At 37.8% G+C, this 50,658-nt stretch overlaps 2 protein-coding genes and 2 pseudogenes across 2 annotated transcripts; 2 read left to right on the top strand and 2 right to left on the bottom strand.

Moving 5' to 3' along the window:
* Positions 1-4,577: 4,577 nt before the first annotated feature.
* Positions 4,578-5,507, bottom strand: LOC136174028 (olfactory receptor 4C6-like; annotated as a pseudogene).
* A 10,184-nt stretch (positions 5,508-15,691) lies between these two features.
* Positions 15,692-16,624, top strand: LOC136174981 (olfactory receptor 4C16-like). The gene has a single exon (XM_065945274.1). It carries the CDS (start codon positions 15,692-15,694, stop codon positions 16,622-16,624), a length of 933 nt encoding a protein of 310 aa, XP_065801346.1.
* Positions 16,625-21,825: 5,201 nt separating this feature from the next.
* LOC136175472 (olfactory receptor 4P4-like) lies at positions 21,826-26,853 on the top strand (annotated as a pseudogene).
* A 5,579-nt stretch (positions 26,854-32,432) lies between these two features.
* LOC136175471 (olfactory receptor 4C46-like) lies at positions 32,433-33,362 on the bottom strand. Its single transcript, XM_065945755.1, has one exon. It carries the CDS (start codon positions 33,360-33,362, stop codon positions 32,433-32,435), a length of 930 nt encoding a protein of 309 aa, XP_065801827.1.
* Between the last annotated feature and the right edge of the window lie 17,296 nt (positions 33,363-50,658).

Here is a 50,658-nt window from a genome sequence, read left to right as displayed (position 1 = left end):
TATCAGTGAAAACTGAGACCATCCCTGAAAAACCTCTTAAAATATCATGAATAGTTAAGAAGATGAAGGGTCTTATATTTGGCTCAATAAGAAACAACAGCCAGTCAATCAATTGCCCTTCAGAGTCTTCCACATTGCTCTTCATAAAGGAGAGGGAAGAGGAAATAAGAGTTTGGCAGCAAGAATGTGCAGAAGGGAGGGTGAAGGGCAGGAGGGAGGACAGAAAGGTAGGACAGGTGAAAGGAAGTGTTCGTTTTACCCAAGTAGGAGAGAAGGGGCTCCATCTTCCTTATGCTTTGAGAATCACTTTTGGGAATATGAACATTTGCAGGAAATAATGAAGTTTCAGGCTCTTCCCATACCATTAAGTTTTCTTTTGTGTACAGGAAAGAAGCATTTTTGTTCTTTTGCTTCACCATAATATCTGAAAACTCAAGTTTCAGGATTCTGGGAAGAACCTGAAATTGAAAGCTTAGCACTTCTCAAAATTGGATCTTTTATTTTATATAAGGCTATTAAAAAATGTGTATTTGAAGATAGCGTAATATATAAATAATGTTCACTCACCACTCCCACTACCACAACCACTATATAATCTCATGATTAAGTACTGTCATGCTATTTTCGAACCTGAGCTTATAATTCCAATTCAAATTGGCACCAAGAGTATTATTTTGTGATATTTAAGTATCATTTAATACTCAAGTACTTAAGTACGGCTTTACGGGAAGCATTTCTGTCAAGTGAAGACAAAATGTTAGTATGTTGCACCTAAGATCCCCAAAGCTCTAATATAAAAAGTAGTGACAGGAAAAAAAATATTTAAGAACAAAAATGACATCTATCAGATTCTTTAATACCATATTAACAAGTTGTAAACTTGCTATAAGCTCCCTCCAAATAAACCCCCCCATTTTTCTACTTCTATGTCTGGAGTTCTGCTTCTAAAGCATTTCTGTTTGATCCTATGCTGTGCTATGCTTAGTTGCCCAGTCACGTCTGACTCTCTGCATGGACTCCAGGCTCCTCAGTCCATGGGGATTTTCTAAGCAAGAATACTGGAGAGGGTGGCCATGCCTCCTCCAGGGGACCTCCCCAAGGATTGAAGCCAGGACCCCTGCACTGCAGGCTGGTTCTTTACCAGCTGAGCCCCTAGGGAAGCCCAAGAAGACTGGAGTGCGTAGCTTATCCCTTCTCCAGGGGATCTTCCCAACCCAGGAATTGAACTTGGGTCTCCTGTATTGCAGATGGATTCTTTACCATATGAGCCACCAGGAAAGTCCAAGAATACTGGAGTGGGTAGCCTATTCCTTCTCCAGGGGATTTTCCCAACCCAGGAATTGAACTGGAGTCTCCTGCATTGCAGGCAGATTCCTTACCAGCTGAGCTACCAGGGACACCCCTGGTCTTAAAAGGTTTACATCAAGTGTGACTGGTTCTTTTTTGTTGTTGTTGTTGTTGTTACTGGTTCTTAAGTTGTTATTGTTCAATCACTCAGTCCTGTCTGACTCTTTGTAACCCCATGTCAGGCTCCCTCATCCTTTACTATCTTCCAGAGTTCTCTCTAACTCATGTCCATTGAGTTGATGATGACATTCAACCATCTCATCTTCTGTCACCCCCTTCTCCTCCTGCCCTCAAATTTTCCCAGCATCAGGGTGTTTTCCGATGAGTCAGCTTCTTGCATCAGGTGGTCAAAGTATTGGAGCTTCAGCTTCAGCATCAGTCCTTCCAATGAATATTCAAAACTGATTTCCTTTAGGATTGATTGGTTTGATCTCTTTGCCATCTCAGGAACGCTCAAGAGTTTTTCCAACACCACAATTCAAAAGTATCAAGTTTTCGGCACTCAATCTTTAAGGTACAACTCTCATATCCATACATGACTACAAGATAAACCCTAGCTTTGACTACACAGACCTTTGTCATCAGAGTGACATCTCTGATTTTTAATATGCTCTCTAGATTTGTCATAGCTTTCTTTCCAAGGAACAAGCATCTTTTAATTTCATGGCTGCAGTCACCATCTGCAGCGATTTTGGAGCCTAAGGAAATAAAGTCTGTCACTGTTTCCATTTTTTCTCCATCTATTTTCCGTGAAGTGATGGGATCAGATGCCATGATCTTCTTTTTCTCAACGTTGAGTTTTAAGAGAGCTTTTTCACGCTCCTCTGTCACTTTCAACAAGAGGCTCTTTAGTTCCTCTTTACTTCTCCCATTAGGGTGGTGCCATCTTAAGTAAATAAGACATAATCCAAATATAACTTTCATTCTTTTTTCTTGTTGTTTATTCAAATTTAATATACTGGGAAAATTATTTACCCATGGTTGAATAAAAACTCAGAGGTATCAGCATTGCATACAAGATCTGAGTCTCTCATACATTTTTGATCCTGCTTCTGGCCTCTCTCTGCCTGGATCACTATGTTTCATTCACTCTGTTATTTTACATTTCCTCAAAAACACCAAGACGTTTCTTGAATTAGAGTGTTCTCACTCTAGAATCCTCATCTCATTAATCCTTACACGACTGTTTCCTTCTGGCCATTTCTGTAACTACTCAGCTCATTGGTATTAAAATATTAATATAGCTCATATCTTTTTTCTAATATAATATCAATAGAATTCCAGTCAGTTTAAAAGATGCATGCTAATAGAATCCTTTTCTGACTGCCCAACATGAAGTACTTTCCATGAAATAATCACATCCTGCCATTTCCTTTAACTCTATTATAATGTTCACTTTCTGCCTTTTTGTTTCAGTTACTTTTAATTTTAGTCTTTGCTTCTTTTTATGCCTCAACCATCTGAATTGGGCTATTTGAAAAATATAGGCTCTTGTGTTTTATATTCATCCAACAGATATTTATTGAAAAATGAATCCATGGGAAGGATAAATAAAAACCCCTTCTGGGCTTCCTTAGTATCTCAGTGGTAAAGAATCCACCTACCAATGCAGGAGGCATGGGTTCCATCTCTGATCTGCAAAGGTCACACGTCACACAGAGCAACCAAGCCCGGGTACCACAACTATTGAACCTGTGCTCTAGAGCCTATGAACTGAATCTGCTGAAGCCCACAAGCTCTAGACCTCATGCTCTGCAACAAAAGAAGTCCCCACAGTGAGAAGCCCACACGTAGGAACTAGTGAGTAGCCCCTGCTTGCTGCTACTAGAGAGAAACCCATGAGACAACGAAGACCCAGCACAAAAAAAAAAAAAAAAAAATCCCTTCCTGGAGACGTGTCCAGTCTAGACTGGCATGGAATGTAATAAAAGTCAGAGGATAGTTATACAAAATAAACTTGCTTTTGGTCATTGTTACTAAGAAAATGAGAACATCGACATAGAGGTTAATGGTGAGCGTATAAGAACCACTGAATAGAGTCACAGAGGAAGGCTCTCCAAGGTAACGACCCTTCATCTAGTACCAGAGTTGGAGAGAAGTAGTCACCTCAGTAGGGTGAAGGCTTGTTTTGAGAGAGAGAGAAGCAAAATCATTCACGAATCTAAGAAGTGAAGAGAAGTGAAGTGAAATCCCTCAGTTGTGTTGGACTCTTTGTAACCCCATGGACTGTAGCCTACCGGGCTCCTCCGTCCATGGGATGTTCCAGGCAAGAGTACTGGAGTGGGTTGCCATTTTCTTCTCCAGAGGATCTTCCCGACCCAGGGATCGAACCCAGGTCTCCCACATTGTAGGCAGACGCTTTACTGACTGAGCCGCCAGGGAAGTCCTGAGGGCAAATGACAAATCTCAGGGTGTCTGATGCACACCAAGGGGCTGGGTGAGGCACTCAGGATGCGATTAGAGATTCAGAGGGAAGATTAACCAGGAAATTCTAGTAGAAGGCAAGGAGATTCCAAGTAACCGATAAACAATAAATAAAATGGTTCATTGAGATTTTAAAATGTGTACACTGCACTTCCAAAAGTCACTAAGAATGAGTCCTAGAAAAACATCTAAATTTTATGCCAGATTGTGGTTTTAAAAAGTTCATTTTTTCCACAAAAAAAATAAGCCATCAGAAAACGTTCCAATCTAGAAGTGGTTCTGCTGAGAGAGGGCTGCGTTTCCTCATCACTGATAAAGAAGCGCTTGATGGTTTGTTATCCAGCTTTGTGATTGAACTATCTAACACCAATTGGAATTATGTTAATGAAAATGAATTAAAAATAAAAATAATAACAATAGGAATAATAGCAAGAAATTTTATAATTTTGCGTGGAATGAACTTTTCCATCAATTCTGCTGTCTCATGTTATTTCTTTTAAAATAATTGCATTTATTTGCATTTTGATTTAAGCTGTTGAGATATTTTCTGGGACATTATGCAATTATAATTTAAAAATAAGTAGGAAAAATGAAAAAAGCTATGAAGGCAATAGGAAGCTAAAGAAGAACAGAAAGCAGAAAGATATCATAATCCTTAAACTGCAAACACTATCAATCAAAATCAGATTTATATTTTTAAGAAATCTCTCTGGTTGTTACTGGAGAATGGATAGTTTTGCTTCCCCACATTTCTGAAACAACAGAGTTCTCTTTAATGGAAACACATGATATTCTGAGCATGACAGTCACTTGCCAACCAAACTCCCCAGTTTCATCCACAGTTTTCTCATGGCATTTTTCACCTCCATAATCCTCGGGGTGTAGATCAAGGGATTTAACATGGGTGTGATGATGGAATCAGACTAGGCCATCACCTTGTCTATGGGATAGGTGGCCAGAGGCCTGACATACAAAAACATACAAGGCACAAAGAACGTGACGACCACAGTGAGGTGGGAGCCACAGGGGGAGAGGGCTTTACGCCGCCCTTCAGACCTGCAGGACTTCAGGGAGCAGAGGGTGACCACATAGGAAGTGATGAGGATGAGGAAGATGGCCACACACATCACCCGGCTGTTGAGGATGACTAAGAGGCCCGGGGTGGGGGTGTCTATGCAGGCCAGTTTCAATAGTGGGAAGAACTCACATATAAAGTGGTCTGTTGTATTGGGACCACAGAAGGGTATTTGACACATGAAGAGAAGCTGTACTGCGGCATGGAAAAATCCCCCACCCAGGCCCCTCCCAGCAACAGGCAGCACATCCGAGGCCTCATGATGGTCACATGGTGAAGAGGCTTACAGATGGCTACGGAGCGGTCACAGGCCATCTCGGTGAGGAGGAGGATGCCCACTCCACAGATGAAGTGCTCAGCGAAGAGCTGGGCCATGCAGCCTTCCAGGGAGATGTTAGTGCTCTCAGAGAGGGAGTCCACAGTCAACTTGGGGGCAATGACGGAAGAGTAGGTGATATCCAAAAGGGACAAGGAGGGAAGGAAAAAAATACATGGGTGATCTCAGACTCTGACTTGTAACCATGGTTACCACAATGAGGAGGTTTCCCAAAACGGTGGACAGGGACATGATTAGAAACACGACAGAGGGTATTTTCCGCAGCTCTGGATACTGCGTAATGCCCAAAAGAAGGAATTCCGTCACATTGCTTTGATTTCCCATGTGTCAGCTGCTGATACGAGCTACAGCTAAGAGTTAGAAGACCTGAAAAAGCAGCACCTGATTTATAACCAGTGATTATTTGACATCAAGTATTTCCGGGATCTCAGGGAACTTATGGGTTTTTTGTTTGTCTGTTGTGTTTTTTGTGTCTTTTTTTTTTTCCCATTTATTCATTATCCAGCATTTGGCTCTTAATAACCTGCTAAATAAAGAGCTTAAAAGAGAGCTACTTCATTAATGCTATGTTCTTCTTAGGCTTTTTATTTTTCCTTCTCTTTTTAAACGATGTTTCCATGTGAAATACATTTCTCCCTTTTACTCTTATTATTCATTGTCAGCAGCTACCTTCTCCAGGCACTAGAATAATGCCATACTGACTCTATTTTACAAATGAGAGAACTGATTCTCACAGACTTGAGGCAACATAGCCAAGGTTGTACAGCAAGTGAGCGGTGAAGCCAGAATGTAGACCATATTTTCTGACTCCAGAATCAGTGCCCTCAAACATCAATATTTCTCCTCTGGTCATTGCATTGTGATTTTATAATTTTCCAATTATGGTACTAAGTATATTACAATATACCATACAACCCTGCTTTATCTTCAAATAAATATGAAGTAGCTTCTTCTTTCTATGCTCTTTTCAAATGTTATGATGATTCTTCAGTAATTCAGTGCCTTACTTATATATATTAAGTTAATGAAATACATCTAAAACTATAATTTCTGAATAATATATTGCTCATTAATGAAGATCACAAAGCATGATGATCTAGCAAAGACCCAGGTCACAATATAATCCACTCAAACCTGAGTCAGTCCTAGTCATTCCTTTCAGTTTTCTCAGTTCCCTAAGTGGAGTTAAGGATTCTAGAATACAATAGTGACAATTCAATAATTAGTTTTTACGCTAATTTTTAGACATGCCAAAATATGTTGAACTTGCAGGCCCTGAGGTTAGAGTTTCCCTGGGATAACATCAAAATGACCAAAAGTCAACTCCAGAAGACTTCAAATCTAATCAAAAGCCATTTGAATCTGAGGGCACACTTCTCTATGGATTTTTATGACCCAGTTGGGGGAAGGAGTTCTCATCACATGTTCCCAGAAGGCTGGGTCACCACAAAATGTTTCTCAGTTCTGGTTCAGATGATCACCCCTGTTGAGTTAACTTTACCGCACACCGCTGATATTACAGTGGTCTCCCTACATACTCAAATGGGCCAGCATCCCTCTCCAACACCACACAGCAAGAATGGAAAATTTGGCAACTGTCAGTTCTTCAGTCACATTTCAGTAGCTGGGAACACCAGGCCAATTTCTGTTACAGAATGCCCTGGTGAGAAACAATGCAGAAAGATCATTCTCAAAATATTTGTAGGCACCAGATGTTGTACCGAGAGCATCTGCCACCCTCAGTTCGTTCCAAGAAGAACTTATTATCCTTCCCTGTTAAAGTCCATGCATTTTTAACCTGATCTATCCTATATCCTAAGTTTTCTTTCTCCTCTTCCTGCCCAATTCTGGTAGTTATTTTCCAATATCTCATTAGAAGAATTCACAGACACCCATTCCAATGATCATCATTATATAAAAATCTCCAAACCAAACAAAAAGCAAATTTTTAGAGATAAATGTCATATATTTTAAAGGATTTTCTGTGTGTGTGTGCGTGTTTATGAAGAACCTGGAGATATTGAATAAGGAGATATTGTCTCCGAGTCACACCTAAAATATTCACCAATATTGAGAGTAAATGTTCTCTTAGTGCTTCCTGGGAGCACAGTGATAAAGAATCTGCCTGCTTATGAAGGAGATAAGAGGCATGGCTGTGATCCCTGGGTCAGGAGAACCCCTGAGGTAGGACATGGCAGCTCACTCTAGTATTTTTGCCTGAAGAATTCCATGGACAGAGGAGTCTGGAGGACTGGATTCCATGGGGGCAGAGTCAGACATGCCTGACAGACTGAGCACACATATGTGTGTATGACAATAAATCTGAGTCCTGTGACGGGGTTGTGGACTCATCATTATGGAGATTGTACGTGGCAGTAAATTATGCTGTCATGTCCCAGAGGGACAGAGAGGTCACAAATGACACTAATGTAGGCATTTAGCTCTTCTACCTTTCAAATGCTGAATTTTAAGGTGATAAATAATTTTGGCTGAAGACCAAGCATGAAACTGAAGTTCATAAAGTCCCTATTTAACAATCTTTTGAAAGATACTCAAATATGAGAAATAATTGGCTACACATTGAAGAGGCACCCTTAGGTGCCATGTATGTAGACAAAGAACACTTCACAAAGGGACAGAAATGTCTTGAATGTGAAGATGGCTCTGGGTCCATGCCCTGAGTGACAGGTAGTGGGAGAAGAGTGATCTTAGGAAGATGCGCTGCGTGAAAGCAGAGAGTTGGCATGAACTTACAGATGGGGAGAAAGGAAAGGGGCCTTGGTCTCCATCCCTGACTGTGCAGGGCGCTAGAGACAGAGGCACCATTCAAGGTGGCTGATGTAACGTCTTCAGAGAACCTTTTATTATGTTGGGGGAATTGCAGCCTGCTACAGGAGCCATTTTCAGTAGCTTGATAGTAGGATTCAGCTCCAAAGCTTTTTTCCAAGAAACCACTGTTGCTAAAAGAAGTTGTCATTGGAGAGTTGATAAACCAAAGTGTCCATTAGTGTGGATAAAGTTTTGGCACCAAGTGTTCTGGATAATTAAAGCATTGCATCATCCATGGACACCGAGGGACTGCATTGGAAGGGGGCAGTGACCACGGTTTGCCGTATACCTCAGAGAATGCACTTTTCCTGACCTGCTTCATGAGCCAAAGGCAGGAGCTGGAGCCCCAGGGCATCTCTAAGTAAGGCGGATCTAAAGAATATGTCATAGTCCTTGCCTCAATGTAGCTCACGACTCCAAGAAATTACACTCTAGAGAAACACCTGGTATTTTCATGTAGAAGTCTCTACATCAGGGAGTAAATACATTGGATTAAATTTAATAATGGCTTTTTTTTTTTAGAGCAGTTTTAGGTTCACAGTTTAGTTGAAAGGATCATACAGGTTTCTCATATACCCCTACCCCTACACATATGTAGTATCTCCCATTATCAACTTCTCCTAGAGTTCATTTGTTCCAAATTTATTACAAATGATGAACTTACATTGACACATATTAACCCAAAGTCCATAGTTTACCTTAGGGTTCTCTCCTGTTGTTGTATGTTTCATGAATTTGGAGAAAAGTATAATGATATGCATCCATCATTATATCAATAGTGTCATAAAGAGAGTTTGCACTGCCTTAAAGATCCTGTACACTTCACCTATTCACCTCCCTCCCACCAACTCATGTTGAATTTCTGATTTATGTGATAGAATAAAGGTAATCTATCTTTCTGAGTTCTTCACTCAGTGTAAGGAATCTGTCATAGGTTAAAGTCCTTGCAGACAGTGCCTGCCATTATATGGTACCAGGTACTGGGTTTACTTAGGACTCAAGGTCCTGGAAGTTAATCTATTTATAGAGCTCTTTAACAAATCGATGGGAAAGTAAATATGATACATCTCATCATTTAAACAACAGAATATATTATTCTACTTGGTTAGGGTTTTGAACCCAGGCCATATTCAGTTGAACAAAGAACTATGATATCATGCAACACTCTAATAAAGATCTTCATTATAATGCCTCTTCTCCTAAATTCTAAATGTGGTCTTTAACCAAGGTATGTATGCAGGAGTATGGAAATACTTTATTAATATTTTCCATATTGATAGAAGCATCATAAACCTCTAATCTAATTGTATAAATCACATAGTTTAATAATATATAATAAATAAGAATAAGTCTTTCTGCCTCAAAGAAATTTTCTTTCCTTCACAGGACTCTGGTCCACGTTAGTGTTGAAAAAATTGTCTTACAAATGATAAGGAAAAAGAGGTTAAGAATTGACATTTGTAGACTTTCATTAAAAGCTATGAACTCAGGTTGTTTTGAGGATTATAATTTTATCCATGTTCTTAATTGAAGCAACGACAACAAAAGAGAACATACTTTTGTTTAATTCTTTGCTAATCTTGTGAAAGTCTTCGGCTCTGTTCACAAATACTCTATTTGTCTTCTTTTTTGGCACATAACTAGATTACATCTCCTTACTCCTTATTGAAATTTATGATATTATTTTGTAAATCTGAATACTGGCACATCCTGAAACCTATCAATTACACTCCTAGGAAACATATTTTTATGTTCATAATTACTGTTCATAGTAGTCAAATATCTATTGACTGGATATTGAATAAACACATTTTGAAATAATCTCATAATGGAGTGTGATATAGCCATGGAAATGAATTTACAGCTAAATTCAACAACCAAAATGAAATACAGTAGTGTTGGATGAAAAAAATAAAAGGAATTCCAAGAATTCTGCATATAGGATGTTAAGTTCTATAAAATTCAAAGCCAGGGAAAATATATATAGATAAAAATATTTTATTTTTAGGACAAAATTAAGATATTTGTTACTTTTAAGAAGAGGTGGACAGCAGATAGGGAAGTGTTTAAAATGTTTAATTATGGGTAATATTTTAGTTCTTGAGATGGTAGTAAGTTTACTAGAATTCATTTTATTATTTACATAAATTCCAAAAAGCAGTATGGAGTAAGAAATGGCAACCCACTCTAGTATTTTTGCTTGGAAAATTCTGTGGACAGAAGAGTCTGGCAGGCTACAGTCCACAGAGGTTGCAAAGAATCAGACATGTCTGAGTAGACACACCTGAGCAAGTGTGCATGCACAAAAAAGCAATAATATAAAATGAATAAATGAAAGATGGTAAAAATTTTTTGGAAATGGGTGAATTCTACGGCTGAAAATTTATTATAAAAATGGGTATCTTCTATTGGTTGGATCTGCTTCCTTTTTTGTTCACTTCATTTTTAATTAGGCTGTCCCCATTATGGTTAAATTAGGCAGGATTTCCCAGTCTACATTTTTGGCAATTCTATTAGGAAAAAAAAAGATAGTGACTTTTCTCAATAGTGAAGAAAAATTATTTTAATAAGATGTTTTCCTTAATAAGTGTCTCTTTATTAGTTATCAAAACAAATGGAAATGAATTAGAAAAAGATAAGATTTCTGCTCATTGTTCATATACATTTTAATCCTCAGACTACTTGTTGCAAATCTGTGGTTTCTTGGTGAAGGAAAGCTCTAGCACACAAAATAAAATCTTGTTTCAAGCACCCTGGTGCCTTCCCTAGATTGTAATTACAGGTAGTTTACAAGGGATAGCGAATAAGAACAAAGGGGCGCCCTAGAGCACTGGGTGGAGCAGAGAAGCTCCTTTGTGAGTCGCTGTTTTTTTTTTTTTTTTTTAACTAAAGTCAGTGTTGTTTCCTTCCTCTCCTCTACCCCTGCCATCCATTTGAATTTTCTTCTTTTTCTCTGGTAACTTCGGTCAGCCCGAGGCACCTAATGCCTTCAAACCCTTTTCCATACTTGGTTCCTGAGTATAAGGAGGGTAATTTCTATTGGCTAAGTGGACAAACCAAAAGTTAAACCTATTACAACATTGGGGATGTTTGTCATGAACAAAGGAAGGGAAACTTTAGGGAATACTACTCTCTGTGATGCTAATACCTAACATCATTATGTCTTAAAATATTCCCTTTAGAATGCAGAAGGGTTTATTTTTTTCTCAGCATTCCATGAGAAAGCTGTTTTGAAAAAAGGATGAAAAGCTTTGACACTAATTTAGAGGGTTCTAACAGGTAAGAGATTACTTACTTGATTGCACTGAGAAAGGCATCATGCAGAATAATTTAACAAATTTAAACAATGTATTTCCATATGGCTTTTTCCCTTGAAGAAGGAAATAGAAACTAATACAGGTAATAACTGTGACATAAGCTTCTTGGAGAATGCCAGCCACTCCACATCCAAGAGACAGCTTTAAATAGAATGCTGTATATCACAGATTAAAAGTATTACTCTTTGTATGTTTCTAAAATGATATTTTAAGAATATAACTTGTAGTTGATATGCATCTGGATTTATTTTGAAACAGCGAATAACTACACCTGATAGAAGATTCAGAGGAAACATAACAAAATGAAAGTTAATAATTGCATAATGAAGGTGAAGGGTAATGTGCCATATATGTGGGGGGAAATTTCCATCTTTCTCTAATTTAGGCTTTTGAGGGATAAAGAACCTTGGGTAGATCTGTTCACCTTCCCACAGAGAAAGGTACATTTTTCATAGAAATTAAATGAATATAGAGATTTTCCTAAAGATAGAGGTGAAAGAGAAACAAATCAGAGAGGGTGGTATAGTTTAAGAGAGTCCCAAGGAAACCAAAGTTTTCACTGTGGCTTCTGTAATAAAACAGATTTGTCAGGTAGAAGGGCTTCTCTGGGGGCTCAGACGGTAAAGAATCTGCCTGCAATGTGGGAGACGGAGGTTCGATTCCTGGTTTGGGAAGACCCCTCGGAGAAAGCATGGCAACTTACTCCAATTTCCTGTCTGGAGAATCCCGTGGACAGAGGAGGCTGGCGGGCTGCAGTCCACGGGTTCACAAAGAGTCGGACACAACTGAACGATTAAGCACACACAACCCTGTCAGGTAGAAGGATCAACATGAAACCTCGTGTTTCACTCTCTTTTGTTCATCACCTTTTCTGTGTGATTTTCTTTCAGCTCATCTCTTGTAGCGCCCAGCTCAAAATGCTATCTCTTTATTAATGTTTCGGGAAATTTAGCTGTTCTAAAATTGGCCAAACTTGTTTGAAGAGTTAAAGTACAGTAGTTAGTAGAAGATAATGCTGTTTTATCAGTGCAGTTTTGTCACTCGATTATTACAATTCATTTTTGTGTCAGATACCTTTGAGGATCTGATTTAAGATGTCAAAACTCCTGGGAAAAGTCAACATATGGTCATACAGAAAAACATATAGAAAAATACTCATTGATGCTAGAAGGATAGGAAGAATATCAAGGCTGTCCTTGCATTCTTGAAGGGTCAAGGATTCATGTAAAAAGTGTAGAAAACTCACAATGATCATCTTAGGCATGCCAAAGTCCTAAAATCTTCCATGGCCAAGTGGTCCTGTTCTGAGTACAACATGTTTTACTCCGGGTTGTGGAGCTGATTAAATTATTTAAAATTTATGCCATTTTGTTTTTTCAAATATATAAGTTGGAAGCACATTTATCTGTTTACCATACCATACATACTATACAGATGGCAACAGTAAATTAATAATATGAATGTGTTTTTAATCAGAATAGTACTAAAAACAATCAGATGATTATTACAAGAAGTAACTAAGAAGGTTCAGCTTAAAAACACTTATTAAGCATGTACAACAGCATCGAAATATGTATATTATCTATAGTGAAACATATCACCAGACCAGGTTGGATGCATGAGACAAGTGCTTGGGCCTGGTGCACTGGGAAGACTCAGAAGGATTGGGTAGAGAGGGAAGTGGGAGGGGGGATCGGGATGGGAAATACATGTAAATCCAAGGCTGATCCATGTCAGTGTATGACAAAATCCACTACAATATTGTAAAGCAATTAACCTCCAACTAATAAAAATAAATAAAAAAATTAAAAAAAAACTTATTAAGCATGTACATTGTGCAAGGCATCAGGTTTGGATTTGGGGACAGCAAAATCCTAAAGGCTTCAAAAACTCTACATCTATGAAAGAAGCTAAAGGAAGCTCACACAATTTTGATTTTAAGTATAATATGTGATAGTATAAGATAAGCTGTAAAAGATACTCTTAGAGAACTGGAGAATATCCTTCATCTCAAAGCGATTGCTGATGGCTTTCAGAAGAGATTATTTTTCTTTTTTTAATTAGTTTATTTTTTTAATTGAAGGATAATTGCTTTACAAAATTGTGTTGTTTTCTGTCAAACCTCAACATGAATCAGCCATAGGTGCTCTTGGGAGTTGGGTCCTGAGTTTCGAGACAGCGTAACTAGAAATAAAATTACAATTAAGGAAGGAAGGAGACTACTGAATACACTATTGAGTGAATATTTGATAAAAACTCACAATTATTTGCAAGTTAATGATTAATCATGTGTATTTATGGGCTTCCCTGGTGGCTCAGATGGTAAAGAATCTGCCTGCAAGGCAGGAGACCCGGGTTTGATCATTAGGTTGGGAAGATCCTCCAGAGAAGGGTATGACAACCCACTGCAGTATTCTTGACTGGAAAATTCCATGGACAGAGGCGCCCGTCCATGGACTTGCAAAGCGTCAGCCATGACTGAGTGACTAACACACACACACATGTATTTATGATTCTTAATTTATCTTACAAGTGTATGTCCTAATGTATAAATAAAATTGTTCTAGAAATAGACAATTTAAAGAGATTGATAAGATACAAAACAAAAGCCATATACTCAAAAGAGTGGCCACAATCACAGGCCATATTTTCAAGTACAAATCCTTCATGATGGATCACTCATCCAGATGCATAAGGAAAGGATGAGTTTATTGCACTGACCGAAATCCCAAGACACAGTTCCTTGACCATTTAAGATCTTTGCCAAAGATTGCACGGTCTAAAGAGACTATTTTCTAAAATACGAGAAATATTAAATAACTTTGACATTTTACAGCAGGGGTTTTTATTTGCAGGAAGATAATATGTGATTCAACTACTTTGAGGAGAAGAAAATTTATTGAGGGGGAGAAAAGCAATAAACAGGGATCATTGTCTGTTTGGTTCATCAGTTTGTGTTTTGCTGGCTCACAGCTTTCACGATGATGCAGTGAAGATACGGGTGGGACTGAGGAAGGATACAGTGGGGGACGTTTTCCAAATTATATTTAAATCTGTCACACTCAGTTTATATATTTACCTGCAAATGGTGTTCTTTTCAGCATCATATTAACAATAAAAACCTAGAGGAAAGATTCTGTTCTATGAAGTGAAGTCAGTGATAATATTTCTTTCCACACATGAAAAAATACTAACTTTTCATTGAAGGAAATGACGTTTCAAAGTTGAATAATCATTGATTTTGCAAAGACAGAAAGCAATTTGAATATAGGCAGTTACTGACTCTCTGCTGCTCCTCTTGACTAAAATTATATGTTCCTCTCTCTCTTCTGAATATTTGTTCTGTTACAATAATGTGGAGATTCCGGGTACCCAGATAAACCAAATTATACTGGGGATTACAAACATGATTAGACCCGAAGAGAACTACCTGCTGACATCTCTTCAAAGGACCTCAGTTCTAAAATGCTTAAGCAAAGCTCTTAAAGCTTAAACATATAAACTATTGAGTGAACACACCTTGTAATTTACAAGTAAGTTCTGGAACTTCGCATGTTTTGAAGGGTGTTTCCAGAAATGAGAAAAAAGAAAAGAGGGATTGCAAATATTTGTGATATTATCAACCATTGAAGAACATTCACTTCTCTCCATTAGTGTATGTCAAGTAGTGAATATCATAAAGTTGTTTAAAAGTAAGGATGTTATAATTGAAAGTGCTTTATCTTCCTCTTTTCAGGCTGCCACATATGGAAGGGAATGCACAGGGAAGTGGATCATATTATAGACATTTCTATATGTAAGTATAAAAAGCATTATATATATCTATCTATATCTATCTATCTATATATATATATATACCATTGATATATGGAGACATATTTAGGGGATGGGACTGGGCTGTAATTTTTGCATTTATGTTATGAACTTCCATAAGCAGTAAAATATATCCAAAATGCCAGCTGATACACTCTCCAAGCATGCTTCCTCCCCCCACCCCAATTAAATGAACATGGAAAGTAATTAAGTTAATAAAATGGAACTGTATTTCTTAACTTAATATTCATTGAGCAAAATTAATGAGAATCACGTAAAATTAACAAACAGTTGCATTTGAAGAGTGCTACAGAAAAGTCTACTTTTCACAATCTTACATGGGACTCATAATGACCCCATGAATTTGTCATTACAAATTAAGTGTTGAGGTGACTTGTTAAGAAACCACAACTAAACTGTCTATGATGAAGAATATTTATCTCACTTAAAATATTCCTAAAAATCACACATCACATCACAAATTAATTCTTTTCTATTTCTTGCAGATTAAGCATTTAGCACTCACACCTTCCCCTCGCTGATGAAATCATGCAACTGAATAATAATGTGACTGAGTTTATTCTGCTTGGGTTGACACAAGATCCTGTTAGGAAGAAAATAGTGTTTGCCACTTTCTTGATTTTCTATTTGGGGACCTTGTTGGGGAACTTTCTGATTATTGTTACCATCAAGACCAGCAGGGCACTTGGGAGTCCAATGTATTTCTTTCTTTTCCATTTATCCTTATCTGATGCCTGCTTCTCTACATGCATAGTCCCTAGGATGATTGCTGATGCCCTTTTGAAGAATGCCACTATCTCTTTCAGTGAGTGCATGATCCAAGTCTTTACAGTCCATTTCTTTGGCTGCCTAGAGATCTTCATCCTTGTCCTCATGGCTGTTGACCGCTATGTGGCCATCTGTAAGCCTCTACACTACACGACCATCATGACTCATCGAGTCTGTGGTGTGCTAATGTCCCTGGCCTGGTTGGGGTCCTGCGTGCATTCATCAGCTCAGATTTTTCTAGCCTTGAGTCTGCCTTTCTGTGGTCCCAATGTAATTGATCACTACTTCTGTGACTTGCAGCCTTTGTTGAAACTTGCCTGTACAGACACCTATGTGACCAACTTCCTCTTGGTGTCCAACAGTGGGGCCATCTGTACAGTGAGTTTTCTCATGCTGGTGTTATCCTATGCTGTCATCTTGCACTCTCTGAGAAACCACAGCGCTGAAGGGAGGAAAAAAGCCCTCTCCACCTGCATCTCCCACATCATCGTGGTCGTCTTGTTCTTTGGTCCTTGCATATTTATATACACTCGCCCTGCAACCACCTTCTCCATGGATAAGATGATAGCTGTGTTTTATACACTTGCAACACCTTTGATCAACCCTCTGATTTATACCCTGAGGAATGCAGAAGTGAAAAATGCCATGTGGAAGTTATGGAGCAAGAAGGTGGTCTCAGATGACAAAAGATGAATGGAAGTTTCAAAGTTTTCTTCAGAGTTTGGATTGATCTTAAAGAAGCCCATAGACAATAATATCCTCTTCTTGTGGAGTTAATATAACTCTAACTCAGAGCGTGAAGATGACTTCCTTTAATAAAATAGGCAATGTGACCACACATGCTAGTTAGCATTGAGTCAAATATTTGTAGAGGCGGCAGCATCAGGTACACACAGTCATGTAAGATCATGGTCTTAGCTATTCACTGCTGTCTCTGCCTCTCTTGTCTGTCTAATATCACTGTGGTTTTGATCTACTCTTTTCCTCCCTTGTATTGACTTCCGGATTTTTCTGTTTAACATTAAACTCTATGCTTTTATCTACAGCCTGACATATTTTTGTCGCAAAGAGTTTATTTCTTAGATACTGTGATCAAATGTCTGATCATGGACTTTCAAACTTGGTTGTTCTTACTAACTCAGCAAAAATCACCAGATTCAAATAATAATAGTACATACATATTATAAAGAGAAAATTTTTTTTAAACACAAAATATTTAATATAGGAAACCTCTCTTCTTTTTCTTGGGTTACAGTTAAAAATTTTTTTTGTATATTTGCCTAATTGTTCTAGAAAAGTGACAGAACATTATGAGAAAATTCACCCTTTTGTAGTATTTTTTACTAAGGGAGGTTCTGACTGTTGGGATTCCTCATATTAACATTCTTTCTGTAAAAACAACAACAACAATAAAACCTTTTTGCTATTAAAATGATTACTTCTAATTTGAGGGATCTATTAAGTTTTCTCTTGAATCATACCAATTAAAATAGTATGTTTAAATATTAGTTTATTATGATTATAGCATAGAAGTTGCAAATTAAGGAAGATATATTTATGTGAGCTTTAAAGAAATCTGGTGCACTGGGAAGACCCAGAGGGATGGGATGGGGAGGGAGGTGGGAGGGGTTCACGACGGGGAACACATGTAAATCCATGGCTGATTCATGTCAATGTATGGCAAAAACCACTACAATTTTGTAAAGTAATTAGCCCCCAACTAATAAAAATAAATGGAAAAAAAAAGAAATGTGTACATGTAGTCAATGGTAGGGAATTTATAAATAAGAGTTAATTGAATAAAGAGCATTCTAACCCAGGGGAGGGTATTTAGGCTTTGAAACATAGCTATACCACATATATGAATGGTTTAAGTGAGTTTTTAACAATATAGGAAGTAGAGTATCTTAAGAAAGCCTAAGCTATTTGGATGAAAATTAAATGTATCCAGTGGAGATGGATATCATCTTTCACCATTCATTATCACTGAAGTCTCTAATTACATGGTCATTAAGAAATTTTATAATTTGTCTGATTTCTTATTTGCATTTTCATCCATACAGAAAATTCAATACGAGTATTTTTGTTTATTTGGAGCTTCTATTTCTATTTACAAGTTAATAATTTTATTATGAGCACAAAATTTGTTTTACTTTCATTGTACCCAGAAGTTTATATTCTCTATCTTGAGAAAAATATCAGTGTGGAAATGGAAACTTGTGAATTCTGCAATGAACTCTAGACCCTTTCTATACATATCTTTTTTTTTTTAGATTCTGAGAATTTCAAGGCTAATCCTTCAGTTTTTCTTAATCACAGCTGCTACAGTAAATAAGTCATCTGTGCTATGATACAGATGCTAGCTAGTTTGGTGTTGCAGAATTCTCTTAGCTTTTGCTTGTCAGTAAAGCTTTTGATTTCTCTGTCAAATCTAAGATCCTTGCTGGGCAAAGTAATGTTGTTTGTAGAATTTTCTCTTTCATCACTTTAAATAGATCCTATCACTCCCTTCTGGCCTGCAGAGTTTCTGCTTAAAAATCAGCTGATAGCCTTATGGGGGGTTTTTGTACACTGTTTTTTTTTGCTTTTCCCTTTCAGTTTTAATATTTTTTCTTTGCATTTGCTTTTTATTACTTTGACTAATATTGTTTTGGTGTGTTTCTCCTACAGTTTATCCTGTATGAGATGAACTGTCAGAGCTTCCTAGACTTGAGTGGCCATTTCCTTTCCCACATTAAAGAAGTTTTCAAGTATCATCTTTTCAAATATCTTCCAGGCTCTTTCTTTTTTCCTTCTTCTTCCTGAGACCCCTAAAATTTGAATGTTAGTGCATTTACTGTTATCTCAGAGTTCTCTGAGATTGTCTTCAATTTTCTTTTCTTGTTTTGTGTTTATTCTGCTCCTCAGTAGTCATTTCCACCATTTTTTCTTCCAGCTCAGTCATTCCTTTTTTAAGCCTCAGTTATTGTGCTATTGATTCTTTTCATCTCAGTTATTGTGCCATTCATCTCCACATGTTTTCCTTAGTCCTTCTATGTTTTTATTGAACATTTCTTGTATTTTCTCAATCTTTGTTTGCAATCTGTTTTTTTTTTTTTTATAATATTGGACCATCTTTACTGTCATTAATTTTTTTTCTCATGTAGTTTAAAAAATATAAGAATATATTTTCTCTTCATATGTTTGGTTTTGTAGGTTTTTACCTTGCTTCTTTGTCTGTAATATATATATTTTTCCTTGCCTCTTTTTTTTTTCCACCTTTTTTTGATTGGGACTGTGTTCCTGTCTTACTGATTATTTGGCCCAAGGTTTCCAGCACTGGGGTTTGCAGAGAGTTGAGTAGAGCCAGGTCTTGGTGTTTAAATGTGGACCTCCAGGAGACCTCACTCGAGTTAATATTCTCTAGTCACTCAGAGGTTCCTCCCATCTGCTTGGGTGTCAACATCCCCACCACAGTCATCTAGGTTCCCTACGGTGGGGAGATGCAGACTCTGCATTCTCCTTGGCTCCACCTCAATAAGTCGATTACCTTTTGCTATTGTTCTCACTGTATGTCTTCTCTAATAAACTTTATGTGCGGGTGAGATGTGTGTATTGTGTATACTGCGGTACCCTTAGCAGCAGTTGTAGTGTTTGTATCATTTGGAAACATCAATTATATTTATTGACTAGATGAACGACTTTAGAAATACTTAAATAAGTTGAAAAAGTTGCGTGTTTCAGGTATACTAAGTTGCCCTTCTAAACGATCAAACCCACAGAAGCAACGGGACATGAAGATGTCACAGAATTTACCCTCCTGGGGCTCTTTACTGATGAGAATGCGGAAGTTGCCGGCTTCGTGCTGTTTTTACTTTGCTGTATTGCGATCCTCTCAGGGAATCTGCTCGTTCTTCTCACCATCAGGGGCAGGCGCCTCGGTGAACAGCCCACGTACTTTTTCTCAGCTATTTGTCCTTGATGGGGGTCTGCTCCACCTCCACGGTGGCACCCAAATCGATCACTGACTTGCTGGCCCAGCAGAAGGCCATCCCCTACACCAGCTGCATGGCCCAGATGTTCTGTGCCCACGTCTTTGGAGCCACTGAGCTCTTCATCTTGGTGGCCATGGCCTATGACCGCTATGCTGCCATCTGCAGACCTCTTCACTGCATGGTCATCATGAACCGACAGGTGAGCTCTGTCCTTGTGATGGCTTCTGCTGTGGGAGCCTTTAGCCATTCTCATGCAAGTGTTATCACTGGACTTCCTTCCTGTGGCCCCAATCAAATAGACCACTATTTCTGAGATGCATTCCCTTTGCTGAAGCTGGCCTGCACGGACACTAGACTGCGGGTGACTGCAATCATTACCACCACAGGGGGTTGTCCGTTTTGACCTTTGTTGCCTTGGTGATTTCTTACATCATCATCCTGGCCTCCCTGAAGACTGGCTCATCCGAGGGCCCCCGCAAAGCCCTCCCCACCTGTGGTTCACACATCACTGTGGTCTTTCATGTTCTTCTTGCCCCTCATCTTCACCTATGTCCCCACGGCTGATTCTGTCAGGAACGACAAGGCCTTTGCCCTGTTTTACACCATGATTGCCCCCATGTTCAACCCTCTCATCTCCACCCTGAGAAACGCAGACACGAAGAATGCCATGAGGAAAGTGTGGGGCCGAGATAAACACTCTGCGGGAAAATGAACATCTGGCTGTCCTGCCCTTTGCAGGATCTATTTTATCCACACAATCGTTAATGTTGACAAGTGCAACAGATACGGAAGGAGCGTGTGCTGTCATTCAAATCTGCAACCCTGAAGAGTGAAGCCCCCTCAGCCACCCTCCCTCTGTCACTTGACTGAGACTGCCCACAAGGGGAGTGGATCAGATGCGCTTCGGGTCCTTTCCAGCTCTGACATTCGGGAGCATTCTGTTCTTTGTATTCCCTGACATGACGAATGCATTTAAGCACTTTTTTTTCAGGGAAAGTTGTGAAGACTGCATGATTGGCTTTTCTGACCTCTTTCAGGAAACAGATAATCTTGAGTGAGACAGCTCTCATAGAGCTTTCTTAAAACACTTCCATTTTATTTTGAGGTTTCCACAGCAATAATTTCCAAAAAGCAATGTCAAAGGTTTTACAAGTGTTGTATAATTTTTTACATACAAATCCTGCATCTAAAACAATGTATTTGATAAAATTATCCTACTTACACTACAGTTACAGAAATTGTAAGTAAAACTTAGTACCTTATTACAGGTAATTAAAAGTCTTGAAAAATGAGCAATTCTTTTCATTGTTATAAATGCATTTCTATGACCTTATTTATCACTGTATTTAAACAACCTTCATGAGTATATAAAACTGATGTTTTTCATAAATGTGCAACATGGAATATTTCCCATTCTGTGAAATGTCATGAGCTTAAGAAGGCATAGAGCTGAAGATGTGGATGCTCCTGGGATGCAATTTGTTAGTCCTCACCCTCATCATGCTAACAATGTATTTTGATGGTGTCTTCCATTAGTCAAACTAGGTAAATCTGTCTTATTTTCCCTCCATCAGGTTTTCATTCTATGGAGAAAAAAGGTGATTAGACTAAGAAACATGTATAGCCAGCTGACAACTAGGGCTTAAACTAAAATCGTTTTTGGCACATTCAGGTGTTTCCTTAATTTAGACAAGAATCTTCAATCTTCATGAAGTTTGAAGAGAATTCTGAGGTCAGGATTCTGATCTCAGACATCTCTTAAATGTCTAAGTGACTTAGTGAAGTCGCTTGGTCGTGTCCGACTCTTTGTGATCCTCCAGAGGATCTTCCCAGCTCAGGGACTGAACTCAGATCTCCCGCATTGCAGGTGGATTCTTAACCGTTTGAGCCACCAGCTACACAGTAGGACCTTGATTGTCCATGCGTTTGATTCTTGGAATGCACATGAGCGGTTCTCTTTGTCTTATGTCATCTCAGGCTTTCCTGAAAGCTACTTTAGTTTCCCTCCCAGCCTTCAGAAAACTGGATGAAGACAGAGCAGAGTTTTCTGAAATGCCTTGTCTACAGCATGTGAGCCCCTAAGTGAATACTATCTGAGGCAAGATAAGATAAATTTGGAAAGTAAACAACCAGAGGAACAGGGACATTACCCTGGACAGTGGCTTGACAGTCTTTGCTTTGGATATGTTTACAAACACCTTTGGGAATATAATTGCTTAGAGCTTTCAAAGACATTCATTTTTGCTTAGTTGTTTAGTTTATATTCTGTCCTTCCCAACCAAATTTTCTTCAGGCATAGGTATAAAAGAGATGATACCCAGGACCTAACTGTGATTTCCTGAGGGATAAAGACACACTTCTTTCATTACTGATAATTTTAGTGAATATTTTAATCCTGCTTCCCTTGTAAACCTGTGGAAAATTTAAGATGTATTGATTTTCCAAAATATTTTACAGATATGTTTGAATTACTGGTTTTATTCTCTGTATTAACTTCAGATTTTTTATGCAAGGAACAAATTGACAGAGTAAGTATCTGGGGGAGGAATTTTCTAGTTGCATCCTAGAACTAACCTGACAGCCACTCAGGTCTGATGTCTGTGGCACTGGTTTGGGTACTGTCCCACAGCCATGTGCTAGCTTGATTCAATGCTGTATGTTTGTTTGATATAGTTTCTTTCTAAAAGCTATTACTTCTCTTGTAGTGTGATAATTTAATTACTATATTAGCGTCACAGCATGTTTAATTTTAATCATGTGTCATTTAAAAGGAAAGTTCTCTTTAATAACGGAATTAACACATTCTCGAGTTGGCAATGCATTTCATTGCGCCTCATCACCTACTTGTGTGCATTTTCCCTTGTTACTTTTAAGATAAGACCAAATTTCAACTTGAATATCCATAAATATGAGTAATTCTCCATTTAAAGCATCTGCCATTTTAACATAGACTAGTTTCATCTAGATCAATAAAAAGTTTGTAACATGCAATGTTTTAATAAAACAAGAGAAAATTTAAGTATATTCTGGGGAATGTAAGTTAAATATGAGAGGGCCTGTTCTTATGCTGACAGCATAATGAACAGCAAAGATATTTTCCAAATGAAGAAATAAGGTAATTTTGGAGAAATTTTTTCATGATACAAGGAAATTCAGACGATTGATAGGTGTTAAAAACTGCCTTAAAGTAACCAACCAAAATTTCAAAAATCATTGAAAGTTTTTCATCACCATATTGTTGAAATTGATGCTTATGTGATTGTACTTGTTAAAATTATGTGGGATGTTTTTCTTTTTGTTAAACTTTTATGTAGGCATGACAGTTTCTTTGACAGCTAAACGACTTATTCAAACAAAAATGAGTGTTAAAAAGAAGTGTGTTATGAACCATATATATCACTGGGTATTTTATATTCTTCATCAAATTTCTGAATTAGGTAATAATTTCTTAATTCTAAGATAAATGCGATGAGACTTTCAAACATGTTAAACCATTAACCTGAGAATCACACTGGTTAGTTAATTTAGCACTCCTCAACTTTCCCAGAACTTGCTGTCATTACTTGAACCATCTGTTTACTGGGAGCCTGGTATTCTTTATTTCATCCATTGTGTCTTCAGATTTTGTATAGATTTCCTTACTATGTCATGTTCAAAATGTTGTTTTATGACAATATTTTGTCCTCACCTGACTTTTCACATTTCCTTTTACCTCTGTTAACAGCATTCATTACATTATAACAGCTCAGAATGTAGGATGTTGTTTTAATCTATTATTGATTAAATGTGTTTCTTTTAAATACATAATATTTTTTACAAGCTCAAATACTCAGAAAGACACACTGGACGTTCATTAACCCGATATTTGCATGTTGCTTTCTGCTCAGATGAGGATTCCTAATTGAGATTTCATTATTTTCATTGCTGCTCTTTGTGATATCTTCTTCCCCATTCATCTCAACTCTCCTGTTTAACCTCAGATTAAAAAAGAATCAGTGCTTTTGTCTGTTCTCATTTTAGTGAATTACTTTCCAGTTCTGAGGAATTATTTTAACTCTCTATCTAGGTCTCTTCTAAAGTCAGAGATTCAGGTTAATGAAGCTATTTCTCTCTAATTTATTTATTTATTTTTGTCTACTTCTATAATACATTTATTTAAATCAATTTTATATAAATGCTTTTATTTGACATATCAATATTATTCCACCTCACAAACAAAAAAATCTACATATCAATTGCAATTATGTAGAAGACATTATTCTACAATATCTGAAATCCCCCACCCAAAAGTCTTTTAAATGTACTGCAACCCCTGCAAAAAAACCTTTTAAATTCTTTTGAGTTAATGCTAATTGATGAACAATGTGTGACTGATACTTTGTTCTGGTAAAACAGGTTGGAAGCTTTATAGTGAGAGTGAAAACAAAGTAGGATAATGAGAAAATTTAACCTCTGTGATATTGCAGTTTTGAATAATAGTTTCAAATAGAAATGGTGTCATACAGGCCATTTAAAATGCTATCTGTTAACTATTTGCCATCTAAAATCATCATCGAGACTATAAATAACATTAATAATAATTTTGTGAAGACCTAGAGTCAACAGTTATTAAATATGAAAATCATGCACTTGCTATAAAAGCGTTCATTCTCTGTTTGCTTTTTTTTTTTCTTTTAAATAGACATTTGGGGGCCTGGATATGACTGTCAAGCACTAAAAGTGTGCTAAATTTTGCAAACCCACTGTGGACAAATAATTCCTCATCAGTGGTTAAAATAACATCTAGAAGTGAACTTGTTCTATCTTGCACTTATTTTACACTGATTAAATAGTGTCTAAAGATTATCCCTCAGTTACAAAAGATGAAAATCTATAAACATTTCATTTATTCTTTACTGCAACACATGCCACTGGGGGATAACTAGACCAAAAGTTGTTATATCATCTTTATTTAACAGTAGCTTTTTTTTGCATGAAGTTTCCAGGAAGAAACTCTTGAGCAACTTTACAACATTTATTGTTCTTAACCAATATCCAAAACAAACTTCAATATCAATATATATTTTTTTAATTTTCTTAACACATGAAATATAAATATGAGAAATAAATTAATTTGTAGATTTTTGCAATTTAAATCATAGTGTATAAATAAAATATAAATTATAATGTAAATCTTATTGTATCTTTCTCAAAAGTTCTTTGTCTTTTGTTGTAACAACAATCACATTGATTTACCACGACCTATTAACTATGTTTGATCACAGACTATGTGTACACGCTGACTTGTGTCCAACTCTTCAAGACGCTATGGGCTGTTGCCTTCCAGGCTCCTCTGTCCATGGGATTTTCCAGGCAAGAATACTGGAGTGGCTGCCATTCCCTCTTCCAGGGGATCTTCCGGACCCAGTGATCAAACCAGTGTCTCCTACTTTGAGGCAGATTCTTTACCACTCGAACCATCACAGAAACCTTAGGATGCTCTATTTAAGTTAATGTTCAGCAGTTCAAGTTGGGATTTTAAATAAACTTGTGTTTCTTTTGGATTCATCCCAGATAATTCAGGGAATTTAGTTAGATAATTTTAAAAGAAGGAAAGTTGCCTTCATGTATATGGCCACAAGAATTGAAAAATATACAAAAGAATATTTTCTTGCCTTGGGACAATTAGCCTTCTTTGTTTTGTAAAATATTTTATTAGCAACAATTAACTTTTTTATTTTCAAAATAATGTTTAAATATTTAAAATCTTTACAAGTAATTGGGTAAATCATATAATCATTTTCATTATAAATTGTTTTGCAATAGATGTATAAAGTGAGTTAGATTAAAAACATTTACTAAATCAATAATTAATATTAAGGTTTCATTCATGTAAATGTATTATTGGTAAAGTTTATATTATTGTGCTCATATTCACCCAAGCATATGTTTTCTTTTTTTCAGAAACATAAGTCATTTGTGTATAACCTACACTAAACTCAAAAGGAAAACCAGAGAAACATATCAGAATTCATTCTTCTAGGACTTTCATATGACCAGAATATACAAATATTTTGCTTTGTGTTTTTCTTATTCTGTTATCTTGTCTTGTTGGTAGGAAACCTTCTGATCCTCTTCTCCATTCAATGCAGTTCTCTTTTTAACCAACCAATGTACTATTTCCTTAGCCACTTATCCCTCATAGACACCTGCTATACCTCCAGCGTGACACCCAAATTAATTGGAGATCTGCTAGTAGAGAGAAAGACTATCTCCTATGGTGACTGAATGCTACAGGTCCTTATCATGCACTTCTTTGGAGGTACTGAGATCTTTATTCTTACTGCCATGGCTTTTGACCGCTATGTTGCCATCTGCAAGCCTCTCCACTATGTGATTATCATGAACAGAACAAGATGCAATCTTCTCCTCTTAGCTGCCTGGGCTGGTGGAGCCATCCATTCCTTTCCTCAATTTTTTATGGCAATCGGTTTGCCTTTCTGTGGTCCTAATGAAATTGATCACTATTTCTGTGATATTTTTCCATTGCTAAAAATTGCATGTACTGACACCTACATCACTGGTGTGCTTGTGATTGCCTTTTCAGGAATGGTTGCCTTAGTTACATTTGCTGTCTTGTTTGTTTCTTATGGCGTTATATTATTCACTTTAAAAAATCGTTCAGCTGAAGGAAGACACAAAACTCTCTCTACCTGTGGGTCTCATATCACTGTGGTCATCTTATTTTTTGTACCTGTTATCTTCATCTATCTTAGACCTCCCACTACTTTCCCTGAGGATAAGGTATTTGCACTATTTTACACCATCATTGCCCCCATGTTCAATCCCTTAATCTATACTCTAAGAAATGAAGAGATGAAAAATACTTTGAAAAAATTTAGTATCAAACTTTGTTTTCAAAGGAAGCACACCTTTAAGGAACAATTTGTGCAGCAAAGAGATATTTAGAGTAGCATCTATTTTAATGTGGTTCCTGTGAGTCAACTCTCTTGGTGCCCTACAGAAAATGATAATAATAATACAAAGATAGAATCAATAATTCAGATCACTGTAAACAAGGTTACTTGCTTTTCACCTAATAACATAATTTTAACACCATTTCCAATATTAATTTAGGAGTTTTTGTATAATAAAATTACTTTCCTAAATTGATAAGTAAGTGGCTAGTCATTGTATCCAGAATCAAAGCCCAGTCCTGTAAAAATGAAAAGTTCAAGTCACTCAGTTGTGTCTGACTCTGGGTAGCCTTTCCCTTCTCCAGGGGATCTTCCCAACCCAGGGATCGAACCCAGGTCTCCTGCACTGCAAGTGGGATTCTTTACCAGCTGAGCCACAAGGGAAACCCAAGGATACTGGAGTGCATAGCCTATCCCTTCTCCAGGGGATCTTCCCAACCTAGGAATCAAACCGGGGTCTCCTGCATTACAGGCAGATTCTTTACCAACTGAGTTGTTAAAATGAAGGGGAAAAAATACCAAGAGAAAACAAAACAAAAACTAGTAAAAAGACAAAATGTGGCCTATAAACAGATTCACACACACACACACACACACACACACACACACACACATACAGAAAGCAGTTTTGCTGCACATGGATGTTTATAGCAGCTTTACTCGTGATTACCAAATCTTGGAAGCAACCAAGATGTCCCTCAATAGGACATAAATAGATAAATAAGTTGTAGTGCATTCAAACAATGGAATACTATTCAGAGTTAAAAGTAAATGAGCTATTAAACTGTGAAAATTCATTCAGGAAACTTGAATGCATATTACCAAATGAAAGAAACCAGGCTGAAAGGGCTACCTGCTATATAATTTCACGTATATGACATTCTGAAAAAGGTAAAACTATGGAGAGAGAAAAAGTATAAATGAATGTATTGGATTAGGGAAGGGAGAAGGATGTATAGGTGGAGCACCAAGGATATTTAAGGGAGTGAGATTCTTCTGCTTGTTTCTATAATTTTGAATCTTATCAATGTATAAGTCAAAACCCTCAAAATATGCAGTACTTAGAGTGAACCCTAATGTAAACTATAAATTTGGGGTGATAACAATGCATCATTGTAGGTTCCTTTGATTTTAATAAGTGTATCCCTCTGAGGGGGAGAGTGTCCCATTGTGGGGACAGGAGGTATATGGGATCTTTGTACTTTAATCTCAGTTTAGCCATGAACCTAAAACCTCTCTAAAATAAAGTTTTGCTGATTAGCAAATATATTGTGGTACAATACTTAAAGGAAATCTTATAACTAAGTGAAGAAGAGACTCTCAGAAAAATTTTCTAGTAAATTAAGGTGAAAAAACCCCACAGTTTTCACTTTTATGAAAAGATCTTTTGTTCAAGTTTACTAGTTTTTAAAAATAAGATCATTTAAGATGATCTGAAATATCACTGAAAGTATCATAATAGAGAAGGAACTAGATAATGGGATTTTATGAAAAGAAATGCAGTTAAAATAATGGAAGAATTTTAGAATATATAAATGCAAGAGTTATTTTCATTAGGAGGCACTGTACAAAGAAGATTAAAGAGCAGAAAACAGTAAAAAGGGAGATAAAATTAAGTGGAGCTGTTTTAGCAAAGAGGAATGATTGTGCCTTCAATAATCACATAATTTATTCATTATCTTTGCCTGATGGGATGGCATGGATCTTCATTGCTGAAAATTCTTGGTCATTAGTAGCTGTAAATGGATTGGGTAGTTGCAGTTTTTTATTGATCTTAATCATCAGATATGGTAACTCAGGAGGGGCTCTTTGGGAGCTACTCTATTCCAGACAGACTTTTCTTCTCTCCTTTAAGGAGAAGTCCAATTCTCCTTAGCAGTCAGGATCACACTACCTTACATTTTTGCTTGTTGGTTCAGAAGCATGAGGAGCCCAAAGTGATCAGGCAGAGTCTTAACTCTCAGATCAATATAGCATTGCTATGTCTCCTGGTGACTCATTTCTGCCTTTGGAAATAAGACCTTTAAGCAGGCAAAACCTAAGTTAATGGCAATAGAAAGCACAGATTTTGCTAATAGATTTCTAAAGGTAGTAGCGAGTGGTGTCACTCCAATTTTTACATTGTGGCATGTGGCACACACATATTTTTTTTAATATATCTAAAAAAGTACGTAAAGATACATATTCCTTTCATTTTCTTGTTGCTTATCTTCCAACCATGTTCCTTCCAAGTCTCTTGACCATCTGGCCCAACCATTGATTAAAATCATGAATCAGTATACAGTACACATGTGGATATTTTTCCTTCCAAGCAAAGTAAAATACCATGTACACTGCTTGAAGTTTTATCGATTGAGAGGGGTTACCTTCCTTCTGACCTTTAGGGATTTCCCAGAATGGGGCTGTAGCACTGCAACTTTCCACTGTTGAGTTTATGGTGCCATGGTAAAGAATGGGAATTTGCTATGACTCATGGAACTCAAGCAGGGGCTCTGTGTCCATCTAGAAGGGTGGGGTTGGGAGGGAGATGGGAGGGAGGTTCTGGAAGTGGGGAGACATATATCTGCCTATGGCGGGTTCTTGTTGATGTTTGACAGGAAACAACAAAGTTCTGTAAAGCAATTTTCCATTAGTTAACAAATAAATCACTTAAAATATGATTAACAAAAAAAAAAAATAAAATAAAATAAAGAATCTACCTGCTAATGTAGGAGATGCAAAAGACAACGGTTTGATCCCTGGCTTAGGAAGATCTCCTGGAGCAGGAAATGGCAACCCACTCCAGTTTTCTTGAAAATTCCATGGACAGAGGAACCTGGTGTGCTGCAGTCCTCGGGGCCAAAGTCAGACATGACTGACCGACTGAACACACACACATACCAGCTTAGCCCGATTACATATACCGTGCTTCCATTGATGAAATTAATGACTAATGAACTATTACTGGGTATACCCAAGCAATATGTCCTTGGTGGGTCCAGCACCAAGTTCATCATGAGCAGCCCAGGTTGCCTAGTAACTTGGTGGTCCATGGTTTAGTGTTCAGTCTCTGTTAAGCAACCAAGAGCTATTTCTCAAAATGAGAGTAGTTCTCTGAAAAGGATCACAAGATTTTGCTCCATGATCCTAAGTGCCTGCACGGCAGCTCACATGTGGAGGCCTGCCAAAGGCTCCCGCAGCCCTATCTCCACTGGCACATCAAGGACCGTGGATCTACTGGATCGTTTGTCCCTACTGGCTGAGAAGCTTGAATGACAATCCAACCTGTGGAGAGCTGTTTCTTTTCTGGGCCTCACTCAGGACCAGCAGCTCTTTGAGTTCCTTTATAAATGGGTCACTGAAATACACCCACACAAAAAATGTGCTTTCTCCAAAGAACGTTGAGGTCCACTGAGCACGGTGCATTTTCTTTGTTTATGGGAGAGGACAGAGGGAAAAAGTTAACTTTCACATTAAAAGGAATACCTTGATATGCCCCATACCACTGTGCCTATAAATAATCACTGAGTTTGGTACTCTGAATTTTATTTGGATTGATTCTAACATCTCACACAGAAATGCCTTACAAAAAATCTAAAGCAATCGTTGCTTTTTGATCAGAAGATGCAGTCAGCATAATATCAATGAATGTAATGGATCAACATAGTGAATTATGGTACAGTGAATAACAATAAGAATCTGTTGGTTGCTCTTTGTCTACTTCAACTATAGATCTGAGAAAATAACCACATGTGTTCAGTACCTGGGACCTGAGCTGAAATTCCATAATCAACTAGACGGTGCCATACACATGCTAAATTGCTCAGTCGTGTCTGACTCTTTGCAACCCCATGGACTGTAGCCTCCCAGGCTTCCGTTTCCAGGGGATTCTCCAGGCAAGAATACTGGAGTGAGTTGCCATGCCCTTCTCCAGGGGATCTTCCCCAACCAGGGAAGACAACATTCTAGGTGTTTGTTATTCTGCTTGCTGTAAATACTTATATTTATTCATTTGATATTTATTATAAACCATACATCATGCTACTTGTAGAAACAATTTATATCAAGTAAGTAAATGAAGGGTATGACAATTTATTTAATAAATTGAAATTTGTTTGATTTCAAAATATTCTAATATTCTTTGATTTGAATTATTGCTCTATGTGATGGATCATAAACATAACAAGGTCACATGGACAATGCAAAAGGATTCTGAATGCTAAAGGGAAATTTGGACACATGATGGGATATTCCTTATTTACCCTTTAGAGATTGAATGCCCTGTTGCTTTTATGAGGGCTTCCCTGGTAGCTCAACTGGTAAAGAATTTGCCTGCAATGCAGGAGACCCCAGTTCAATTCCTGGGTTGGGAAGATACACTGGAGAAGAAATAGTCTATCCACTCCAGTATTCTAGGACTTTGCTGGTGGCTCATCTGATAAAGAATCCGCTGCAATGCGGGAGACCTGGGTGTGATCCCTGGGTTTGGAGGATACCCTGGGGAAGGGACTAGCTACTGCAATTACATATCACAGTGATAAGTCAATGTCTAATAATCTACTATGATGTATATAAATAGGCATAGTTATTAATAAAATTATTAGTATTTAGTTCTATGTAATAACCTATTATATAATAGTATACATACTAGGGCTTCTCAGGTGGTGCTAGTGATGAAGAATCTGCCTGCAAATGCAGAAGGAACAAAAATGCAGTTTCGGTACCTGGGTCAGGAAGATCCCTTGAGGAGGGAATGGCAACCCACTCCAGAATTCTTGCCTGGAAAAATTCCGTGGGTAGGGGAGCCTAGTGGGTTGCAGTCCGTGGGATCACGAGATTGTACATGACTGGGAACACACACACATACATATCAATATGATAATATGTTATATAACTAATTGTTTATGTAATTATATAATATTACTATACAGGTAGTATAACTGATTATATAGTAATAGCATATACTATATTAATAATATGTAATATTATTATGTAATAATATATGACATGTAATATAGCACACACATAGATATATATGTGTGTATATATATATATATATATGTATATATATATAGTCTGAAACAGTCCCAGTCCCTTTGAATGGTAACTGGTTACCCTTCTGTCATTGTTTTCTGACAGCTAACAGCATGATTTGAGAGATCAGCTAGATTCTGTTTATTAGTTCTTTGATATTTTCATTTTGGAATTTACTTCTTTCTATGTAGTCTCTCACTTGTTAATGGGAAAAATAGCAGTGCCTATCTCTATGGATTGTTACTGAGATTATTAATAAGAAAGAATATACTTTATGGCATTTATTTTTACTAGAATAAACATTTTGAATCCATATAAAGTGATGAATTCAGTGATATCAAGTCCCAATTTGGTAAAATTTTCACATATTCAAAGAACGGTCCTGGGTTTGGCTTTTCCCATTTTCTTGCACCAATTTCTACTCCCCTCTTACAGAATCTAAGTTTGGTCATTTTGTTGTTGTTGTTCTTTATTTCACTAGGTATTCTTTGCAGAGATTGTCAGCAATGTCCTTTTGACAGTTACCTCTGTTCAATCAATTTTGAGTTCTGGCCACATTTATTTTTCACCTGAAATAGCTTTCCTACTAAACCATTTCCTAATGGCAGTTTTCAACTGGGCATTCCTCAAGGTATAGATTAAAGGATTTAACATGGGGGTTATCATCGTGTAGAATACAGCAACTGATTTATCGACAGGCAACATAACTGCAGGCCTCATGTATACAAATATGCAGGGCACAAAGAATATGGCAACGGCTGTCATGTGGGAGACACAAGTGGAGAGGGCTCTGCGTCTGGCCTCCGAGCTTTTGGTCCTCAGGGAGCGCAGAATGACCACATAGGAGCCAGCCAAGAGAAGGAAGTTCAGCAGACAGAGGACACCGCTGTTGGCAGCGACAAAGAGCCCTAGAGTGTGGGTGTCAGTGCAGGAAAGTTTGAGCAAAGGGGTCAGGTCACACATGAAGTGATCTATGACATTAGGGCCACAGAAGGGCAACCTGAAGATGAAGAGGATCTGGATGAGTCCGTGAAGAAAGCCTCCCATCCATGCCACTCCCACTAGCAACCAGCATAACCTTCGATTCATGATGGTTGGATAGTGCAGGGGCTTGCAGATGGCCACATAGCGGTCATAGGCCATCACAGTGAGCAGGATAATATCAATACCTGCAAGGAAATGTTCCCAAAAGATTTGATTTGTGCACCCTTTGAAAGTACTGGTTTTCTTTTCATAGAGTGAATCTATGACCAGTTTAGGGGTATCAACACAGGAATAGCAGGCATCAATAAAAGAGAGATGAGCCAGAAAGAAGTACATTGGGGACCCCAGTAATGAGCTGGTAGTGATGGCGACCGTGGTGAATACATTTCCTGCCATAGAGATGATGTAGACAACCAAAAACACAACAAATATGATTTTCTGCATCTTTGGATTCTGTGTGAGTCCCAGGAGAATAAACTCTGTCACATTGTTCCTATTTTCCATGTTTTTCGTGCTCTTGTAGATCACAGTACCTTAAAAAGTCACTTTTTTTTTTAAAGAGTCTTGAATTTATTGTTTTTCATCTAATAAATAGCAATTGCCTAGATTCTATGGATATCTAAATTCTAATAAGATTTTTTAAGATGGAAGATATTCTGATATCTTAAAGATTTTTCAACTATGAGTGCATGAGGATTTGAGTGTAAATATTAGAATTTAAGTGTAAGAATATGAGCACATGAGTGTAGCCATGAAGGCGAATTTGAGAAAGTGTGAATTTTGCATATAACTCTCGTAAAGATGTTTTTTTGTGACTTGGACCAAGTGGACTTGGATGAGGTTCAGTCAGGAGATGGAGATCAAAGTGTTATGCGCAACAGAGTAATTAAGCATTCACATTAAGTGTTATGGGGCATCCATAATAGGAAAGGAATGAATACAGGGGACTCTGGATACTGTGATAGAACTGAAAAGCCATGTTGCCTAATTCCAATACCTTAACCGTAGCTAATAGTGTTTGATTGCTATGTGTATGGCATGGTAGTAACCTGTACATGGTATTATTTCATCCATTTGCACAAACTAAAGGATATCAGAGACTAATGTTAATAGTAAGACTAATAATGATAACAACAAAATCTAATTACAGCAAAATCTAATCACTAGCAACAATAAAACTAGTTTTAAAATCATGATGAACACTTACTGTGCTCTAAATGCTTTTTCAGAAATTTCATTATTTAATTATCACTGCAGACCTCTGAAATGATTACTACTATCATTTGTAAACTTATTTTTCACACTAGTGAGTAGAAGCTTAGAGAAAGTATGCATCTTGACAAAAATCAAGCAACTAATAGCAGATCTAAGACTAGTTCAAATTCTACTTCTTTTTGGTTCCTCCAAATTCTTAAATACTGTTCTATCTTGTTAGGTTAAAATAAACCATGCTGATCTAATAAAGACTTTTATATATTATCACAATGTTTATAATTAATGCTACTCCAGAGGCAAGTGTCTATGTGGCAATGTCATTGAAGAAATACAAATATGCATATACATACACAGCCTCAGACACATACACACAGTAAAACTTACTGAAATTCTTCATTGTGAATAACCCTGTGGTACTACTTTCACTGAAGGCCCATTTTAGTTTTGTCTCTTCCTCACCCCTGTTTCCTTTCTCCACAATTTCCCTACAAAGCACTACCCCACAGACTCTTCTGCAAAGTGTTGAAATGATGATTCCAGCAGTTAAACACTGATTTGAGAATCAGAAAAACAAACAAACAAACAAACAAACAGGTAAGGATCTTGTGTTTCTTCACTTGCAGCTACTTGATTCTGGGGTATATTTCTTGGCAACTTACATCCTAGTTTCCTCTAGTATCAAATGAGGACGATAATGTCCACCTCACAGGCTGTTATGAGAATTGATTGAGCAAACATATATGAATATCTCCACCACACAGCAGAGGGCACACAGAGGACCTTCACTTATTTTTATGACTGTCTATGCACCTAGGAGACAGACAGAATTGGTATTTTGATCAATAATACAAATAGATATTTAACCATGAAATAAACTGAGGAATAATCATTTGGAATTTTATTTTTAAAAAAACCAGAGAGACTCACATTATCCATAACGATTGATTACAGGAAGAGTTCTTTCTATTCATGTCTGGATTAAACAAATGATGATTTACATTCTTTAGTATTTGCATTGTTAAATGTAAAAGTCTTGAGTGTGAAGTGTGTTTAAAATTTGTTTTCATTATCATGATTAGTCTTAATTATTAAAAGATATGTCTCTTGGCAAAAGAAGAGCATCTGGTGTTAGAGAATTGAGTCCCACAAATTTCTTAATCTCTATGAGCCTCAATTATTTCTTCATCTCCTAATTTAGGTTAATTATATTCATTAACTCTCTTTAGAGGAATGGGTTGAAGATTAAATGCTCTATTACCCTATTTGAAATGCGATGAAACATAGTCATTACTATATATGGAAACTAACAATCTTTAATAAGAATCAGCACTATTGAAGAACTTACCTTCAGATTTTCTATGATCTTAGTGATATTTGGGGGTATTCAGAACTAATCCCATTTGCAAACAGACCTCCTCTTGGGATAAACAGCTTTCAGTACAAAAACTATGACACACTCAGAAAGACAGTATTCATACAATTCAGTACCACATCAACAGTGGATAAGTAGGTCATTTTATAAGGCTTAAATCTTCACTTCTAGCCTAAAGCATCAAAAAGCTTTCACAGAAAACCTGGAACTTCACTTCGTAATGAATTCAGCTGGAACACTATGGAGAAATGTTCTTCCATAGATGGCTCTCATCTCACGGACAGGAGGCAAAATGTGTGGTGGAAACACACCAAGGGATTCATTTCACCCTTGGTGAATCTTGCTCTGTAGGTGAGAGCAAGCTAAGGAAACTTTGTTGCCTGTAATGCATGGATATTTAAAGAGTTTTCCACTAAGATTCAAGTACTTTGTCTTATAGATTCCTTTTCTCTCCAAGGAATTAATTATCTTCCTTGATGGAAAGGCTGGTCTGAAGAGACATATTTGAAAAACACCCATTCTTGAGTAGTGACTTGCATCCCTGCCCATGCAACGTAAGCATGTGGATTCCCTTCCTCTATCGGAACCGAGTTTCTGTGTGAATAGCAGCAATGGCATAATTCTAGTGTGGGATCTGCAGTGTAGTTAATTTCTACACTCATGTCAGAGAGAGAACTCCTCTCTTCTTTTCAACTTTAAAACTTTTCTGGAAATCTAGTATTGACTGGGCTTCCCAGGTAGCGCTAGTGTTAAAAAATCTGGCTGCCAATGAATGAGACATGAGTCACAGACTGCAGTGCAGGCATAAAATTGAAGGAAGCCACGTCAAAGTACTTGAATTCAAAATCTGTTTCATACATTAGAGGGTTCCATGGGCTTCCCATGGGGGCACAGAGGTAAAGAATCCACCTGCCAGTGTAGGAGACACAGGAGACATGGGTTTGATTCTTGAGTTGGAAGAGGAAATGGCAACCCACTCCAGAATTCCTGAAAAATTCATGGACGGAGGAGGCTGGTGGTCTTTAGTGCATGGAGTTGCAAAGAGGCAGACAGGACTGAGCTACTGAGCACACACACAGAGGACCGTGGAAGTGACTCAGACGGTAAAGAGCCTACCTGCCATGCGGGGGACCCAGGTTCAGTTCCTGGGTTGGGAAGATCCCGGGGAGAAGGGAATGGCTTCCCAATGCAGTATTCTGTCCTGGAGAATTCCATGGACAGAGGAACCTGGGCGTCCCAGGTGAGTCGGGGCACAGAATTCGCCTGCCAGTGCAGGAGATGAAGGTTCAACCCCTGGCGGGTAGGGAAGACCTCCCGGAGGAGAAAAGGGCGACTACCCAGCGTTCTTGCTTGGGAAAGCTCATGGACAGAGCAGCCTGGCGGACACAGTCCACGGCGAGCAAGAGTTCAGCCCTTAGCAACAACGGCAACCAGGGCAATAAATTGTGAAAGACTTCTCCCGTCTGGTTCAGTAACGCATCCGTACCCTCAGCTTCCTCTTCTCTCTCTTGCTGAGAGTGTCCAAGTTCTATTCTCCTACATTCCAGTGATGCAGTCAGTCACCGTGCTTGCAACTGCAGTCATCCTCAGCTACGTTGTATCTTCAAGACTTTTCATCTTGTCCCTGAAAGTTTGTAGAGTTTCATCAACCTATTTCTATTTCCTCAAGCACTCAGCCCCTAGCACACATTTTTCTATTTTCTGTTTGTGTGTGGTGACTATTTCTATTTTTAAAATTTATTTTGAATTGAAGGATAATTGCTTTACAATATGGGTTTGATTTCCGCCATACACAGACATGAATCAGCCATAGGTGTACATGCGTTCCTCCCTCCCACGTTCACCCTTTCCCAGCCCTTTAGGTTGTCACGGAGCCCCAGTCTGAGTCCCCTGAGCCAAAGGCAAACCCCACTGACCCTGTTCTACATGCGGTGGCCTCTGTGTTTGCAGGCTGCTCTCTCCACCCCTCTCACCCTCTCCCTCCTCCCCAGCCCCGCTTTCATCCATAAGTCTGTTCTCCTGTCTGTCTCCATTGCGGCTCTGCACATAGGATCATCGGTACCATCTTTCCAGATTCCATGTATATACGTGTTCATATACAATGTTTATTTTTCTCTTTTTCACTTCTATCTGCATAGGCTCTAGTTTCATCCACCTCCTTAGAATTGACTCAGATACGTCCCTTTTTATTACTGAGTATTGTTCCACTGCGTGTATGTACCAGAACTTCTTTATCCATTCATCTGTGAGTTGACTATTATTTGCTATTGTTTTGGTTTTTATTCAGATTCCACATTAACTCATATTTAAAGCTGATGACACAAAATGTAAAAAGCTTGATGCTTGTTCCCTAAAGACTTCTTTATGTCTTACTTAAGCAATAGCAAAGTGTTTAACATTCTCTTAGATTTATATTTAATGCTGTTAGCAATACTGGACTGATATATTTGGTGAACATTTATAAAGTGCACTCCCTGAGTGAAATAAAACTATTATTGGTACATATATATGATGGCTATTATTAAAATTTATAAATTTTAGTAGGTTTAAAAAAAGTCCACTTTATGATGAAAATAAATAGACTTACTAAATTGTCATGTTTATTCAGAGTTCTTTATGTATACTCCTTGTTTAATCCTCACAGCAAGCCTATAATATAGGAATTATTTTCATTTTCAATCTACACACAAAAATGAGGCCCAGTATTCCATCTCTTTTCCTTGAACTTAAAGAACCATAAGATGGTAGAGACAGGATTTAGATTCACAGAGTCTGAGCTCAAAGCTCATGCTCTTAATCATAGCATTCTACTACTCATCTCTAAGCTAGAATAAAAGCAGTTCATGACCACGTCATCAATTCCTGACTTGTCCTGTGTTGTAGGTCATGTTGAAGATGTGTGAATTAAGGGATTAAGTGGATTAGAGGCCTTTATTTCTTCCAGAGAATACATATGGATCTGGTTTAAAGCCTTGCTTCTGGTACTTCTTAGAACAACCTCAAGGGTATGTTCACTTCTCTGAACTTCAGATTTTCTGTTTGTATATTTTCAGTAGACACATGGAACATTTTAATATTTTTTGAAACATAGCATGAAAACAAAATAGCACTGGATATGTATCAGGTATTCTACTTCTTCCTGAGAGAAGTGAAAGGATGCTTAGAGTTCATAGTTTCTCTTTTCTCTGACTCACTTTTGAGGGCAGGTGAATATTCAAAATTATGCATTGTGTGTATATTATGTTCTAAAACTTGTTTAAAAATTGCATTATTCCAAATTTTAACTACAAATACTTTTGAAACACATAAAAAATCCTAAAAGTTCTTTCCTTGTATAATTTCTTATTCTATTATCTTAGCTTTATTTTTCACCTGCATGTTAACTGATTTTATTTTCTTCTTTATCTCTTTAGCTTCATCATTCTTTCATCTAAAATACAAATAACCATGAAAACCTGTATAGCATCTGTATGTATATATGTGTGTGCTGGTTTTATACAGGAGTAAATTAGATAATTTTATGATGGAGTCATTATTGTTTTATATATATATATTTTTTAAATTTTATATTTTAAATATATTTTTATACTATATGGCCCTCCTTATGCGTGACATGTAGTCAGGGAACTTTGCATTGACTCGGAAATTAAAAAAAAAAAAAACAAATGTGGAAAAGAAAACATACTATTTTACTGAATTTATTTCAAAATAAACAGGAGAACAAGGTTAGCATTGGTAAGTTTGGTCCATGTAAGAATGAGAAGCTTTGACATTCATCTTACTTGTGAACTAGAAAAAGGAGCAGCTCATAACCCTTTATGAGAGAATATATCCTTCCCACATAAACACGTACTCTCATATGTCTGTACAGACAGTCAAACCATGACTCAATAAGTAATCAAGCAAGGCCCTCCATTCATCTTTCGCTTTCTGAGGTAATTCTGACACGCCATTCCTTTCTCATGGCATGTTTCACTTCTGCATTCCTCAGTGTGGAGATGAGCGGATTGAGGAAGGGGGTTCCAATCATGTAAAATACTGTCACCATCTTGTTCATGGGAAACGTGGTCGGGGGATGGGAATAGATAAATATACAAGGCCCGAAAAATAAGACAACTACAATGACGTGGGAAGGGCAAGTGGAGAGAGCTTTTTTCCTCCCTTCTGCCCTGTGGTTTCCTAGTGAATGCAGGATAACAATGTGTGAGATTATCAGAATTATAAAACTGCGTGTGCAAATGACCCCACTATTAAATGCCACCAGTGGGTTCATCACATGAATATCCATGCAGGAAAGTTTCAACAAGGCTGCATATTACAGCAATAGTGATCAATCAAGTTGGATCCACAGAAGGGCAATCTCAAGGCCAGGATAATCTGAGCCATAGAATGTATAAAAGATACTATCCATGCAAGAACAATCAAGATGATGCAGATTTTCTGGCTCATAATGGTTGGATAATGCAAAGGCTTGCAAATGGCTGCATAGCAATCAACGGCCATGAGGACAGGACAAAGATCTCCATGGAGCCAAAAAAATGCAGCGCAAAGACGTGAGCCAGGCACTCATTGTATGATATGATTTTCTTTGCAGACAGAGCATCTACAATTAATCTGGGAGCCACGCAAGTTGAAAAGCAGGTATCAATCAAGGACAAATAAAATAGGAAGTACATGGGGCACTCAAGTGTCTGGCTAGATGTGATGGTCACGATAATAAGTAAATTCCCCACCACGGTTCCAAAATAGAAAATGAGGAAGATTGCAAACACCATTTTCTGTCTCAGGATCCTCTGTCCATCCTAACAGTATGAACTCAGTTACACTGTTATTTTGCAGCATTGTTTCAGTTGATGAGAGTAAGACACTGGTTAGAAAAACATTCTGCAAAGGAGAACAGGAAAGGTGCTTATGAACAGAAGAGTCAGAGCCCAAATAAGGGTGGGACTGCCACTATTCAGTGGGCACTCATTTGTCTGCTATGTATTACTTTCATCTGAATGGAAAGGAATGTATAATACTTTATTTCCTTGATTGCATATGAAAATAATAATACAAGAAATAGGTAAACAATGAAAAATAAATTATTCTTCAGACATAATAAGTACACACACAGGATAGAGGGTGAGACAGAGAGAAAGAAACAATAAACACAAAATTTTAGTAATGAATACACAGTAATTTGGCCCAGGCAATCATGTCACTTATTTTAATAGGTTGCTTTTGACTAAGTTTACTTTTTATTCTACTTCTCAAACATTTCAAGTTGTTTACAGTTTTAAAGTCAGCTCCAAGCCCAAAGAACTAAACAGACATTTCTCCAAAGAAGACATACAGATGGCTAACAAACACATGAAAAGATGCTCAACATCACTCATTATCAGAGAAATGCAAATCAAAACCACAATGAGGTACCATTACACACCAGTCAGGATGGCTGCTAACCAAAAGTCTACAAACAATAAATGCTGGAGAGGGTGTGGAGAAAAGGGAACTCTCTTACACTGTGGGTGGGAATGCAAACTAGTACAGCCACTATGGAAAACAATGTGGAGATTTCTTAAAAAAACTGGAAATAGAACTACCATATGATCCAGCAATCCCACTTCTGGGCATACACACTGAGGAATCCAGGTCTGAAAGAGACACGTGCACCCCAATGTTCATCGCAGCACTGTTTATAATAGCCAGGACATGGAAGCAACCTAGATGCCCATCAGCAGACGAATGGATAAGGAAGCTGTGGTACATATACACCATGGAATATTACTCAGCCGTTAAAAAGAATTCATTTGAATCAGTTCTAATGAGATGGATGAAACTGGAGCCCATTATACAGAGTGAGGTGAGCCAGAAAGATAAAGAACATTACAGTATACTAACACATATATACGGAATTTAGAAAGATGGTAATGATAACTCTATATGCAAAACAGAAAAAGAGACACAGAAGTACAGAACAGACTTTTGAACTCTGTGGGAGAAGGTGAGGGTGGGATGTTTTGAAAGAACAGCATATATATTATCTATGGTGAAACAGATCACCAGCCCAGGTGGGATGCATGAGACGAGTGCTCAGGCCTGGTGCACTGGGAGGACCCAGAGGAATCGGGTGAAGAGGGAGGTGGGAGGGGGGATCGGGATGGGGAATACGTGTAACTCTATGGCTGATTCATATCAATGTATGACAAAACCCGCTGAAATGTTGTGAAGTAATTAGCCTCCAACTAATAAAAAAAAAAAAAAATAGAAAAAATAAAGTCAGTTCCTATTATTAGCATGTAAAATCTTTAATTTATATGCTGTCCACTTCATTATTTTTTTGTCTTTCAATATGCTTTCTTAAGACACAGAGTCTCAGTGAATCTAAAATGAAGGAAAAATATAAGTAGGACATTTCCCATAAATCAGAACACTGTTTCAATTTCCAGGTTTAAAATCAAACATCAGGAATTTATAAAAGGAACCCAAGAAAATCCAAGTCATACCTGAAACATTTCATTAACATTTTTGTGATATATATCTTAAAAGTCCTGTACTCTAATCTTAAGTAAGCGAATATGGAAATTAAAAGGCAATTCTTGTTTATCATATCTAGCTAAATGCCAAACACTAGACAAATTGGTTTATGTCCCCTACATTAGGGCTTCCTGGGTAGCTCAATGGTAAAAAAAAATCTGCCTGCCAATTCAGGAGATGCAGGAGAAGTGGGTTTAATCCCTGTGTTGGGAAGATCCCCTGGAGAAGGGAATGGCCCACTCCAGTATTCCTGCCTGGAAAATTCCATGGACAGAAGAGCCTGGTGAGTTGCAGATCGTGGGTCACAGAGTAGGACACGACTAAGGGAAGGCGCATGCATTCGCACCTTTATTTTATTCAAATAGAAGGTAAGAGCAAATTGCAAATGTCAAACTGGAAAAGTATGTTTACTGCTTATATGCCAGAAAGATCATAATTTTCAAATATAAATGGATTTCACTTTAAAGCTTAAAATATGGCAAAATAAATCATAGGCAAAATAATCCATTTTAAAAGAGACTTTTCTCCTTATTACATATAATTAGGGGCTTCCCTGGTGGCTCAGATGTTAAAGAATCTGCCTTCAGTGCAGGAGACCAGCGTTCAATCCCTTGGTCGGGAAGATCCTCTGGAGAAGGGAATGGCTCCCAACTCCAGTATTCTTGCCTGGGAAATCCCATGGACAGAGGAGTCTGATGGGCCACAGTCCATGGGGTCACAAAAATCAGGTAATTAACCACATGAAAATGTGCTCATTTGTATTCACTAGTTAATACATTCAAATTTAATGTCCATTTAGATGATATTTTCATCTATCATTTTTATGAAGTGTACTTTTTGGTGCAAGTCTGTTGACTTAGTGCACATCTGAAAGGAGTTTAGAATAAGGATACTTAGAGTAATACCACCCATTGATAGAGACATTCAAAAATATATATATATATATATATATATGTATGTATATATATATATATATATTAGCAATGCTATCTAAAGTCTGTTTTAAAGTGAAAAGTAAGAGGATAGAATTGTATGCTAGAATAAGTCAATTAAAATAGGATAATACATATTACATGCATATACTCATATATTAACAATGCATATTTAGAAGGATGTCAGCAAGAGCATAGATTTGTATTCTCCGTGTGAAGAAACATTTGCTGGCATCAGCTACATGAGCCATGCCTAATTGTTAAGATGTACTCTTTGGTAAATTTGAAATACATCATTATCATGTGTTGTACTAAACAATATTTCTTTTAACCAGATTTATTCTAGAAAGTGTGAAGCTGCAATGATCCTGGTTAGGCATCATTTCTTATTCTGATGTTGAAAAAATTTATTCAATAAATCTCTATTGAATGCCCAAGACTCTGCCTTTCTCACAGAAATCAAACTTATTTTACTAAAAAAAAATTAATGTTTTCTGAAACCTCGTATTAGTTGATGGACTATTATTAACAATTGCACATCCTTGAGAAGACAATAACAATTGTCTTCTGATTTAGGTGGAGGGACAGTGATATTTTGGAGAGAATATAAGACTTGAGAGCATGAGTAAGATGCTGAGGCAAGAACAGAGTTAGTTACAGAGCTAAACACTTTGTAATCACATCGGACAGCAGCAGCTACATTTAACTAAAGGTGTACTTGGTCTATTTAGGTGTTTTCCAAGTATACTCTTGTCAAGACTTCAACAATCAAATAAAAAATTGTTTGCTGTTTATATATATGAAGAATATTATATAAATATTCCTCATCTATATTTATGAATGTATACATACATATATATGTGTATATATATATATATATACACACATAATAGTAGCCACATGTGAATCATTCACATAACACATTTATATCTGTATAACTATGTAGACATACAGATATACATATATTAAAATTGCATGTATACAAATGGCACTAGTTGGAAGGAAGCAACAAGGATCAGAGTTTTTACCCATAAACTACTGAATGTGAGCCCCTAGCCAACAGTAGGTGCTTGAACAATGTCTGTTGAATGAATGGAGCATTAAGGAAACCTTCTGTAATTACAGTTTAGCGTGTTTCTCACTTCACTATGCATAGATGCCATTGAGGAAAAGGGAAGTCTGCATTCTAATACATCTACCGCGAACTATCATATCTATGGAATATATCCTGAGACTCACAAGAAGGTATTATTTCTATTTGTTGATCTCCCGCATCCTCAGTTCCAGTACTCCTACCAAGCAGGGCTCATTTTCGTCAGAAGTTGCTATGCAAGTCCTTTATTTCTATCATCTGACTTTAGAGTGCAAAACACACCTAGAAATGTTCTAAGCTTTCTATTTTTCCACAGCTGGGCTGTATGTGTTAGACACTCACAGTGTTGTTAATCAGATTCCCTTTCTCTAAGTATCATAAAAACTGTTACTCTTCACTAAAAGTCATGTTAGCTCTGTGAGAGTTCATGCAGAGGCTAGGATGTTCAGTTGCCCCCTTTTAGCCCAAGGAAAATTTGAACACTGTTTACTCGGCTGAGAATCAAACAAGTAATCCTAAAATTCTGTTTATCTGGAGCCAAGGATTCTTTGATCTCATGAGAAGACTTATGTCCTCACCTGCATATCAGAAGACAGAGATGATTCCAGATTCACCCCACACTTTCTGAAATCCACTCCATATAAGATTTTGACTGGGCAAGTGTATCTCTTTTGCCTTCCCTGTTGGAGTATTTACCTGTGGATGATGCAAAGTATAGAATTCTGGAGAAGGCCATTCCCTTAAGTGCCCCCTCCCTTCACACACACTGATGAAGATAATTCAAAGGGACACAGAGGCCAAACAAGAACGCCCACAATGCCCAGTGCTAGGAAAAAGGTCACCAAGAAAACAAAGAACATAAAACTGAGGTATACCTGAAAGTACAAAATAAATATCTGCGAGTCATAATGATGCAAATAACTGAATAAATAACTAAACATTTAGGGGAAAATAGAAGAATTCCAAATAATTTATATAGACATTCTGCCCTCAAATTCTTCACCACGTCAGTGTGAGCTGTGCACACACTTAAGTGACTTCTTTCCAAAGAATGCAGTGCGGAATGAGGGAAAACTGTAAATTTATGGGGGAGGGTCGGGTTGGTGGGAGCAATTATGACAGACAGTACCTCAGGTAGGTGGTCAGAATTAAGAGCCCAGTGATAAATCACACTGAGAGTACTTAACGCACTGATATAATATGATGAAAATAGCACTTTATCTCTGTGGTTGGTTCTCCAATAACCTATAACCTTGGTCTAATTGTGAGTAAAATATCAGACAAATCCCCAGGGAGAGTTTTAAGGCAAAGTGTCTAACTAGTCCTCTTCAAAGCTATCAAGGTCTAGGTCATTCAAGAAAAGTCAGAGAAATCATTGCTGTCTGGAGGAGCTGGAAAAAACAAAAAGTGTATATAATGTGGTTGCTTGGATCACATTCTGGAGGAGAAGCAATGGCATTAATAAAAAAGGAGTCAAATGAAAGTATGGATTTTAGTGAAAATATGTGATATGGTCATTAATTAGCTGTGACATAGGTACTGTAATAATATAATCTGATAAAGCGGAAATTGAATGTGAGGTGTATGAAAACTGTATGTTTTTACAAAACTACCTATAATGATGAGTTCCTCTAGTGGCTCAGACAGTAATGAATCTGCCTGCAATGTGGGAGACTTGGGTTTTATCCCTGGGTTGGGAAGATCCCCTAAAGAAGGGAATGGCTACCCACTCCAGTTTTGTGGCCTGGAAAATTCCATGGACTATACATTCCATGGGGTCGCAAAGAGTCAGACACAACTCACTGACTTTCACCTCACTTCACCTGTAAATATAAACCTATTAGAGAAGATAAAGTTTATGAGAAATGAATAACTTATTTTATACATCCTCATCATCTACCTGTGTTGTACCATGAGTCATACACTTGCTCCTTTTTAAATGTTGACTAATATCCTATTGACTGCATACCACATACTGGTTATTTATTCATGAAGAAATAGATACTTTGGTTACTTAAACATCTGATTCTTTTGAATAATACTGTAAAGAACATGGTTATACAAATTTGGAATAAAAGTTCCTTTCAACTTATTTGCCCATTTATTAATTGGGTTGTTATTAGTCACTGATTTGTAGAAATTCCTTATATATTCTGGATATGAACTCCTTATCAGATATGTCTTTGTTCCTTTCCATTTTGTGGGTTGCCTTTTCTCTCTGTTGATTGCATCCTTTGATACATAGAAGTTTTAAATTATGATACAGTCCTATTTACCTACTTTTTCTTCTTGTGCCTTTGTTTTTGGTGTCATTAAAAAAAAAAAATCATTGCCTACTTTAGTGGCCTGAATCTTTTCCTCTCTATTTTTTCTAAATGTTTCAAGATTTTAGCTCTTATGTTAAGGTTTTTGATTCATTTGAGTATATTTTGATATGACGTAAGCTAAGGGTCTACCTACATTCTTTTACACATAGACATCTAGTTTTGCCAAGGAAATTTGTTGAAAGCCTCTTTTGCCTTTGGATGATGTTTACAAACTTGTAAAAAATGATTTAGCCATTCATGTGATGGTATATTGCTGGCTCTCTTTTCTACTGCTCTATATGTCTGTCTTTATGCCAGTACCACACTATTCTGATTATTGTGGCTTTACAGTAAGTTTTAAGATCAGGAAGTGGAGATATCCAAATTTTCCTCACTTTTCTTGCACCAATTTCTTCTTCCCTTGCAGAATCTATGAGATATACTGGCTATCTATTTTTCTTCTATCTTGTAGATATTCTTTGATGGAAACATCAGTAATGCACTTTTGACATTTGCATCAGTGGAATCCATGGTGTGCTTCATGCATCTTTTTTTTTTTTTTTTTTTAATACACATCCCTAATGGTATTTTTCATATGGGCATTTCTCAAGGTATAGATGAAGGGTGTTAACATGGAAGTTACTAAAATGCAGAATATAACAACTGCTTTATCAATAGGTAAAGTAACTGGTGGTCTCAGGTAGACAAATGTGCAGGGTACAAAGGATATGATAACAACTGTGATTTGGGAGACACAAATGGAGAGTGCCTAGCTCCTCGCCTCCAAACTGGTTCCTTAGGGAGTGCAGAGTGACCCCATAGGAGCCCGTCAAGAGGAGGAAGTTTAACAGACAGAGGAATCCACTGTTGGCAACAACAAAGAACCCTAGAGTGTGAGTATCAGTGCAGGCAATGTCGAGCAAAGGGTTCAGATCACACAAAAAGTGGTCTATGACATTAGGGCCACAGAAGGGTGATCTGAGGATGAAGAAGATCTGCATGATTCCATGACGAAAACCTCAGACTTATGTCACTCCAATTAGCAGCCCACACACCTGCCAGTTCATGAGATTTGTATAGTGCAAGGGTTTGCAAATGGCCACATCATGATCATAGGCCATCTCGTAAGCAGGACGACTTCAGTACCTCCAAAGAAATGTCCCCCAAAGATTTGGATTAGGCATCCATTGAACAGGATGGTTTCTTTTCACAGAGTGAATCTGTGATTAGTTTAGGAATATTCACAGAGGAATAGTAAGTATCAATAAAAGAGAGATAGGCCAGGAAAAAGTACATGGAAGAACTTGGTAATGGACTAACTATGATGGTTACCATGATGAGCACATTTCCTACATTTCCTAGATGACAGAAAACAACAAATACAATTTATTTTCTGCATCTCTGGATTCTGTGTGGGCTCCAGGAGAACAAACTCAGTCATGTTCCTATTCTCCATGTGTCTTACATTATGATTAATTAAATTAACTGAGAAAATACTTTTTTATTAGCTCAACTGTGAGTTCACTAAGTCTCTACATTAAATAAAAAGATAAATGCCTTGATTCTATTGAGTTCCAAATTCTTTTCAGTTTTTCTTTTGATATAGGAAGAAAAGTTTCTGATCTCTTAAATCATCTCAAGGGCAGGAGTTAGACACGTGAGGAACTCTGTGAACACACAGGCAGGAGACTCTGAGCACACTTCATCATGTGAGATGCTCAGAATCTAACATGAATTAATAGATCTCACATTTAGTTGCAGCCAACCTGAAATGAAAGGTAGAAAATGGGTGTAAAGGCTATGAATGTAAAGCCATGGGATTTTCCCATTATTCTTAGGAAATTGGGAACCGTGCAAGGTAACAGAATATGAGAGGATAAGGATGAAGACAGAATTGAGAAAGAGTGAATGTGGATATTATTCTAGGAACAACCTTTGAGTGATCTGTATGAAGTGTACTGAGTTTAAATAGGGGGATGGAAAACACAAAGGATCACTGGAGTCAGACTATTTATAATAATTGACATAATTTGTAACAGAGCATTGGTCATGGGAAAGTAATGAAAAGATACAGAAGCTACTGTAATACAATTAATGTATTTTTAAATATAATAACTTTATAATAACTAATAAATATACTTTTAATGCTTGCTGGATGCATGGTATGATTGCAACCTATGTAAGTGGCATCATTTCATCCATAAAACAGATGAGAAACAATCTTATTAGATAGTACTAATAATATAATAATAATATTAGCTAAAGCTAATTGTAAAGGAAAGATACTTTGTCATTTAGCCTTCATTAAAAACACATAGGGTGGGGGAGGAGCCAAGATGGCAGAGGAGTAGGATGGGGAGACCACTTTCTCTCCTACAAATTCGTCAAAAGAATAACTGAACGCAGAGCAAACTTCACAAAACAACTTCTTTTCACTAGCTGAGGTCATCAGGCGCCCAGAAAAGCAGCCCATTGTCCTCGAAAGGAGGTAGGACAAAATATAAAAGATAAAAAGTGAGACAAAAGAGCTAAGGACGGAGATCCATCCCGGGAAGGGTCTTAATAGAGGACGTTTCCAGACACCGGGAAACCCTCGCACTGGCGGTCCTGGGAGAAGTGTTTGAATCTCGGAGGGCAACCTGACTCAGAGGGAAACAATAAATAAAACCCACAGATTACGAGCCTAAAAGCAACTCCCAGCAGAAAAGTACCCCAGACGCCCGCATCCGCCACCAGCAAGTGGGGGCGGAATGGAGAGGAGTGGGCGGAACGGAGAGGAGCGGGCGGCCTTGCTTGGGGCAGTTTCTGGGCCTGAGTGCCCTGAGGACAATCGGAAGGAGCTTTTGTGAGTTCCCAGCTTGAACTGTGGGAGAGCAAAAGAGAGAGAGAAAATTAACCGGCCCGAACACACTGCCTGCCGCTCGCAGAACAAAGGGACCGAGAAAGTCCTGAGAAGAGCTCGCAGGCTGCGGACCGGCCCAGCCCCGCCGGAGGCAGGAGGCAGGGGGGAGGGGAAGGGGGCAGGCTCGGCCCCAAGGACCGCATCCCCTACGGCACTGCAAACGGGCCTTCACCTTCTAATAAAAGACCTCCCGAGATTCTGGATGGTCCACATCCGCCGGGAGGGTCGCGGCTAGACACAAGGTGCAGGCACCCGACCGGCACAGGCGGAAACTGAGGCTGGGATCGCGCAGGGCAGAAGACGCGCCACACCCGGGGAGAGAGCGCACGACGGGCGCCTGGCTGCCTGAGCCACTCGGGCGGCGTAGGGACAAAACGCAGGCGCAGCTTTGTGTTCCGCGCTTTTGTGAATCACCCGAGGGCTGGAACCGCGCGCAGCGTGGGGCGTGCTCCACGCAGAGCAGCCGGGAGCCTGAGCAGCGCAGACGGAGAAAACAGCGCCAGCCCCTCCCCGCGGCGCCGGCCCCTCCCTGCAGCGCCAGCCCCTCCCCGGAGCGCCACCCCCTCCCCGCAGTGTGACGAACTAGCTACGGGAATTAGAGTCCACCTCCACCCGCCTGTGTCAGGGCGGAAATGAGGCCCTGAAGAGACCGGCAACAGAAGCCAAATAAACAAAGGGAACCGTTTCAGAAGGGACCGGTGCAACAGATTAAAATCCCTGAAGAAAACACCGACTACACCTGAAGGGCCTGTAGATATCGAGAAGTGTAAGCTGGAACGAGGAGCTATCTGAAACTGAGCCGAACCCACATTGACCGCAACCTCTCCAGAGAAATTCCTAGATATATTTTTACTTTTTTTTTTTCCTTTTTCTAAGTAAGAAAAAAAAAATTTTTTTTTCTTTTTTCTTTTCTCTCTTTTATTTTCCTTTAAAATTCCCTATTACTTCCCCATTACTCCTTAACTTTCATTTTCGTAGATTTTTACGATTTTTTTAAATAGGAAAAGCAATTTTTTTCTTCCTTTTTTTTCTTCTTTTTTCTTCTTCTCTTCTATTTTCTATTTTTCTTTTTCTCTTAATTCTTTTAAAGTCCTCTAGTACTCCTCTACTACTCCTTAATTTTCATTTTCAATATACTATAACCTTACAGAAAAAAAAAAAAAAAGAAGAGAAGGCCTATTTTTAAACTGAACTTCATATATATTTCTAAAATTTTTTTTGTGTGTTTTGGTTTTTATTTTTAATATAGTATTTGTAAGAGTCTAACCTCTACTCTAGATTTTTAATTTTTGTTTTTCAGTATATGATATAAATTGTGAACATTTAAGAATCCAATATTCAGCTCCCATTTTTATTCAGGAGTGTGTTGATTATTCTCTCACAATCTTGACTCTCTGTTTTCTTCCTCAAAGCACCTCTATTTCCTCTTTCCCCTTCTCTTCCCAATCCAATTCTGTGAAT

This window comes from Muntiacus reevesi, chromosome 9 (genome assembly GCF_963930625.1).
Source record: "Muntiacus reevesi chromosome 9, mMunRee1.1, whole genome shotgun sequence".
In the NCBI taxonomy this organism is placed as follows: domain Eukaryota; kingdom Metazoa; phylum Chordata; class Mammalia; order Artiodactyla; family Cervidae; genus Muntiacus; species Muntiacus reevesi.
Note: the sequence above shows the minus strand (reverse complement) of the source record. Positions and strands in the feature narration are given on the sequence as shown.

Coding starts and splice junctions, on each gene's coding strand:
- LOC136174981 (XM_065945274.1), top strand. CDS start 15,692: ATGCAACTGAATAATAATGTGACTGAGTTTATTCTGCTTGGGTTGACA.
- LOC136175471 (XM_065945755.1), bottom strand. CDS start 33,362: ATGGAAAATAGGAACAATGTGACAGAGTTTATTCTCCTGGGACTCACA.